Genomic DNA, 67,096 nt, shown 5'->3' on the forward strand with positions numbered 1-67,096 from the left:
TGCCTTTAAAGAGTTACATTGATACTAATCTTTAGGTTTTCTTAATATATTAATATTTCTATTTTTTTCTACTCAATTCAATAATAATAATAATAATAAAAATTTGTCAAACCCATGGGTTCAACCCGACCCATGTGGGTTGCGTTGAATTTTTTTTGACCCACCATGGTGGGTTGGGTCAAAAAGTCCCCTCAACCCGACCCAACCCGACCCATGCACACCCCTAGGTCGAGGCAACTCACTTAAGCCAAGCGATAAGCATCTAAGCCAGAGCAAAACAAAGTGCATATTATTTTTTAATGGTTTTGCCAAATGAATTCTAATTAGTTGAATTTTTTTTATCACTGAATAAGAGAATATCATCAAACAAACACTTTATATTTAAATGAGGAATGATTTATTGCAAACTAAGTTAGTTTAATTGGTAAAACTTTTGATGATTGTATAAGAGATTTGATGTTTAATCTCCGCCTACACCAAAAAGATCCTATACATTTTAGAGGAGTTGCTACAATTTAGTTTTCAGCAAATCTTTCCCTTATTTAAACTACTGATACATTTAAAATTAAACAGAATCTTTATTATAAAAATATAAATAATTAGTAAAGTTATTAAAAAAAAATAGTGTGGGGCCCAATAATTCGAGGGCCGGGCCCATTTACTCGTTAGGGCCCAAAGGCCCAGGCCGAGGAAAGTTATGGCCCAGGTTCTGTAATACAAGTATAAAATAGCCTTGGGATGCGGCCGAGGACGATTCAGTCCTCGGCATGTCCGAGATCTTACAGGGAGGAAGGGCAAAAATGGTATAGAAATAGCTTGGGAAAAAATCTAAAATATCTGTGTCAATAGAAAAGGGTATGCGGGAAAGTATAACGACCAGGGAAAGCTGCCCTTACTGCCATTCAATACTCTGCACCAGACAGAGCCATACTCTCCAGCTTTTATAACCACCCCCAACCACTCTGGGTATGGGCTGATGGGACAAGTATCAGTCTTGGAATGCCGATCCTACACGTGGACGAAGGATAAGGAACACAGGCTAGTATAAAAGGAAAAGTAAGCAATCCAGAGAAGGGGCTGGGAAAAATGGCCAAAAACCAGAGCCTCCCAGCCCGCCTCCAGGAGAAAGACTCCTAGGGCGAAAATGACTTAACCATGTATGAACACCACGAAAAACCCACCGTCTGGTGACTAAGGCCTAGCCTTTCAAACCCACGCTCTACAAATGATATTGTTTGGGCCTTTTTACGTGCGAACCCAACACTGTTACGGTTTGTCACGAATCGTGTCCTTACAATTGGCGCCGTCTGTGGGAAAGGCTTGTGTGTTGGCATAGACGGTAGTTCGAGGCAGTTCCCTTGTCCTTTCTAACAGCTGATTGTAGTGTTCTAGCGTAAAGTTCCACTAGGGGCTATGTTTCTTTGCTAGGGGCTACGCTTTGAAGCGTCAGCCACATAGATGTTTCTAGGGGCTTGACTGAGGAACTAATTCCCCCAAAACCAAGGTATCACGCCATAGCCGAGGGATTAATTTCCCCAAATACTTATCAAAATCAAGTTTTTGACAGAACCAAGGTATTGCATGGTCCTCGGACTCAAACCTATGGGGAAACCAACTACTTATCAAAATCAAGGTATTAGACAGAACCAAGGTATTGCATGGTCCTCGGACTCAAACTTATGGGGAAACCAACTACTTATCAAAATCAAGTTTTGGACAGAACCAAGGTATTGCATGGTCCTCAGACTCAAACCTATGGGGAAACCAACTACTTATCAAAATTAAGTTTTGGACAGAACCAAGGTATTGCATGGTCCTCGGACTCCAACCTATGGGGAAACCAACTACTTATCAAAATCAAGTTTTGGACAGAACCAAGGTATTGCATGGTCTTCGGACTCAAATTTATGGGGAAACCAACTACTTATCAAAATCAAGTTTTGGACAGAATCAAGGTATTGCATGGTCCTCGGACTTAAACCTATGGGGATACCAACTACTTATCAAAATCAAGTTTTGGACAGAACCAAGGTATTGCATGGTCCTCGGACTCAAACCTATAGGGAAACCAACTACTTATCAAAATCAAATTTTGGATAGAACCAAGATATTGCATGGTCCTCGGACTCAAACCTATGGAAAGGTCGGCTATTTAATAAATATGTTAAGTTGCTTAATCCTTGGCTCAAATACCAGAAAAAGGTTAAGGCTATGAAAGTTGTTTGGAAGATGGTGAAACACCCTATTACTCAGCAACCTGGAGGGGCTGTTCATTTTTGAGTTATATTTCTTCGGATGATTACCTCCTACACCGCACCGAGCATTCAGTTGTCATCTCGGCTATTTTGAGGTAAGTGTTGTTTTCTCAAGTCGGCATTATTGTGCCAAACGACTCTATTAAATTCATGATAATATCTTTCCCTTAGCAAGAGTTTTGGCCCTAAGTGTCATTTGTTCAAGTCGGTATTATTGTGTCGAACAGCACTCGTAAGCTCATAATAGCGCCTTTTTCCTTGATAAAGGATTTCGGCCCTAAGTATTGTGCTCTAAGGTCGGCGGTATTGTGCCAGACCGCCCTAATAAGCTCATCATAATATCTTTTCTTTTTCTTCTTAATATGGGTTTCAACCCTAAGTATCATTTGTTCGATTCAGTATTATTAAGTCGGATAGTTTCTATAAACACAGAGTAAGATCTTTTTATTAACTAGGATTTCGGTCCTAAACATCGGTCAAAGTGTAAAAATGAAAAGAATTCACGAGACAGTATGTCTATTCACGGCGTAACTATTTCAGAAATAAAGAGACAGAGCATGTGAAATAAAGCAATAACAACTTTTATTAATATAAAAAGGTATTACAACGTACAAAGAAGGGCTTAAACAAGCCTATACAGAAGGTGGATTACAAAAATAATAATAAAAAAAAAAACACAACAACAATATGACAAATAAACAGTCAGATGTATTTTTAAACTCGTCTCTGAAGTCCTTCCAAACTCTGCCCCAGTAGCGCCCATATTGAGAGGAGGACCTTCTTCAGAAGAAGAAGGAGGAGAAGAAGAGAAAGAAGGAGGAGAAGAAGAGGAAGAAGGAAAAGCGCCAGGATGGATCTGGCGGTGGAAAGAAGAAGAGAGAGAGGCAAAAGGAGGCACCAGTGAAGGAAGAGAGGAAGAAGTAGGGACACTTTGTCCCTGCGTCAGTCCTGACTCCTAACATGCTGATGCCATGTTAGCTATGCTCGTAAGAGAGCGGCTGGTACTGATAATGGGTGATCCCAGCTCAGTCGCGCCAAAAGTTTGACGCGACGAGCCCCTGCTTCGGATTTTGGCTGAAAGGAGGGTAAGAAAGATCTTGAGTCTCTGCCATCCCTGCCCTAACCGAGCCATTTCTAGCTTCATAAGAACATGGTACTTCTGAGAAGGGTATGGTTCTTTCATTACTCACTCCTATCTCGAACGTATCACACTTTAAGATGTGACTAGCAGATGAAGAAAACTCTGGAGGTGGCTAAGGGTTTCTGGTTTCAGAAGGATTGAAAGGGTCTCTATATGAAAGGAATAACCTCATGCCTTTCTTCTTATATGAAGGGCAAAATGAGAGGTATTTAATCTGTCCAGATTTCCAAGAAAATCTGTAAACTAGAACATACCCATTCCACTTCCCCACACCGTCAAATACCGTCGAATTTGAATGGTCTCGTAAAGGGAAATCATCAAAGGCACGTTTTGGACAATCAAACGGCAAGAACGCGTCATGAATGAAATCAGAGGAATGTCTCGTAGCTTGGAATGTTTCCTAGGTAGATGAAGAGATACCAACATTAATGACGGACAGAATTAAACGAGCCCTAATAAAGGCTTAGCATTATCAAAACCCTCCTCTCCAACCAAAAGGTCGGACAGCAGGATTTTGAGGGGCTATTGTGGGGCCCAATAATTCGAGGGCCGGACCCATTTACTCGTTGGGGCCTAAAGGCCCAGGCCGAGGAAAGTTATGGCCTAGGTTCTGTAATACAAGTATAAAATAGCCTTGGGATGCGGTCGAGGACGATTCAGTCCTCGGCATGTCCGAGATCTTACAGGGAGGAAGGGCAAAAATGGTATAGAAACAGCTTGGGAAAAAATCTAAAATATTTGTGTCAATAGAAAAGGGTATGCGGGAAAGTATAACGACCAGGGAAAGCTGCCCTTATTGCCATTCAATACTCTGCACCTGACAGAACCATACTCTCCAGCTTTTACAACCACCCCCAACCACTCTGGGTATGGGCTAATGGGACAAGTATCAGTCTTGGAATGCCGATCCTACACGTGGACGAAGGATAAGGAACACAGGCTAGTATAAAAGGAAAAGTAAGCAATCCAGAGAAGGGGCTGGGAAAAATGGCCAAAAACCAGAGCCTCCTAGCCCGCCTCCAGGAGAAAGATTCCTAGGGCGAAAATGACTTAACCATGTATGAACACCACGAAAAACCCACCGTCTGGTGACTAAGGCCTAGCCTTTCAAACCCACGCTCTACAAATGATATTGTTTGGGCCTTTTTACGTGCGAACCTAACACTGTTACGGTTCGTCACGAATCGTGTCCTTACAAATAGCATATAACACATGCATACATATGGATACATTTAAATTAAACACAATTTTTATCATAAAAATATAAATATTTAGTAAAAATATATTTTTTTAAAGTAAAAGGAATTAGTCACATATTAAAATTCTTACTCAAATTTAATACTACTTATGATAATTTTTTTTTCTAATTTTTAATAAGATAGAATGTGTGGTGATCTTTGTTGTGTGATAATTTTTATTGAGTATATGTGATTAGTTTTTTATTTTTTTTTAAAAATTTATAGTTCATTAATATTAAATTTATAGTATTTTACACTCATTAACTCACTTGGTACAAAAATTTAAAAACTTAAGTAGACATATGGCACAAACTTAAGTGAATAAATGATTATAGAATGATTCCCACATAAATTTGACACATGATGCAAAATTGGATTCTAATTTCAAATTCTAATTGATTTTTTTTTTTAAAGATTTGCCTATATATATATATATATATTGATTCTATGCAATCTAGAGGAGAAAAATAAAGAACATAATTACCAAGACTCCCCAACTATATCTTTGGCTCTATTATAAAGTTCGAGGCAACTGCTTTGAGCCAAGCATCTATGCAAGTCAAAGTCCTTTAACTTCTAGAAATATAGTACTTGGGACTCTCAAACTACTAACTCTATTGTTAGCTTCATTTTAAATTTTTATGTTAAGGAGTGTTAAATTTTAGTTTAGTGTGTCTTTAAATAAACTTAAAATTTTCACCTTCAATTAATGTATAACTTATTAATTCTTTTAGTATTTCCCACTTTGTTTTTTAAGCATATAAACTAATGAAATAAGTTATCCAAATTTCTATTAAAATAATAATAATAATAATAACAATAAGTTATCCAAATACATCCTTACCATGGGGCAAAATTGCAGAGGTAATTGTAAAATGGCATATAACAATATTTTTATTACAACAAGTAAACAAGGGTTCCTTTTTAAATGATACTACTTGACATTACTCAATTACATTTTTATTTTTAAAACATCCTAATGTTGTGAAATGTTTAGTGTTTCCCTAATTTTTTTTTTTTATATACATATTTTTATAATTCGTTAGTATAATAGGGGAAGGAGAAATTGAATCATAGTAAAATTGTAAATGAGGTCGGGCTATACCATTGAACTACAAAAGTCTTGGCCAGTGATGAAGTCATATGTAGATTAGGGGAGCCATGACCTCCCCAAAATTTTTGAAAATTATTTATTTGCCTGCCCATATGTTATAAATCTATTTATGATTAGAACCTTAAAAAAAAAAAAATGCTATTCGGGCCCCTAAATTTTTTTAAAATGTTTACATTCTTTTAGGTGTAATTATGTTTATAGATAACAACCTAAAAAATTAAGTCATAACCCTCATAAAATATATTTACCCATAGGATATAAATATAGTATAAGTGTTTTATATGTGTGTGTAAAATGTAATATCTCTCCAGCTATGGTTCTTTCTTTTTTATTATGCCGTTTAAGTCTTTATTTTTTATTTTTTTATTTATCACGTTTGTACAATTAATGGTTCGATTTAATCACAATCTCGATCCAATATATTGTCAGCAAATTGCCAAAAAAAAAAAAAAGTATTACATCTAATATTCATATGACTGATAAATCTTAGTCATAGAGTACATGACATGTGACTTGAGAATATATTTTTTATATATAATTAAAAATATATATCCCTATCAAAAAAAAAAAAAAAAATATATATATATATATATCAAAATAAAAACATAAAATATAAGAATTCTTCAAATTATTCTACACATAAATTACAATAACGCTATAAGTTTCAAATCCTATCATATATATATATATATATATATATATTTTTTTTTAAGTATAGTATTTTGCTCTTTAGATGTAGAGTAATTAAATATAATTTATAGAAAATTACATAAATATAAGATTAAGGTTAATAACGAATTGGGTTATGGGGGCTTTGTCAAGAAGCAGGAGCTGGCTGCATGGCAGTATTTAACCATTTTTACCATTTGAAAAAACAAAGTTAATGGCAGCCAATCAAATATATATATACTTTTTTTTTTTCTCTGCCACTGCTCTATGACAGTCTGACTCTTCCAAGGTTTTTTTTTTTTTTTTTTTTTTTGGTTAAGAAAAAAATTGATCATATTTTTAATTTGAGAAATGTTGACACCACCAAAAAAATGCATAATTATTACAAGTTGTAAATAGTAGAGATATAAACCCATATAGATTAATTATTTTTTATCTATTATCCATAATTGGTGAATTATGATAAAAATTGTGATTAATTATTTATTTTGGTGACACTGACAGTTCTCTATTTTTAATGGAAAATTTTATAATACTTGGCACACAAATCGTGCGGAGTTGTGGACCATACCATGGAATTGACCTGTTAACAGAAAGATGATTTGATTACCTTTATAATCTCTAGATCAGCGGAGTTACCTACTTAGCGAAAATAAATAAAAGAACCGGAGTTACCATTCCAACCTCATGTACATTATTTGATAGGCAGACCAGATCAAACATCCCTAAAAAATAAAGAATCTGTTTGTATCCATTAAAACCTTTAAAAAACAATATTTGCGATCTTATTATTTCTGGAGTATCGTTCACAAATCAAAAGTCAAAAATTTTTTTTTTATAACGATAATATAAATGTATATGTATAAAACTCTTTGTTAGGAAAAAATATTTTGTATAAAATAATACCATTTCATCCGTATTAAAATCCAATAAATAAGAGATATATGTGCAAAAATAACTGCCTACTAACATATATTTTTTATTTGTTAGTGAGGTAGTTATTTTTTTTGTAGACATTTCTCGTACTTATTATTAGATTTTTATATCGCTGACATAGTATTATTTGATATCAAATACCTTCTTCATTTCTAGAGACTTCAACCTTAACTCTTTCCTCCATCCTATAAAAATTTATACTTGTGGAGCGATTATCATATCAAGGATGCGTGATGGTAAAAGTCAAAATTAGATTTCTTTTTGTCCAATTCTAAACGGTTTTATATTTGTAATTTTTAAGCAACAAACTATTAAGTAAAAATAGACCTCATTACTTAGTATATTATGTGCAATATAACTTGTCCCATAACTTAGAACCTTATTCTCTAATTTTTGTGTGTATATTACTTAATAATAGAAAAAAAAAGACATTTGTTAGTTTACATGAATAGTACAATGTAAAGAATTTTAGCTAATTTCTCCAAAAGTGACAAATATTTTGCTACAGTGTACATTTTACACGGCCCTATACATTCATTTAAAGTAGTAATAATTTTCCAAAAAAAATAATAGACCTTAAAGTGAGGTATTTGATAAAGGGACCACATTAATATCCCCTAAAAAGAAAGAATCTGTTGACCAAAAAAAAGAGAGAGTATCTGTTTGTCTACATTAGCCCCTAAAAAAGAATATTTGTGATCTTAATTTTGGAGTATCATTCACAAATCAAAAGTCGAAATTTGATTTTTTTTTTTCCTTTTCAATTACCGAATGACATTATGATCGTAAAAAGACCGGTTTCATTGGTAAGCAAGAATAAACTCTAATGAATTTTGTCGGTAAATATTCTTAAATAATAAAAATAAGTCTAAAGACATTTTTTTTGGATATAATTATTTGAGATAAGAAGTTATGATTAATATGAAATAAAAATAATTTTAATGGCCAAAAGACTTTTTTTTTATTTATTGAGAAAATGGCCAAAAATCTTATATCTTAATTGATTAACACATTCTAGTGTTTTCAACCGGTAGACATTTTGGTTTCAAAGCTCCTTCACTCTTAATTACTAAATTATATATAAAAAAAAAAGGTGTTAAATCCAAACGAAAATAGTGTCATACCCTTCAAAGATTATCACTTACAAGATTTTTTTTTATAAAAAAATAGTAATAGATCCAAATGAGAGTAGTGTAATATATATTCATCAAATATTACTCCCAAGTTAAGATTAAAAAAAAAAAAAAATCTAAGATACAAAATTTTTACAAAATTTTTATAATTAATCTTTGATATGGTTTGTTATGATTGTTGTGCGATGGTAGATGATGGACAAAACTTATGTACCGTGTTTTAGATGTTATTCTTTAGGGTTTTCTCTTAAAATTCAGGTATGTGATTACTTAATTAAAAAAAAATACACTTTCATCTCATAAGAAAAAAAACCACATAACATAATTTTTTTTTAATACAAGATAGAATTCTACTTTAACCTAATCTAAGTGTACATGTGTGTGAAACTCCCTCTTGCAGACTTGAACCCCGACCTTTATCCCTCACACCTCACAAGCACTTATACTTGTGGAGTGACTATCATACCAAAAATGTGCAATGATTCACATAACATAATTTTAAAATGGAAACTTAAAGAATAGCAATTAATTACTGTACATATATTTTACCCATAATAGATTTAAGTGTAATTCCATTTATTTAAAGAAGAAAAAAAAATATTACACCAATAATGACAAGCCGTTGCATCGTTAACATTAACATTATTAAGAAAAATGTTATGCAAAAAAAAAAAAAAAAACTATATTTACATTAATTAAAAATATACAAATGGATTAAAAAAAAAAAAAAGAATTTGCTATTCTTAAATGAATATTTTTATAATTATTGATTAACAAACCGGTACCCTAGGGCCCTAGGCTAACGAGTAGAGTACCAAGACCCATAAAGAAAAAAGAAAGAAATAAAAGAAACTATAATTTCAAGCCGGCACAGACGGTGTGACTTTTTTATTAAAACCTGGTCTAACAAGTCACTTCTTTTAGTCACTACGCTTCTTCTTCTTCTTCTTCTTCTAGTTTAATGGCTTTTTAGTTTTTAATTTTTAACCATTAATTGTTAGTCTCTACAAATCCCAGTACCCGAAATCAACTTGACGGGTCATCTAAAGACCCGTTTTTGCCATCTGGGTCGAGATTGAAAGTTGAAGAAACTTTTTTCTTTCGAAAACCTTATGGATTAGCGGTGATTAGTAAAAGAAATGAAGAATGCGGGTACTGAAACTAGTGGCTCTGAGTTGCATTTACGATGTGGGGCTTGGTTAGGTTGACTTTGTCGTATTTCTTGCTTTGTTTCTTTGTATTTATTAATGTGGTCTTGTTGAGGAGTTCGGACTTCGGAGTGAGTGTTTTTTTTTTTTTTTTTCATCATGGCTCGGCGTCATGGATGGGAACTTCCGGCACACACGTTTCAGGTGCATTGTTGTACTTACCTTTGGTAGTCTTAGGTTCTTGTTCTAAAACTTTTCTTCTATTTCATTAGGGTCCTTTTGAAATTCAAACATTGCCCAGTTTTTGTTCTAAAACCATATCTTAAAAAAAAAAAAAAAAATTCGGTTCCCCTTTATATATGTGTGTGTGTGTGTGTGTGTGTGTGTGTGTTTTTTTTTTTTTTTGCATTTAATTCTGTATTTTTTTGGTTTAATAATTGTTACTATGTTTTTCTCATCAATTATGTTGAATTTAGTATGTTGTGTGTTTGTTTGATAAGTTTATCACTTTTTTTTTTTATTTTTTTATTTTTTTATTTTTTATATATATAAAAAATAGTTTTTTCCCAATTTGTATCAATATCTCATTGTGCTTCTTAGGATGTAAGTTTCTGTATCTATTTTTTCTGGAAAAAAAAGAGGTTTCTGTATCTATAAGGTACTGCTTTGACTTTTCTTTTACCTGTTTGGTTGCTTTTTATTTTTGGGGGTCCAGTTGCTCGCTTGTTGAGATATCCTAGAACTTGGAAATTTCGTTCATGTGCTATGTTGCCTTGAATTCTGGGAAACAAAAATTTTAAGGCTGAATTGAACAGAAATTTCGTATTGTAGTTTACTAATTTTTTTTTTTTTTAATTTTTTTTTATAATGATATGACTAACTACATGTATGGAAGTCTGATTTAGCCTTCGGTTATCGTGGTGAGGATGGAGATAATAAAGCAGAATTGGAATCATATTATATGTTTTTGGATTTTTGGATCCATGTTTTGGGATCCCTAACAGTTGGTTCATGGTATCTGCCTTCTATGTGATTTTGACAGTGCATAAACTAATACCTTTATATTACCCCCCATCTGTACAGGTTGTGGCTATAACAGTTTTTTTCTTGCTCTCTGTTGCATATTATGCCTTTTTTGCCCCCTTTCTTGGAAAGGAAATCATCTATGAATATGTGGCACTGGGTGTTTATTCTGTCTTGGTAAGCACAGTCCAAAAATTTTCATTTATTCTTCATAATTCCATGATGAGTATTTTGCCATTATCTAATTACTTGATTTCCATTTCAGGCACTCTCTGTATTTATTCTTTATGTTCGATGCACTGGTATTGATCCTGCTGATCCAGGAATTCTGCTTGAAGGTGATAAATCATCTGCCTATAAATAACACAATGACACATATCTGCACGGTTTTTTTTTTCTTGGTGTAATTTAGTTTAAATTTTATTTTTTAAGGTTATGATTAGAGAAGTATTGAATTGGAGATTCATGTCAAGGACAATCATTTATTAAGTAATTTCAAGTAAATTGGATTAGTAATTGGGATGGTTATAATAACACACCTACATGTGTGTGTTGGACAATTCAAAAAGATTATATTGACTGATGGTCCTGAAAAGTTTTCTAAAAACAAATGGTTGCAATCGCTAAAGGATGCTAGAATTTTTACCCAAGAACCTCCTTGATAGGCCCAACCTTTGAGTTTTTGCAACTTTAATGACAGTAGCAAGCATACACATTTCTTAACTTGAAATATAAGAATGATACTCTTTTTTTTTCTTTGTTGGTATACAAATGCATAAGTTTAGGGTATGAGCAAATCCTTATGCCTTTATTCTTTGCAATTTCTCATAGAAGCTACATGGTGTGTGATTATTATAATAGGGAATGCATCTTCTATTGAAGAACCCAGCAAGGTAGGATTAAAGGATGGAGGAAACTATAATAGGCATGGCTCGAGTTATTGTTCAAAACTTGGAGGTTTCTTTTGTGGTTTTCTTGTAAGAGAAGATTGCTACAAAGATGATCTTCTTCAACAACAATCCGGAGATGAGGATGCTTTATTCTGCACATTGTGCAATGCTGAGGTACAAGACTTTTCCTGGCAAGGTTTATTTTGATGAGATAAAAGAGAAGAAAAGAAGAAGTTCCATTTCAATTGCATGCAATATGGATTTCTTATATAGCACTACTTCCTCACAAACATGGTGCCGGACAAACACACAAACACAAAGTTCCATTTCTACTAACTTTTTTTTTTTTTGGTTTCTTTTCTGCTTTAAACTTGTGCAAAGAAAGCTGGAATCTAATGCTTTAATTAGCAGGAAGGATTTAATTTAAAAATCTGCAGCTTGAGTCTCATCTCGTATTCTGCTTTGCATGTTAGAATTACATATCTTCACGTAGACATTTCGTGTGTGAACAAGTTGCCAACTTGCCATTAGGGTCTTTATACTTTTAAAAACAGATTTCAACCTTTGCTTTTGTATTCAATGTTTGTGTGATGCTTGTTTTTGAAACATACTGTTGTTGTACAAGAATGGGGGAGTTTCATTTTCATCACATTACATGGTGCTTTTCATTAAAAACTGGAATTAGTCCAATCTTCATTTACATACAAGATTACAGATGGAGAAGTTGTTAAAAGGGTCACATTATGTTCTCTCTCCCTCTCTCTAACTTATTAAAAATAAAATTATTGTTTATTTTTTTAGGTTCGCAAGTTCAGCAAACATTGTAGGAGTTGCGACAAATGTGTCGATGGATTTGATCATCATTGCCGGGTAAGCTATAAAATTTTTCTGATGTTTGTTCTTGTCAGTCTCTGGCTCATGGACTTTAAGATCTTGAGTTGTATGGAAATATCCAGGAGTGTTTCAATAATGACTTCATGACTTTTAAAGGTGTTATCCCTGGTTTTGATTAGTAAGTTTAAATATCCTGCCTATATCTCTTAGCTATTGTTTTGGTATGACTAAAGCTATCTGCATCTATGGTGCAGTGGTTGAATAACTGTGTGGGGAGGAAAAATTATATCACATTTGTGTGCCTCATGGCAATGAGCCTTCTTTGGGTAAGCTTTAAGATAATATGCTCTTTGGACTTCTCATTCTCCTTGGATTATGATTTATTTATTTTTTTTACATCCTCCAATCTGAACTAAATTTATTTTCTTGGATTCATTTATGTGAATGTGTAACCTGTTTACATGAGGTTTCTCCTCTATTTCTAATTAAGTTTTATTACTTATAAAATAGAATTTTTTGTGTGTTTATAACAGCTTCTTGTTGAATGCGGGGTTGGCATTGCTGTATTTGTCCGATGCTTTGTTGATAAAAAGGGGATAGAGAATCAGATATCTGAAAAACTTGGAGATGGATTTTCCCGGCCCCCCTTTGCTATTGTGGTGGTATGTTTGCTGCCTTGTTTGCCTTTAGGCTTCAGATTGTATTATTGTATATTTTAGATAATATTATGATTTTGCACTTATCCAAAAAAGATGATATTATGATTTTATCAGTGGATTGGGTTTTGAGATTGCAGTAATATAGACCAGTATTGATCTAGTTCATGTGATTATATGCCTGCAAGAACTGCCTTGGGCTGGCACCTATATCCATCTTGAGAAATACCTCATCAGGCATAGCCACCTGATTTTTCCTTTTTGGTGGTTTTATAAATTTTACACATTGGATTTGTCTTGATAAGGAAACTGTCATAGAATCAAAAAGAATTTTTAATGTAATCATTAATGCATCACATATTATGCTCTTACCAAGTGATTCTATCAAATGGATATGTGGGCCTTATTTTGGTTTCTACTCATGTAGTGGTCTAACTCAGATTTTGTTTATGGAACCAATATATGGTTTGGCTAGTGTTTGCCTCTTTATATAATCCTATGTAGCTTTATCTGTGTATAATGCATGCATTGCTTCTAAGTTATGTAGCCAAGCTGAAGTAATAATATTGCACTGAGACTTTTTTTTTAAAGTTGCTTTTGCTTGAAATGTTTTAAATGCAAGTATTATCCCTCAATTTTCAGTTCAATTTTAACATGCTGCTGCTATGATTCACTTCTTTTGATGAATAATTAATTAATCTTTACATACTGTGGTGACAAAGGAATTATAAAGTCCTAAAAAACATAAACTTTATAATGATTACAGGCCTTATGCACGGCAGTTTCTTTTCTAGCCACTGTGCCTTTGGGAGAACTATTCTTTTTCCACGTGATTCTGATCCGAAAGGTGTGTTCTTTAAACGACCTATACTCCCTCTCCACCTCTCTATTATGCATGTAGTGTACCATTTTTGTTTTTGCTGCAGGGTATTACAACATATGAGTATGTTGTTGCCATGAGAACACAAAGCGAACCGCCTGGACCGTCTTTAGATGGTGGTGATCAACAAAGTCTGGCATCATCGCCGACTAGTTCTGCTGTGACTGCCATAAGTGGAAAAAGCTCTCTTGGAATGGGCTTGCAATATAAAGGTGTTTGGTGTACTCCTCCAAGAATCTTCATGGAGCACCAGGTATTGCCACCTTTATTTATCATATAGAGGGGAGAAAGATCTAGATTGACTCTTTGGTTATATTTTAATAAATATGTTCCTGATGAATTCATGATTAGATTATCTAATTGTTTATTAAAAAGAAATTTTGGTTAGTCTTGGCATATTGGCACATGCATTGTTGTGCAGTCCTTCAATAAGGTGAATTTTGTGCAATAATTTATCGACTTTGGGTCTCTGATGAACAGGATGAAATTATACCACATCTGGAGCCAGGACGCCTACCATCCACAGTGGATCCAGATGCGGTGCAGTCATCTGACATGGGGAAAAAATTAGGCCAGCGTCCAGTCCCAGTCCGAATCAGTCCATGGAAACTTGCTAAATTGGATTCTAATGAGGCAATTAAAGCGGCTGCAAAAGCTAGAGCATCATCATCTGTGCTTCGTCCAGTCAGTTCTCGATCTCATCCATATGATGCTGATCTTTTATCCAGTAGCAATGTGAGTGGAAGAAGCAGTCCAATCAGTACTGATCAAGGGTTTCACAACAGAAATGCTAGAGCTGGGACATCAAAATTATCTCCTACCAAGAGCTCATATCCACCCAGTCATGCCAGCAAGGAAGATACTGAAACATGCCATCATAGTAACAGTAACCTTAGCAGTCCTCAACTTTCCAACATTACACCTTCACCAATGGAGCAGCGGGTTTCAAACAGAGATCATTTGAATCCCATTTATCAATCATCAGCAGATCAATCTCCTCGGTCAATAACACAAAGCGAACAGATTGAAACTGTAGTTCACGAGAATTTGGCACGAAACCCTGTGAGAAATATCAGCTCGGGTCTTGCTGAAAACATGGGATCTTCAGTCTTTTGGGATCAAGAAGCTGGGCGTTTTGTTTCCTCATCTTCCAGAGGTATTGGAACGGAGCTATTATACACAGGTCCATCCATATTTTTTGGCGGTCCTGTTGTGAATGAACCTGCAACCAGCGGGACAAGAAATAGCAGCTCAGCAGGTGCTGGCCTAAATAGAGGTTCCGCAGCAAGTTATCAGCAGGGTAGATCACAGAGGGGTGGCCAGCTTCCTGTATTTGTTCCAAGTAATTCCCAACAAAACCAGTTCTCGTCTAGATTTCCTCGACCTAGCCACTGATTCCTTTTTCTAGGTACATAGAGCTAGATCCAGGATTTTTTTTCTTCTCTTATTTTTATTTTTTAAACCTTTATGTGCAGATGTTGAATTTCTGTTCCATATTGCTAATCTGTGGGCTAACGCTATCACCAATTCACCCCAAGGGTAGTGATTTCAGTTTTTAATTATTATTATTATTACGTTCACTGTGTTCTGTTGACGGTGCACTGATCGTTGATCCGTGCACTGTCAACAGTAGCCAGAGCAATGCGGGTGGCATGGCTCTGATCGGAATTAAACAGCGTTATGTTTAGCTTCCCAAATGTAATGTCCATTTTTGGTAAAAGGGAGTAAAGGATACTGTTCACACAAAAGAAGCTCCACAGAAATGGCATCCTCCTCCACAGTCAACACAAAAGTGGCAGGGAGGGAATCTAGGGCTCAACCAACAAAAGAATTGCGCAAAGCCCAATCTCCCCAAAGCGTGAGCTGCACCATTAGCTTCTTTTAAAAGCTTCAAGAAAAAGAGAAAAAAACAAAGCAGCTGGACAAGCCAAAAATGTCACGTAGAAAGTCTCATTACCCTATTCACAAATGTAATATCAGAGTTTATTGGAAAAAATTTGTCTTCCAAATGGTTGGAAGGAATTTTCTTCAAATTTATCCACTGTGTTGTTGAAAGGATTATCCACATGTACTTTTAGTTAGATGACATTTTTATGGAGCACGTGACTTGTTTAAATAATATACATAAATAGTTTTATAAATCACCACGTAATGAGTTGAAAGAGATTGCTTTAACCGGTTTGAAAAAAAACTTTATCTAGTTTTATTTTGGTTGTAACACTATATTTTTAATCTTTTGTTGCTTAATCCAAAATCATGGGTGAATGTGTAAGTTGCTTTGGTTTGATGTACAAAAACAAAATGCAATTCTCTCTATATATTTGTTTACTTTGGTCCGATATATAATCGGATTCACAAGTTTGTAGATCAATCTACCTGCCCTAATTGCATTACATGATTAGAATGCTTTTCCTCAAGAAATAAAAAAGATTAGAATGCTCTGGCCGAATCCATTTGATAAGAAAAATAAAAGTGAGAGTTCATAACAACAAGTCGTTGTAGTATAGTGGTGAGTATTCCCGCCTGTCACGCGGGTGACCCGGGTTCGATCCCCGGCAACGGCGAAATCCTTTTTTTTTTTTTTTTTTTTAACTGCTTAAGCTATTGCGCTATTGCTTTTAACTAAGCCAATGAGAGAAATAATATGTTAACCAGCCTGATTATATGCCCATCAAACTAGCAAAGGAGAAAATGAAAAGAAACATAATTGGCGATGAACTTTTGGCCACATGCTAGGGTAATTTAATTCCCAGCCAATAATTCATGAGTTTTTATTATGAAGAGTAGTAAAAATTGTTTATAAATGTAATAAAAATAGTAGAAACATATTTTATTTTTCATTTGCTACGATTGATTCCAAATCTAGGTAATCCATATGCAACTATAACAAAAAAAATACAAATATTTGGCAAGTGGCTAGAGCTATTTTGCCTCTTCTTTCTACTGCATAACAATTTCATTCTTGCAATTCTAGAATAAACATGACTTTGTTTTTTTTTTTTTTTTTGAGAATCAACGTGACCACATGTACAATACCAAAGATGACCAAAGTTAACCCCCATTATCTTCAATTATGGTTTATGGCAACCAGAACCTTTACCTGGTCCAGGCAAGTAAGTGCATGGATCAGGCGCAGAAGGTGGAACCAGTGTTCGATGTCTTGAAATCGACACCTTAACTGTCTCAAGTTTTGATTTCATGACAACAAAATGCCTTGCAGCTTCAACAGGCTTGCTGTTAAAAATCAGCAATGCAAGAAGCAGCGCTACCTTTACAAGGTTGAAGAAAGTAATTATTCCCGAAAACATGTTTTGCTTCATCAAGAAAAGGATGTGAATTCTATTTGTGTTGGTTATGTTATACAAGTATAATGAGAAAAAAAAAAGGCTAAATTTATAGAAAAACATTGAACCGCGGTTCTGCATATGAAATGAGGACTATTGAGATAACAAATTTTACTTTAATCTTAGTCACGCGGAGACATAAATATAATTTTAAAAATAATGTAAAACCGCGGCAACGTCCATATTGAGATATTACATGATGGAAGTTTAATAGAAAATTGAATTTAAGGATACGTGTTTTAGCAAACATTTTAGAGTAGAAACAATTGTGTCATGTTTTGGACGTGGCCGTGTAATTGTATTCAATTCTTTTTTTTTTTTTTTTTTTTAGAAGTCCATTTTTTTAATTGGTGAAATTTAACATTAATATTGTTGTTGCTTGTGAGGGCATATTTGTTTGTTTGTTTTTTTTATTTGACTAGGTACAATAGAACTATGAAATATGGAAATAATGAATCATTTTTTGTATTTTGCTAAATATGAAATAGATATTAGTTTTTATTTTCATAATTTTTTTTTTAATTTTTTTTAATTTTTTTGTTTTAAGCTTTGGCCACCCCAGGTTTGAAACTTAGTTTCGTCCCTGTCTGTGATATCCAATTTGCTGATACATTAGAATACTCTAGTTGGCTAGAGTTTAAAGTCAATAGGAAACTCTCAATGCCTATATGAAAAAAAGACAGATTTTTTCTACAAATTAGTTTGGATGAATTTTTTTTAATCCACTGTGTGACGATTTAGCAGTCAACTAATTATCTATATAAATAGTGATTGCACGTTCTTTTGTGGAGAAGATGATGTTTGATCAAAGATAGAAGCAGATGATTCATGGCTTGTGATGAACTTCTTCAGAAATAACTTCACTTAAGATCAGGAAGACAAAAAAAGAACGAGTCTTTTTAGTTCACATATAGGTGTTTATGGCTAAGAAGACTATATATAATTCCAATTTTTATTGCTTTGAATTTAAGATTTGCTTACAAATTTAAGTTTTTGATCATTTGCTATCCAATATTAGTTGTGGGTGTTTTGAGATCTATCAAACTTCAATTTTTTGTTGGATTTAGAACAATATGTAGTTTGATATATGAAAAAAAGTTATATATATATATATATATATATTCTATTAATCCCATTGTAATCTCTTCTCTCTTTTTTTGGCTAAATTTAAGATGGGGATGTTAGATGCATTGAACATCAAATTTTGCATTGCACAGTGATTAAATTCTTTACATGCAAATTTTAATACTATGAGGTTCTCTCTCTCTCTCTCTAAAGATTCTATTAATAAGGCTAAATCTTTTTGCAAGGTGATTGTGTGACTAAAGTTCTTATTTATATATTTGATTTTTTAATCAAAATTTACCACTGTACACGTGTTTTTCTTAAAAACACAAAAACTCTACGTGAACCACACTACCAGCCAATAAGTCTCTTGAGTTAGGTGCAACCATGAGCTTCTCAATTCTCTTATGTGGATGACAAATTTCAATGGCTATAACCATGAAATATTGTTTTGAGGGTAACCCATAATTATCTTATATTAATTTTTATTTTCTGTAGTTACATATTTTTATTTTGTTTCAATAAATTTTAGGCTCATGGGCTTCTCTCGTGTAAATCATGTCAATATGCAATATTTGAAACCTTTTGACAAATTTCAACACATCTTGTTTGTTTTGTTTCAATAAATTATATGCTCATAATCTTCTAATTCTTCATTTTTTTGGCATTTTAGAACTTTTAACATATTTTTGCAATACTTGAAATTGCTTGACAAATTTCACCAGCAATGGTCATTTATTATTCTTTTGAGGGTAATTATTTTTTCTCTTATATTTCTCTATTCTATAGTCTCACACACACATATTGTTTCAATATTGTGAATGCTTTAAATCTTCCGAATCTTTAAATATATAATAGCCGAAAATGTTTGATTTTTCGTTAATCTTATGATATTTTGCTAAGTCATTTTCGAGGTCTTACAAATTTCTACATTACTAATATTTTTTAATTATAAAAAAAAGCCCCATTAGAACTTAAGATATTTGGAATTCCAAATAGAAGAGTTTTGCATTTTTGGAACTTTCTCTTTTGTTCACATATATTAACATTTTAATTATTAGAGTTAGGGCTCTTTGAAACCAATTAGAACGGTTGTTCCCATAAAAAATATATAAAAATTAGAACAATTGTTTAAAATGAGTCCTATTAGAACTTAAGATCCTTGGAATACTTGGAATATAGCAGAGATGAAGAATATATGGCGATGAAGTTTTGGCCACTTGCTAGGGTTTCATCCCAAACCAATAATTCATGAGCTTTTTATTATGAAGAGTAGAGACCATTATTTATAAATATAAATCTGTGTAATCCATATGCAACTATTAAAAAAAAAAAAAAAAAAAAAAAAAAAAAAACAAACAAACAAACATTTGGCAAGCGGCTAGGGCTAATTTGCCTTTTCCTTCTACTACATAAGAATATCATATATTCTTTCAATTCAGAATAAATGTGATTTTTTTTTTTTTTTTAAAGATCAACTTGACTATAAGTCTACAACACCAAAGGTGAGTAGGTGACCAAGCTATGCTCCGTTATCTTCAATGATGGCAACCAGAACCATTACCGGGTCCAGGCAAGTAAGTGCATGGATCAGGCGCAGAAGGTGGAACCAGTACTCGATGTTGTGAAATTGACACCTTGACTGTCTCAAGTTTTGATTTCATGACAACAAAATGCCTTGCAGCTTCAACAGGCTTGCTGTTAAAAATCAGCAATGCAAGAAGCAGCGCTATCTTTACAAGGTTGAAGAAAGTAATTATTCCCGAAAACATGTTTTGCTTCATCAAGAAAAGGATGTGAATTCCATTTGTGCTGGTTATGTTATACAAGTAGAATGACAAAATGGCTAAATTTATAGAAAAAATTGAGCCGTGGTTCTCCATATGGAGTGGGGACTATTGAGATAACAAAGTTTACTCTTTTTTTTTTGCTAAATAACAAAGTTTACTTTAGTCTTAGTCACGCGGAGATGTCCATATGTTTTTTTATAATGTAAAACCGCGGTTACGTCCATTTTGAGATATACATGATGGAAGTTCAATAGAAAAATTGAATTTGGATACGTGTTTTAATGACAGCGCTTTTCTAAATTGGAAATGGGAGATAGTATGCCATGTGTTTTAACGCTTTTCGGCGTTCACCGCGTGGTAGGTCTGCGATATTCAACTTGCTGATATATTGGAATGCTTTGGTTGGCTAGAGTTTAGATATGATGATCAAAATGAAGTCATGAAGTATATGGTTTAATCACAATATTCCCAAAAGTTAAAGGTAAGTAATGATTTCTATGCATAGCAAATGCAATGCAATTCAATCCTAAAATACACGGTAAAACAAATTTAATATAGAAGGTATAATGATATAAAGGTATATATACTACAAGAAAAAAGGCCTATTACAACAAGTAATATTACAACAACAAAAATAATTGGAGTAATATATATACTATTGCATCTGTGAGTTGTTTTTTGTTGTAATAGTAACTTAAATTTATTACATCAATTAAGATTGTTGCAAAAATTACCATGTTACATCTAAATGTGTTGTTGTAATAACTAAACCTTATTTTATTTTGAAATATATTGATGCAATAAGTAACCACTTATTTCACATCAAAATATATTGTTGTAATAGATGAAAAATATACTTTTTGTTGTAATAGTAACTTAAATGTATTACATCAATTTAAGATTGTTGCAAGAATTACCTTGTCACATCTAAATGTGTTGTTGTAATAGTTAAACCTTATTTCACATCAAAATAATGTCGTTGCAATAAGTAACCACTTATTTCACATCAAAATATTTTGTTGTAATAGGTAAAACCTTGTTTTACATCAAATGAAGTTGTTGTAATAGATGTCAAGGATGGCTTGATGCATTTGGGGGTTTAAGGCAAAAGCTGAAATTGAGAGTTTTTATATATTTAAGGCAAAAATACACTTTTTGTCCCTATATTTTGAGCCAATTTTCATTTTGGTCTCTACTTTTTTGAAGCGCCTATGTTGGTTCCTCAAAATCGAAAATCATTACCATTTTGGTCACTACTGTCATCTCAATAATGGAAATTGTCTACGTAGCAAACCTTCAATCTAATTAAATTAAATAATAAAATAATTTTTTGTTGCTTTTCATTATTTTTTTTTTTTTTTGGGAAGAACATAAGAAAATAAGAACATGTTCTTCTTGTTCTTCCCCAAATCAAGACATGTCCAACTAACCCGAGAGCTCCGGCGGTCAGTGGTGGGTTATAGATCCCAAAAACCGACTCCAACGATCGGCAGCGGGTTACAAATCCAATAAACCAACTTCGGTGGGTTGGTTGGTGGGTTCTCTTCTCTAAAACTCGCCTCAACCAACCTGATCGGAACCTTACCAAAATTTGGCAATTCAAGTTTTTTTTGGCAAGTTTTTGGTCAAAATACTTTAGATCCGACGAGATTTATGCTAGATTCGGGGATATCTCACTGAATCTAGTGAGATCTCAACCAGATTTGGTGGAAATCTCATCGAATTTAGCGAGATCTCACTAGATCTGGTGAGATCTCCGCCAAATCTGGCAAAATTTTGTCTAAAATAAACTATTTAGGCTGGATGTTTCCACCGTGGATGGTTTGTATCGAACTGACCACTTTCTGGCACAAATTTGACCGCTCTAATCTGACTCCCTCTTCGGTTGGCGACAGGTTTGAACTCCCTCCACTCGATTCTGTTAGGTCGGTCACAGGCTGGGTACAAACCAGACCCAGATTGACTCGTGGACACCCCTTCAAACACATAAACTCAGTAAACAAACCAATCTCCAATGAACCCATAAACCTATAAATTTTCTTCGAAAACAAACACAAAAAACCCAAAAAATTTAGCTTAAATAGAAAATAATAAATCCCAAAGCCCATATTTTCTCAAACACAAGCAAAATCATCAAATTTCAAAGTCTAGCTAGCCACACCCCGAAATCTCCAAAGACACACAACATGCCACACCCAAAATCTCCATACTTTTTTCATGTTCTTCTTCCCTAAAACCCATGGCCAAAAACTCATTTTCCCCATAAACCCAAGCCAAAAACCTATATTCCCTATAAATCCATGTCGAAAATCATTCTTCCCCATAAACCCATGTCCGAAAATCGATGATGTGAACTTTCTTTATCTCATGGTCTAATCCAATGGCTGAAACTCATGTTTGACGACTCATGGCCACACCCCATCAATTGAACACTATATTATCATATTTCTCTCTATCTCTCACTCTCTAAATATGACGTAAAAAAAAAATTAAATATTACATAAACTGTTAGGCTATGTGGAGTTTAGTTGTGTTTGATCCGAATGACAACCCAACCCGAAATGATGTTGCATGGTTTTTAATGGCAGATTTTTTGAGGCTTAGTCCATAGAACGGAGGCTTGGGCCGATAGGTCCAAGCTATAGTGCTCATTGTGAATCCTGTGCGTAGGATATAGAAACCGTTTTTTTGGTGATTAGGGTAGACACAAAATTTGACAAAACATTTCACACTTGTTGATGTGGTAAATATGATTTTCAGACCCGGATCATTCAAACAACTTGAAAAGAGAAAGATTCAAAGTTTTTAAGGTCGGACCAAGGTTCAACTGAGGTCGAACTGTGATAACGTTATAATTAATATAATAATTATTTAAAACATAAATAAATTTTTGGCCCGTTTTGTAGCCCATTGTGAATCCTGTGCGCAAGATATAGAAACCATTTTTTTGGTGATTAGGGTAGACACAAAATTTGACCAAACATTTCACACTTGTTGACGTGATAAATATCGTTTTCAAACCCGGATAGTTCAAACAACTTGAAAAGAGAAAGGTTCAAAGTTTTTAAGGTCGGACCAAGGTTCAACTGAGGTCGAACTGTGATAACATTATAATTAATATAATAATTGTAAGGACTCAATTTGTAACGATCTCAAATTGGTATTGGGTTCGAACGTTAAAGGCCCAAATAATAAATTTGTAAATTGTGGGCTAAAAGGCTAGGCCTTGGTGAACGGACAGTCGTTGGTCATTGTGTTCATGATGATCGCACAGAGGTAAACTGAGCGTATCCAAGAAGACTTGCTCCTCGGTACGGCCTGGGTGGCTCCGGTCCTTGGACCTCGTCCGAGGAGCTTAATGTTCTTCTTATTCCTTTTATGCTAGGTTTCAATGGTCCTGGAGACCATTCTTTATGCTCCTCCCCTTCTCTCCTTTTATACTAACTTTTCCCCTCTCTCAAATGTTCACGTGTAGGTTCAGTTTTATAGGGCTGATACTTGTCTTATCTGCCCATACCCAAAGTGGTTGAGGGTGGTTGTAAAAGCTGAAGAGCATGGCTCTGTCAAGCGCAGAGTACTTAATTGTAGTAATGGCAGCCTTTACCTTGTTCTTTGTCGCCACACTGTTCAGGGGTCCTTTCCCCATTAATGCGGCCAGGACGTTTGTTGGCGCATTCAATATGGAGGTGACATCTTTTCTTTGAACTGCTCCTACACTGTACTCGTCCTTTCTTCTGGGAGCGTTCTGGGGGCTGCCTTTGATGGCGTGCCGTTCTTTCCTTCTAAGTTTTGGGATGCCGAGGACAGGATCGTCCTCGACTACATCTCTAGGCCATTTGGACTTTCATTGCATATCCTCGACAACGTCTCTCCTCGGTGCGGGCCTTTGGCCCTAATGTAAAGTGGGCCAGGATCACGAATTCTCTGGCCCCACAATAATTATTTAAAAGATAAATAAATATATTAAATTAGTAAAAATTGCAAAATTACCTAAAAAAATCCAAATAAATATAAAGAATTATATTTCAAATACATTTCTTATGTCATAACTTTCACAATGCAAATAAAAAAAATTAAATTCTAAGCATAATTGACAATCCAATATTTTCTTTTTTATGCCCATTCAACCATTTGTGAATTTAAAAGAAAAAAAAAAATACAAGTAGAGTGGGCGGACATTGGTTTGTGCCAATTAAAAAATGGGTTATATACAAAAAAAAGGTTCCCATAATATTTAAGAATTTTTTTACACAAAGCACAAGTGAGTAATAGTAAAGCAAGCCTTTAATTAGTAGTTGAGGGTAAAACAAGTCAGTGCAATAGTGTTGAGCCGGATATTGTTGCATTATTTCGCGGGACAAGATATTGGGTAGCGGGAAAGTTTTATTTGAGAGAAAAATTAGGGGAGCGGGAAAGGTGAATTATTTTCCCAGTTTTTTCTCATCTATTCCGTTTTCCCCATATCCTTTCAGTTCCGTGTTTGTCTCCATCCATGATACCGTATCTCAATTTTGAAGTTTATCTCTGGCTTGAATTTGGTTTCTCTCACGCAAACAACCAGAAACTGTCCAAAAAAAAAAAAGTTTTTTGAGAGAGGCAAAAAAAAAAAAAAAATGTGAGATTTGAAGGAGGCAAAGATGAGAGATTATTGAAGATTGTGATTTGAGGAGCAGCAGAGGAGTTCATTCTCTTTTACTGGGTTTTCTTTGAGGAATTTCAATCTCTCATTTCGGTTGGCTTGAGAAATTTCTCTGATTTGCAGGTATAATCTTTTGCTTCTCTTTAAATTTAATTTTTATTAATTTGTTTCTAGAGAAGACTTAGCAAAAAAAAGCGAAATTTTACTTTGGATTTTGAGCAGTGAAGTAGAATCAAGTAGCCTGATACAAGAATATAGGTGTTGTTATTTTGGAATCTAATTTTTGAAGGTTTATTGGTGAATGTAAGGTTAAACTTGTGATTTTTTTTAATTCAAATTATATGTGTTGTTTGAATTTATAGAATGCTCTGTGCAAAGATCTATTCTTTACACTGTTAATGAGTGGGAAAAGATATTGTTCATGTTTTTGGAGTTATATAGTTGTTCTGTTGAATCCAACTGCATTGTAGGGATATAGTGAACTTTATTTATTTATTTATTTTAACTATATAATTGGGGTTGTATTTGTGTGTGGTTTCTGTGTATTGATAGGTTATATTCAAATTAATATACATGCAGAGATATATGTTTTGTTGCTTTAGAATCCAGTCTTCGAAGATTTTATTGATGTTAGTAGAGTGCTCAGTCCAAAATCTATGCTTTATAATGTGTTAGTGAGTGAGAAATGATTTTTTTTTTCTCTTCATGTTTTTGGAGTTATGTAGTTGTTTTGTTGAATCCAAGTGCACTATAGGGGGTCAGTGAACTTTGTTTTTATTTTAAATTTGAATTTTGGTTGTTTAAGTGGGTTTTTTTTTTTTTTTTTTGAAAACATTTAAGTGGGTTTTTAAGCATGTAGCTGTATGATTTTCTTTGCCTTTACTCACATATATTTAAGATGATTTTTGGGGCATTTGATAAATTAATAAACTTTATTGAAAAAGAAAATCACTAACTAGTTCACAGGATGTTAACTTAAATGGCATCAATGTCAAGAAAAAGTGCAACAACCGATAAACTTGTCACAATTTAGAGCTAGAAAGGTCTGTTAAATCAGACATCCATTTAAAAAAGGACCGTAAAAAAATTTGCTAAGATCTGTTTTACCCTCTTCAAATGGTCCACATAATGCACATTGGTATTGCATACCAAATATCACTGTTAAGAGGTGTAGCAAACCTCTCCTTCCAACATTCCACCAAATCAAATGATAATGTATTATTGTGGGAATGGTCCTTTTAATCTGGGTTATCATGATATTTGCATGTCCTATTAGTTTGTGCATTTTGGCTTGAATATTATGAAGTTATTATGTTTCTAATGTTTCATGGAATTTATTATTGTAGGCTATCACTTCATCAGGAACAAAGAAAGGTGAGCTATTTCTGGCTGATGAACCCCTTTAAAATTTTTGTTTCCCACTAATGCATGCTGAGCTATATTAGACCAAATCTTGTTAGTGTAATGTACATGGTCCTTAGGCAGTCAATCAGGATATCAATGGTCACTGCTTTTTTTGTTTACTTTAATGGCATCCTAGCATTTTAGATATTAATAATTCCAAGGCTTTTGCATCCTCACCAGATCACAACAAGGTAGGCAAGGGAAGATTAGAAGCTTGTCCTCAAAAGCAAGTAGTTAAGCAAGTGGACTAACACGATCAAGGTTAGTTTTTTCCTGAATGCTAGACTCTTGGATGTTGATGTTTTTGGTTGTTCTATTTTCTATATATATATATTCTTCCTTTTTGTTTAGTTTATTGAAAGTGTCGTATATGGTGGAGATAAGTGGAGACTAGATGATGATGACAATACTCAAGCTAAAATTTTCAAGATTGCCAAAGAGAGGTATAGGAGATGGAGAGCTGATTTATCAGCAACATATAATACATACAAACATGACAGGGAGGCTGTCATCCGAAATAAGCCTCAGGAGCTCAACATGGATGCTTGGTATGATGTGATCTCATACTTCAAGTCAGATGATTTTAAGGTAGATGATCCAAACTTTCATCTATTTATATGGTTTGTTTTTATTAGCATATGATATCATATATTGTATTATTATACAATAACTTAATAAGGTGTGTGACAAAGATGTTTATTTTAGACAATAAGTGATAGAAATACTGAAAATCGAAGCAAGCGAGAGAGCATCCACTGTACTGGTAGCAAATCATTTGCACAAATCAGCTTTGAAAATGTAAGATCAAATAACAACAATACTCAAAACATATAATGCTAATGCTTGTAAATGTGGGCTAATGCTTGTATTTTTTATTTCTCTTAGCGTGATCCAGAAACACAAAAGGAGCCTGACGATCTTCAAATGTGGGCATTGGCCTACTGTCCAAAGGGCCAATGGGCTCATGATACTCCAAAACATGTATATGTAAGTATATTATTTTTGTGTGTATTTAGTTCAAAGATTAACTATATTTCTGTTCACTTGACTAAAAACATAAATTTATGTTTGTAAATAGGAGGAAGCAAAAGAAAAAATTGTTGAAATGGAAGTGAATGAAGATCGAACATTATCCAGTAGTGAGCGGGATACAATATTCCAATCAGTTGTCTCCATGTCAAGCTCCAAGTCCAGATATGTCCTAGATCGAGGATACATGGCAAAGCTTCCAACTTCTACAGAGCGTGTCCGCAATGAACTTAATAGTGAAGTTCAATCTATGAAGAGTCAATTAGATGTAGAACGCGCTGAGAGGGTAGCTGAATGTGCATAAATGGAAGCAAAATTTGAAGTAGAACGCGCTAAGAGGGCGGCTGAACATGCAGAAATGGAAGTACAATTTCAAAGACTCCGATAGACTATGCGTGAGGAATTTCTGGCAATACTAGCTAACCAATCTCAGGTACACTTATCTTATATAAATTTTTGGTGGGTTGTTTTGTTGGTGGTGGGTTGTGGAAGTAGGTCGTTTTGTTGATGGTGGTTGTTGACAATATATATATGGTTATGTAGTTTCATATAGTTTCTTTTGATTGAGTAAAAATTCTGTTTTGGTGAGTTGATTGTCTAACTTTTTGGCAACTTATTTCTGTGCAAGCATGTGGGATCAATCTGTTCAGGTTGGAATGTTTTGATTGAGTTAAAAATACTATTTTGCTGAATTGATTGTCTGACTGTTTGGCAACTTATTTCTATGCAAGCATGTGGGATTAATCTATTCAAGTTGGAAGGACTGAATTGTTTTACTTGTTCAAATTGGATTAAAGGCTTCTTCTTGTTGTTGTATATGATCACTCTTGTGTTTACATTTGTCTCATTGTTGGTATCTTTAGGTATTTTCTGGAGCTCATGTCATGGTTTTAAATGGAATTTTTGTGATAATTTCTATGCTTAGAAATTACCAGTAATAGAGTGGTATAAATCTGGTCCTCAATTTATACTTATTTATTTATTTTTTTCAATTGTATAGGGTGGAGGCCAATGAAGTGGTTGTGAAGCATGCATGGATATCACTTTCTGAAGGGAACTTTTCTTACATGTTGCATATATATTTGTGTATATTTACTTTTGAAACTATGTGTTTGATCGTAATTAACTAAACAAGTTATGTGTATATTTGTGTTCTTGGACATATCAATTTGATGGAGTACTTTGACTTTTGCATTTATTTAATTTGTATCTTTAAATTGTATTTCTTAAATATAATGTTTTATACTATCTTATAATGCGTATATTGCCAGATAGGGTAATAGACAATTTTTTTTTTTTTTTTAAAAATCAACCTATTGCAACAAGGTTGTTTGTTGTAATAAGCTATAACATTTTTCACAAAACCTTTGAAGCAATAAGTTATTGCCACAAAGTTATTTGTTGTAATAAAGGAGTTATTGCATCAACTTGTTTGTTGCAATATTTAGGATTTATTGCATCGAGATTTTTTTGTTGTATAAACCTATTGCCTCGGAGTTTATTACAACGGCTTGCAACAATTTTTTCGTCGTTGCAATAATACCTTATTGCAACGACTTTGTAGTTATTGCAACGAATTTTTCCGTTGTAATAGGCCTTTTTTCTTGTAGTATAATGAGTGGTAACTAACCAACATCACACTAAAAAAATTTGAGCTTAAAAATCCTAGATAATCTAACAAGGAAAGATGTAATCTTTAATTAAGAAGTTAGATAATATGTATGCAACTTTAAACTGTATATAAAATTAACCATGAACTAAGTCATAATATACCTACCCTAACAATAAAATTTACTGATAAAATAAAAACAGAAGAGGTAACCATAACTACAACCATAACTTGCATAACATTTTTTTGTTAAGACTCAGTGTCTACTGGAGCATTCTTGGTTTTGTGTCCCTTATTGTTTCGTCATCTTTCTTTTGTGGTAAAAATTATTTTGCGCTTAAATTTGTGTTGCTTACAACAGCTATTTTCTCCAACTTTCTAAATCTCCCGTCAAAGGCTACCGGGCGATTCAACATACTCAACATATTATCGTCTCTTTTCATAGATTTGGTCCTAAGTAACTTTGATAGATCTTCATTCTGCAGGTAGACAAAAGAATTTATTAGAGTCTGTATAGAATTTGTATATGTGGCTGTGCTACAGGTCGTTTATGTACATATTAGGATAAGATAGGATCAACTACAAGTAGTTTAGCTAGTCAGTTAGTTGTTGAATACAATTGTCAGATTGTTAGGTTAGTTACAACATTTCCCGCCCAACTCTGTGTATACAAAAGGGGCTGAACTATATTATTGTATATACATTCTCATTCAATACAGATTTCATTCATTCAATCTCTCTCACTCTAAACTACAATTTCACTCCACCATTGTTGAAGCTGTGTTCTAACATGGTATCAGAGTAGAGCTAATTCAGAGAATCTTCAATTTGGTATTATTTGAGATTCTTAGTTCAATTACTCTGTTTTTCTTGCTTAGTGCTTTCTCATGAATCAAGTAGAAATTCTCGATTGTATTTCTCTTGTTTTTGCACTGAGTTTTCAATTCTAAATCTTGATTTCTTTATGCATACCATAGCAATTGAATTCTTGATTTAGGCTTTTCATTCAGTTTCTAGTTTGAAGATTGCATAATTGTTTCATCAATTGCCAAGATCTTGAATTGGATCTTGTTTCTCTGTTTGATCAACAAGTTCCTAAGTTGATTATTTGTAATCAAGTAGTTTGGTTTCTGAAAGCAATTCTTGATTGTTTTCTCATTGATCTGTGGTTGGGTTTGTGTATCTTGTTCTCAATTGTCTCTATTCTTGATTGAATCTTAATTGCAATTGCATATGAACTTGCTTGAGAGTACTTCCAGTGCCTCTGTTTCAACCCTTCAACCATGGGAGAATACTTCTAGTCCTTATTATCTGTCAAGTAGTGATAACCCTGGGATGTCACTTGTGGTTCAACACCTTACTGAAGAAAATTACAATACTTGGAGTAGAGCAGTTCTTATTTCTTTAGATGCTAAAACCAAGATAGGCTTTATTGATGGTTCCATCCCAAAACCACAGTCTGTTGATCATCCATGCTATGCAGCTTGGTGCAAATGCAATAATACCGTTTTGGCTTGGTTGTTCAATTCAATCTCTAAAGATTTACAACATAGTGTTGTATATTTCAAGACAGCTAGAGAAGTTTAGCCAGATTTGCAATATAGGTATTCTCAGGGCAATGGTCCTCAGATTTTTGAGTTGAGACAGGAGGTTTATTCTCTTACTCAAGATGCATTGTCCATTAATGCCTATAACATCAAGTTTAAGGGGCTGTGGGATGAGCTTTCCAATTATAGGACCTGTTCTTGTGGTCATCATGTAGAAGATTGCACCATGTCCTTCTTGATGGGTCTTAATGATACCTATGCAGTTGTGAGGGGTTAGATATTACTCATGGATCCAATTCCCACATTAAGCAAAGTCTTTTCTCTTTTGTTTCAAGATGAGAAGCAAAGAAAGGTTAGGAAGAAGTTTAATGCTGAATCTTTAGCTTTAGTAGTTAAGAATGGCGGATCTTCTGCTAAAGAGTTCACCAAAGGCAAGTCTGGTAGACCCCAATGCACTCATTGTGGGCTTTTGGGACATGTAGTTGACAAATGTTATAAGCTACATGGCTATCCACTTGGATACAAGTTTAAGAATAAAGGTCAACAAGGTGGAAATCTTCCTTATGCCAATAATGCTGCTATTACTGATACTTGTTCAGAGGAAGCAGTTAGTCTCTCTAGAGCAGAATACCAGCAACTTCTTGATTTGCTCAATTCCCAAAGTCATTTTGGCACTCAAGCACCACATGATTCTGGTGCTAATGCTCATCAGGTTGCTACTATCATCACTCAACCTTCTATAGATTTTCAAGGGCATGAGATGTCAGGTATTAGTTCTTTAACTAATTTTCAAAAACTACCCTTTCATTCTTTAGAATATTTTGTTTTTTCTTCATAACTTAGTTCCACTGATTGGATTCTTGACAGTGGAGCTACTGATCATATGGTGCATTCAATCCATTGTTTTACTTCCGTTACTTCAGTTGTCCAAATTTCTGTTAGGCTTCCTAATGGAGTTATGGCTAAGGTTACTCATATAGGCACTGTCAAATTGACTTCCACTTTGATTTTGGAGAATGTACTTTGTATCCCTTCTTTTTCTTTCAACCTTGTGTCTATTAGCAAACTAACCCAATCTCCATCTTGTTGTTGCATTTTTCTCTCACATTATTGTTTTATCCAGGACTTACTGCCTTGGAAGATGATTGGGTTGGGGAAGAAGCAAGGAGGTCTCTATACACTGCAGTTTGCATCTACAAGTTTGCCTAGATTTGTCTCAGATGTTCTTTCCAAGCTTTCTTCCCTTAGTTTTGTAAATTCTATTGCTTTTTGTAATCTTAATTCTATTATGAATAATACTAGTCTTTGGCATAGCAGGTTAGGACATCCTTCTATTCAAAGAATGTCTCTATTACAGTCTATTGTACCTGGTATTGTTTCATGCAATAATAATAAGACTTTTGAATGTACTGTCTGTCCTCTTGCTAAACAACAGAGATTGCCTTTTGATTTTCTACTCATATCTCAACTTCTAGATTTGATTTAATCCATGTTGACATTTGGGGACCTTACTCCACTCTTTCCTTTAATGGTTTAAGATATTTTCTGTCAACTGTGGATGACTTTAGTAAATGTACCTGGGTTTTCTTGATGTCTCATAAGTCTGATGCTTCTAGTTTACTTCAATCCTTTTACAATATAGTTGTTACTCAATTTCATACTAGCATCAAGGTAATTAGGACTGACAATGGGCCAGAATTTTCTTTACCTTCCTTTTATGCATCTAAAGGCATTCTTCACCAGTTATCTTGTGTTGAAACTCCTCAACAAAACTCCATTGTTGAAAGGAACCATCAACATCTTTTAAGTGTGGCTAGGGCTTTAAAATTCCAAGCTAATTTACCTCTTAAGTTTTGGGGGGGTTGTATTCTTACTACCACTTATCTAATCAATAGAATCTCTAGTCCTTTGTTAAAGGATCTTACACCTTATGAAAAATTACTTGGTCATTCTCTTGTCTATTCACACTTAAGAGTGTTTAGTTGCCAATGCTATGCTTCTACATTGACTAAGAACGGAACTAAATTTTATCCTAGAGCTAATGCTTGTGTTTTCATTGGTTACCCACATGGTGCTAAAGGGTATAAACTGTATGATTTGAGCTCTAAGACTTGTTTTCAGTCTAGGGATGTTGTTTTCAAAGAAAACATTTTTCCTTTCAAGTCTTGGGTTTCCAGGTCTGTTACCTCCACTCTTGTTACTCACTCCATGTTTGCACCTCAGTCTTGTGTTCCTGATCCACCTCAGACCAATGTCTCTGCAGAATTTTCTCCTCCTTTCACTCTTTCTGAAGCAGCTGTTCCACTAGATGAATTTCCTAATCTTGTTCATCCTAATGCTACTTCAAATGAAGTTCCTGTCCCATCTGATCTTGTTCAATCTGGTCCTATCCAATCTGACTCCTTATCTGTTCCTATTTCTGATATTGTTCCTCTTAGAAAATCCTCTTGGGTGCACAAGCCACCAACTTATCTTAGAGACTATCATTGCAATCTTGTTATTGCATTAGTGTTTGCCTAAGCTTCAGTCTCTCCATTAGATGATTCCTCTGCATCTAGTCCAAGTATCTTATATCCTCTTTCCTCTAGTCTTTCCTATGCCAAACTTTCTAATCAGCATAGAGCTTTTTCCATTGCTCTTACTATTCAAAAAGAACCTAATACCTATGCTCAAGCTCTTTTAGATCCTAGATGGAAAGATGCTATGCAAGCTAAAATTGATGCATTGCAAGCAAATCACACTTGGGTTATGACACCTCTTCCTCTTGGCAAAGTCCCAATTGGTTGCAAGTGGGTTTTCAAAATCAAACTAAAGCCAAATGGATTTGTTGAGAGATATAAGGCCAGATTAGTGGCTAAAGGGTACATCCAAACTGAGGGTATTGATTTCTATGAAACTTTCTCACCTATTGTGAAGTTCACTACTGTTAGAACCCTTCTTGCATTGGCTACTGTTCAAGGCTGGCATCTCACTCACTTGGATGTGAATAATGCATTCCTGCATGGGGACTTGCATGAGAAGGTCTACACGGTTCCACCTCCTAGTTTTGGCAGCAAGGGGGAGGTGTGCAAGCTTACAAAATCCTTATATGGACTCAAGCAGGCTAGTAGGCAATGGTTTGCCAAACTTTCATCCACTATCATTGAGCATGGGTTTATTCAATCCAAATCAGACTACTCAGTGTTCACTAGAGTCATGAAAGGTTCTATCATCATTCTTTTAGTTTATGTTGATGACATTTTAATTGCTTGTAATAATGTGGATGCTGTGAATGAGTTCAAACTGTTCCTAGATAACAAGTTTAAGTTGAAGGACCTTGGCACTTTAAAATACTTCTTAGGATTGGAAGTAGCTAGAACCACTGAAGGCTTGTCTTTGTGTCAAAGAAAGTTCATCTTAGAGTTGCTCTCAGATACTAGTATGTTGGCCTGCAAACCCTCAAATGTTCCCATGGACCAATATGTCAAATTGAGTAGTGCAAATGGTGATGATGTTCCAGATGCTGCTATGTTTAGGAGAATGGTAGGGAAACCCCTGTTTTTGACATTGACAAGGCCTGATATTAGTTATGCTGTCCACAAGCTAAGTCAATTTATGAAAGCACCTAAGATGCCTCATCTTCAAGCAGTCTATAAGGTTCTCAAATACCTAAAGAAAACACCTGGCCAAGGGTTATTCTTGTCTGCACATTCTGAGTTACAGCTGTAGATCTAATGTGATGTAGATTGGGATGCCTGCGTGGATACTAGAAGGCCTATTTCTGGATTTTGTGTGTTCTTAGGAGAATCCTTAATTTCTTGGAAGTGCAAGAAGCAACAGGTGGCTCAAGGTCTTCTGCAGAATCTGAATATAGAGCTATGGCTACTGTGACCAGTGAGATAGTATGGTTAATTGCTTTACTTAAAACTTTTGGTTACACACACAAACATCCAGTTTCCTTATACTGTGATAGTAAAGCTGCATTGTACATTGCTACCAACCCTATGTTTCATGAAAGGACCAAACATATCGAAATTGATTGTCACTTTATAATGGAAAAGATAGAAGATGGAGTAATCAAGACTTTTCTTGTTCCCACAAGGCATCAATTAGCAGATTTATTCACAAAGCCTCTTAGCCAAAAGCAATTTCTATACCTCTTGTCCAAGATAAACTTGATTAACATCTATAGTTCATCTTGAGAGGAAGTGTCAGAGTTTGTATAGAGTTTGTATATGTGGCTGTGCTATAGGTCATTTATGTACATATTAGGATAAGATAGGAAAAGCTACAAGTAGTTTAGCTAGTCAATTAGTTGTTGAAGATAGCTGTCAGGTTGTTAGGTTAGTTACAACTTTTCCCGCCTATCTATGTGTATATAAAAGGGGTTGAACTATATTATTGTATATACATTCTCATTCATTCAATCTCTCTCACTCTCTCTCTCACTTTAAACTACAATTTCACTCCACCACTGTTGAAGCTATGTTCTAACATGGTATTAGAGCAGAGCTAATTTAGAGAATCTTCAATTTGGTATTCTTTGAGATTCTTAGTTCAATTACTCTATTTTTCTTGCTTAGTGCTTTCTCATGAATCAAGTAGAAATTCTCGATTGTATTTCTCTTGTTTCTACACTGAGTTTTCAATTCTAAATCTTGATTTCTTTTTGCATACAATAGCAATTGAATTCTTGATTTAGGCTTTGCATTCAGTTTCTAGTTTGAAGATTGTGTAATTGTTTCATCAATTGCCAAGATCTTGAATTGGTTCTTGTTTCTCTGTTTGATCAACAAGTTCCTAAGTTGATTCTTTGTACTCAAATAGTTTGGTTTCTGAAAGCAATTCTTGATTGTTTTCTCATTGATTCGTGGTTGGGTTTGTGTATCTTGTTCCTAAAGGGGCATTTAAAAAAAAATTTATTTTATGTGAAAAATTATTAATTTCTTCCAATATCCCAATGGTAATACTCGCTAAACATTTCTTTGCAAACCCATCCATTTGTGTTTAGCAAAGTCATCAATTTGATATATGTGTGTTTTTAACAATTTTAGCCTCAATTAAATTGATTCCTTTATATTAATACCACCACGAGGTAATGCCAAAATCATGTAATACTAACCATGTTATTGGCATGTGTTAAATGAGTTTCATACAAAATATGGCTACATTGCTATGATGATTTTTTCTATGCATAGAGTATTTTAAATATAATTTTTTTTTTATTTGTAAATTCTAAATGGTGTCGTTTCTTTCAAATGCCTTATTTCAATTTCAAAAAAATTCATTTTAAATCTCACTCAAATTGGTGGTTGATTACGCCTTAAAATGTATACTTGTTATATATTTATATGGGCGTTATCTCCTTATTATTATGCTTAATTTGTATAATTAAGCCATGATTTGCATTAGTTCTTATTATTTATCTTTACATAATTTCTTGAATAAAATGCTATTCATTGTGTGTAATTTTATACTTTCAGGAAATTATGTAAAAAATATGAGTTTACAGGAATTTGTGAGAGAATGGAGGCCAAACTAGAATTAAAGTGGAGCTAAAGGACCATGCTTAAATGTCTAAGGAGGTGCAGCTGGAGTGCTTGGATCGTCTACCATGATTGGAAGCTTCAAATAAGGAAATAAATCAAAGAAGTAGAATCTGAAAAGGAAAAATCTGATTTGAGCACTGATCAGTATTTTGGGCGTATCTCTCTCCTCAAAAATCCAATTGACACAAGGCCAGATGGGTTGGAACCGTGACTTAAATATCTACAACTTTCTAGTTTTGAGTTTTTCAAAATTCTTAATTTTTGAAGGCCGAAATTAACTCACAAGTTATTGCTGTAAACCTGGACGGAAATTAAAATAGTAAATGTTTTATTTTCTTTGGACACTTAGACATTAGGGTTGGGAGGGAGGCTGTGTAGAACGAATTTTGGAGAGAAAAATTTGTATTTTTCTTTCTCTAATGGCAGCCTAAACTCTTTGCTAGGGCTAGGGGTTATGTTTCTTCTATACGGTATGAATATTCAATGTGATTCTTTCTAGAATTTTATCAATAACATATTTGATTGTTCAATTAGATTTCTTTTGATGTATTAGTTCTTCCATGCTTTCAATAAGTTCAATCATGTTTTTCTTATTGTTTAGATGAATTTCTAATAGTTTCAAATAGAAATCAGGTTTTAAAGTGAATGGGTTTTTCTGAAAACTTTTCTAACCGCATTATTAATCGAGGTTATCATGCGTTCTTGAATTGTCTCAGTTCAACCGAATCATAAGTTTTTAATTGTATAAGAACAATCAATTATGAAATAGATATTTTCCTAGATCACAAAGAATCTCATATCGATATAGAGAAACACCTTGATGCCCTATTATTTACATTATTGATCTAAATAAGTTTTTATTATTATTCTTGTTAATAATCACCAAGCAAAAATATTTTTCTTCTTCACCCAAATTGTTATTTAATTATATTGTCTTTGAATTTACCCTGCTCCTTGTGGTTGGACCTCGGTACTCCGAGAATTATATTGCTACGATCTCCTGCACTTTTAGGATCAATTCAACACGTTTTGGAACCTAAAGCGACAATTGTTAGTGGGACATTCTCTTATTTTAAATATTAACTAAATAATATTTACATTTTGATTTTTTTTTTTCATTAAAATTCTATTTTTCTTGCTTTTTGAGACACAAGATTAGTACTGATTATTATTATTTTTAAAAAGTTTTGCTAAGATTTCCTTTTTTAGTAATATTGTTAATTCACTTAATCTTTCTTGTGATATTGTCAATCTTAAGTAGGATTTTATCAATTTTAATTTTGGATTGCTTCTTTTTGTATGCCCAAATGTTAATGTATTGTTAGTTAATATTTTATAAGCAATATGTGCATTAGAAAAAAAATCTAACATTTTTACATTACTTAATATGCTAATTGGACTATTTTTTATCCATTTACAAAATGTATTTTAAAATTTTAATTATAAAAATAAATGTAAACAATTTACTATAAGAGTAAATATTATGTTTGAGAAGGTCACCGTCTCTCTTGGTAATAGGGATGGCAATGGAGCGAGGCGGGGCCGAAGGATGGGGTCTTTGTCCCCGCCCCGTCCCGCATGACGGGGAAAACTTTCTCACCCCATCCCCACCTCTTGGGGCCCCGCGAAGCCCCGCCCCACCTCGTAAAACTCTACTTTTTGTTAATTTTCCCTACAACTAGTACAATTTTTTTAATGAAACATATTTCATTAATATACTTGAAATTACAACTAAATTTATCCTATCAAATAAATTCAATTTTTAGAAAAAAGTGAATAATATATCCAAGCGTTTAACAAGAAAATCACAAAAAAAAAAAAAACTCATAGTGTAACATATAACAAAATAAAGGCAAAGAACCACATTGGATAAAATAAAATAAGTTAATATTGATATGTTTGTTTAAATAGTAGGGTTTTAATGTAAAAAAATTTTACAATTATAACTCTTAGTAACGCGGGGTAGGGCGGGGACGGGGAAGGGTGGGGCGGGATGGGTCTAAAAAGTCTAAACCCATTCCCGCCTCGTCCCGTGGTGCAGGGCTAAAATCTTGCCCCATTCCTGTCCCACCACCTTTGCGGTGTGAGGAAAACCCGTATGAGGCGAAGCGGGAAGGGGCGGGTTAAGCGGGGTGGGGTAAAATTGCCATCCCTACTTGGTAATATTGAACTTTAAGTGTTAAACAATAGATTTCAGTAATGAATTTATTCGTAAAACTATTAATTACGTATAATGTTAATTTTGATAAAGAGTAAAATTTTTGGGAGATTGAAAATTATGACACTCTTAAACCACCCAAAAATAGTAAACTGTATTAATAGAATGAACAAACATTGAAAAAGAATATAATATTTTTAAAAATAATTTTTATTCATTAAATTTTTGGGCCTTAATTAAATTTACATTATAAGATCAATAGACAAGACATTCTATTCGGCAATAAAAGATTTTTTTTTTTTTTTTTTTGCTAGGTGAGATGACTTACCTCTTTTTAAATAATTGTTTTTTGCAATATATAGTATAAGACAAATAAATATAATATATTCTACTATAGGGGACTTAAGCAATTGACTAAATGACCTAATAGTTGTGCCTAATAGTTAAGCCACAATAGCTTTAAGATTTTGAGAGGTAAGAAATTCTTCTTCTCCATTTCCATTTCTATTTATTTAAATTATGCTGTATATTCTTTTCCCTTTAATATATATAACCAATTGATAGCCTTTATTTTCTATTTTATCTATAATTTCATATAGTGGCTTATACTTAATTTTTTTTTTTTTTTTGTTTGACATTTATAGAAGCAAATCTATAAATTGATGTATTTTGAGTGCTAATAAAAATTGGTATATTGAGAGTTAGAAATTCTTATGAACTTGATGGATGAAATTAATTGATTGTTTAAGTTTGTTAGTATTTTGAGTGCTAAATTTTTTTTTTTTTTTTTTGAATCATTTTGAGTGCTAACTTTAACGGATCAGAACATGCTAAGTGCTTGCTTTTTTTTTTTTTTTTTTTTTTTTGGTTATACATGTTTATAGCTAACTATCTAGAAAGCCTTTGCATATAAGATAATTTAATATATAGTAACTTTTTTTTTGAATTGGGAACCAATATGATAATAGCAGCACCCCCCACACAACACCCCCCCCCCCCCCCCCCCCCCCCCCCCCCCCCCCCGCGAAAAAAAAAACATAATTCGTAGTTCCACCCTTTGGGAGAATTGCACCAAAGCCAAGGTCATAGTTGAATTCCTGTCTATACAGGCTATTATGTGAATCCAAAGAATATAACTGGACTAATGTCGGTGGCTTAGAATTTAAAAGTTGTTGACAAAATTTATAATTATTGATGTATTTCAGGTTCAGATGTTTTGCTGGTTTTATTACTTGGTTATTTCTTTCATTCTACTTTGGAGCCTACTCACTGTGTAACCTGAAATAGAGATGTTACTCGCGTTGTATGTGCAAAATTCAACGGTGTGCTTATTTATTTTTAGATATGTCTCTCTTTTTCAGAACTAAGTACGGATATGAACTTTTAATGTGCACATGGTATAACATAGCATTTTCAATCAATTTGCTAGCAAGATATAGTTCTGCACCAACTTGAATATGTTAGAATGGAATGGAGCATATATTATGTTACCTCTTTAAACGATTGACTTGGGATTATTTTACAAAAAATGATCAAATCCACAGTTGGTTGGATATACAGATGCAGAATATCTTTCTAATCCACATATAAACCATATATAAATCGATTTATGTGTACTTGAAGGTTCCAACTGATAAATAAGTTTCAAAAGGGAAACAGTCTATAGAGTATACACATTCGGTATTATAATAAAAAATAAAAAACCGCTCGAAAGTTAAAACACCTGAACAATGTATTGAAAGAAACCACAGCAAATGTATGAGCAAACATAAACTGCTACATGAACAAGACTTCATATGGGACTGGTACAATTTTTATTTCATTCCTAGCTACCTTTCATGGTTATATGGCATGCCTCAGCGGTTGGTTGCATCACAGGTTGCAGCTTTCCCCTTGGGGACACAACTTCCGGATAGCGTGGGAGCATCGGTGGCACTTCCTCGTTGGTTAGGCTTAGGTTCAAGATGTCCTTCAGTGCCATAGGCATTAAGCTTGTAGTCCTCCAAATTGGAGTATTTTACGTAAGGACTACTCTCAAGAGGCAGCCCTTCCAGTGCTGCATTCTTCTGTTCTTTGGGTTCTGTCTTCTGCACCATTTGCTCATTGTTCTTAGACATCTCTCTCTCTCTCTTTCAGATCAAACATGAGTGTTACTTATGGAAGCATCAAAGTAATGATGTCCAAGAGCTTGCAAAAGTTCTGTCAGACCAGCAAAAAAAAAGCCAGTTTGACCTGTTCTTCAGTGTGTGCTTCCCTCATCATTCTCTATTCTAAAGACTTCAACTTGCAATATGCTCCTTCCACCTGATCATCATGAAATATTATTGCCATTTGGCACATAATTTCCCACACATACATCAATTAAATTAACTCTTTGTCTGATTAATTGTAGTTGGGAGTGTTTTTTTTTTTTTTTTTTTTTTGTGTGTGTGTGACCATATAAAGGATTAAAAGCTGATTATATAAGTCAGAATCACACTATCAAAATTACTTTTACTAATTCTGTTAAACTAACTTACAAGTAAATGGAACGGGCAAGTTGCATTGGTACACAAGCTAAGACTAACGACTAGTTCGATTATGTCTAAACTACTGTTCCAATTTCTATGATGACTTGCTGGAATATTTGCACTTAATTTGAACCTTGAACATCAAGGGCCACTCAACCTTAGGCCAAATATTAAAAAAAAAAGGCCTCCTACACGATAAAATAAATTATATTTTTAACTTGTCTTATAGTATAGCAAAAAAATAATAAGCAAGATTCCTCACCCAGTAAAAAAATATAAAAAATTAAGGCCTCCTTTATTGCCAATATAGTGCATCGTCTATCACTCTATCTATATGATAATATAAAATTTTTGTTAAGATCCTAAAAATTCAATGAATAATTTTTTTTTTTAAAATTATCTTCTTTCAAATGTTTTGCATTGTATTAAAATCAAAATTAATAGTGTGGGGGATTTTTCCTCCGCAAGCTTATTGTCCTCTTTGGGGAGCCAAGCCCGCAAGGTTTTGTTTCTCGTCCCCGAGTATGGAAGTCCAGGATTTTCACCTCAGGCCAAGGGCTTTGCCTTGTAGCCATTTTGGCTTGACACCTTTGTCCCACATCGGTTAGAGATGCGCCCCACTCATGCTTTATATGCCCTTGGAGCTTGCATGAGTGTACCACTACTCCGCATGCGTAGTAGTGGTACACTCATGCAAGCTCCAAGGGCATATAAAGCATGAGTGGGGCGCATCTCTAACCGATGTGGGACAAAGGTGTCAAGCCAAAATGGCTACAAGGCAAAGCCCTTGGCCTGAGGTGAAAATCCTGGACTTCCATACTCGGGGACGAGAAACAAAATCTTGCGGGCTTGGCTCCCCAAAGAGGACAATAAGCTTGCGGAGGAAAAATCCCCCACAAAAAGGCGCTTTTGAGGGCAGTGCCCATCTCCAGTTATTGGGTAGAGGCGTGCCTTGCTCTCCGGAGAGGCAACAAAACCGTGCGGGTGTCAAGGGTGTCAAGCCTCAAAGAGGTGAAAATCCCGAAAATCCCTCTCCGGAGAGGCAACAAAACCGTGCGGGTGTCAAGGGTCTCAAGCCTCAAAGAGGTGAAAATCCCGAAAATCCCCAAAGCGGACAATAACTGGAGATGGGCACTGCCCTCAAAAGCGCCTTTTTGTGGGGGATTTTTCCTCCGCAAGCTTATTGTCCTCTTTGGGGAGCCAAGCCCGCAAGGTTTTGTTTCTCGTCCCCGAGTATGGAAGTCCAGGATTTTCACCTCAGGCCAAGGGGGCGTAGTAGTGGTACACTCATGCAAGCTCCAAGGGCATATAAAGCATGAGTGGGGCGCATCTCTAACCGATGTGGGACAAAGGTGTCAAGCCAAAATGGCTACAAGGCAAAGCCCTTGGCCTGAGGTGAAAATCCTGGACTTCCATACTCGGGGACGAGAAACAAAACCTTGCGGGCTTGGCTCTCCAAAGAGGACAATAAGCTTGCGGAGGAAAAATCCCCCACAAATAGTTTTTAAACAAATTCGCTACTGAAATCCAATGTCCAATACCTGAAATATGTTGTCAAGAGAAACGGTAAACTATTTCAAAAACCTAATATTTATTATGGTATTAATGGTTTAGATTTATTTTTAGAATTAAAATTTGTAAAAGAAATTTTACAAATAGATGAAAAATAATCCAAATGACTTATTAAATTATATAAAAGGTTAGATTATTTTTCTAATGGAGTGCTTTCAAAATACTTAATAACAATACATGTTACAGTTGCTTCTACATAAATGAGTTTTCTAAAATTAAAATGAATAAAATCCTATTTAAGATTCGCTTATGGCTATATCACATAAAAAATAGTAGATTAGCTATATTACCGATTGAAAAAAGAAATATTAGTAGAAATTTAACATAATAACATTCTTAGAAGTAATTTAAAAAAGCAAGAAAATAGATCTAAATTTCGACCAATAGGGTATTGCTTTATCTGTTGAAGTATTAATTAAGCCCCAAAAGCATCAAAAATAAATTGTTTTATCAAAGAAGAAATAGGGGGGAAAAAAAAAACTATTCGTGGGTTGTGCTCTTGACTGTTCGTTTTCTGTGTGGGAATTTAAGACTTAAGAGTCTATAGAATTTTCAAAGTTACAACTCATAGTCTCCCACACAAAAACAGAAAAATGACTTTCTATCTTTCTCTCTCAATAAAGCAAAACTGAAAACTAAAATCAAAAGACCCAAAAATAAAAAAAAATCAATCTCTGCTAACCTCAAATTTTCTTTGTGCTCACGGCTGGAAACTTTGTCATTCTCTCCATTTAAAGTTTTAGAAAGTGACTTTTTGAAGCTTTCATTGCAACTCCTTTTAATTTGTGTGCTTCAGAGTTCAGGCTCTTCTCTCGATCAGGTTTGGCTCTAAAACGTACACTTTCATATTTGTTTTAAGCTCTCATACTTTTTCAATTTCTCCTTCTACGTGTAAGCTAGTAAAATTGTGCTTGATCTTGGCAATGGTGTTTTACTTTTATCGTGTAAAACACCACACTCTTCATTTACACAGATATATGCATGGCAGAGTAGTATAGGTTTTATCCACAAAAGTAAAAGAATAGTAATATAATCTATGGGTCCACTGTCCATGACAAACAAAGTTTCTTTTTAGACTAGTTTGAAGATAAACTTTTTTAAACTCTTTATATATCTTTATATATGTAAATTTTAAAAATCTAACCGTTGGATTGAATGTTTTTAGGATATCATTTATTCTTGCAAAATTTCATGAAAATTAAAGTTCAATTGCTATTTCATCACAAATATTAAAATTTCAAGTTTTTACAATCTAAAATTATGTATATAAAATAAGGTTATAAATTAAATAGTAAATAATATTCAGTTTGAACGAAATTTGATATGTATGTCAAGAACATAAGAAATATGAAATTCAACAGTTAGATTTTCAAATTTGATACCCAAGAATGATTTATATGAGAAGTTTAAAAAATTTCTCTTCAAACTGGTTCATCAATGACATTCCTATTTTTGTTTTTGTTTTTGCTTTTTATTTTTAAATAAATTTTAACTTATTATATCTTTGTTTGTTGTTATATATATATACACACACTAGTTGTTAACAAAGTTTTGTGGAAAAGAAAAAATCGAATAAATTTATAACTAATTACTAGTAAATAAAGTTAAAATAAAAATTAATTAAGAGATACCAAAAATATAGTTTCATTAAAATTTCAATCATATCTTTTTAGAATTTGGTTGCTTAACTCAATAGATAGTGTGAGTTTTAGTTGTATATTTTGTTATTTTATCAAATTCTAATTCATTGAGAAATGTAATGAACCAGTCTTTATTTATGCAAGTTAAGATTATATGATACTTTTATGGTTAAATGAAGCTACAATAGTACATTTCATAAATTAGTTTCTATTATTTATTCTTGAAACTTTTTTTATTCTAGTTATTATAATTTTATTGATAGATCAGAATTTCTTCTTTTTTTTTGTAGTATTTTTTTAATTATATATGTTTACTAAAAATATCTACACACATCTAGATATGAACAACTTTAAGTAAAAAGAGAGAGAGAGAGAAAAAGAGAAGCACAGATTGAGTCTTCAAGATTTCTTTGGATAAATTTGTTACTAGCAATAAACACAATATAACCAAAAAAAAAAAATTAGGGCAAAAATTTCACAAAAGAACTAGAAATCTTGCATCTAAAAAATAGAATATATATATATAAAAGCTTCAATTTAGTTATATGGCTTTAGGCCCCAAGATGTATGGAGCTAGTCCTACTAGCCCTATTGAACATTTAGTATGGCCACAAGGTCCGAGCTTTATGTCCTTTCATATAGTAGGAGAGCTGCATGCTTACTATGAAATCAGATTGTCAAAATTTTGTGAAAGTTTTGAAAATTGAGAGTTACTGAGTAAAGTAAAAGCTTGGTGATTTCGGAGTTTGCTTCTATCTTGCTTTTATGGGGACTAGCTCATGCTTACGACACTAGTGTGTTATCAATATCATGCAAATACCCAAATGAATAATGACCATTATTTTTTCATAAGCGGACAACAAATAATTGTCAAACTTCAAAAAAAAAAAACAAATAATTGTCAAGCCTGTCAAACTGTAGGAATAACAGGACATTTTTCCTTTAAATTTCCTTTGATAGACAACTTTTTAGCTATATTATACCTATAAAGAAAAAAGTACATACATTAAAGGATTTAAAGTACACAACAGGTGAAGCTAAACCGATAAAGGATTTAACTTTTTTTATAGATGTTAAATGATGAACTAATTTGTGCTGCAGTGATCATTTATTATAATAATTAATGTTTACAGTCGTTTCTATTGAAAACGGCTAGTACTTGATATGATGTATGTTAAGAGACAGAGACACAAAGAAGATGGGGTAGGAAGAGAGACACAAGAGGTAATAACTATTTACTTAATAAGATAATAGACCATCAATGACAGTTCTTGAAGGCTTGGCCTCTTTGAGCCCAAATAAGTCAGTATGTTCTTGCTTGCCCTTTAAGGCTTTACTATCAGACTAATTGACATTTCCAGGTGGGGTTATTTCCCTTTGTAGTATAGTTTCACATTGCACATCACAATAACTAACAAGAACAACCTTTCAGAGGTTGCAAGTGGAAAATGTTTTTAAAAAAATGAAGGAAGCTTCATGGGTGAAAAAAAACAACCATACTACATACCAGAAACAAACATTGAATTTTATGGGACCAGATTGCCAACTTGCTTACACTTTCAATCCTGTCTCTTTCACAGTGAAAGAGAGTGGGAATACTAACGTTTATCTCTTATCCTTCATACAATCAGTGCAACATAATTGGTTCAGAAAAGACCAACAATTGCCACATTCATAATCAGTTGTGGCAGTTTCTCCACCTCAGAACTTTTCAACCTTCTTAGCTCCTTATCTTTTCTTGCATTCCAAGTTTCCAACTCTCTGAATGTACATTTAATATCATTACTTTCTAAATCATTTCTGCATCCACTTCTTCTTCTTTGCTTTCTCTAGTCTTCAACAATGGCAGCAGAGTACTCAGGCAAGAGGAATTCCAATACTCAGATCTTGGAAGAACTTGAGGCACTCAGCCAATCACTCTACCAATCACATACTTCCACCACCAGAAGAACTGCCTCCCTTGCTCTTCCTCGAAGTTCTGTTCCTTCAGTCCCATCTGCTGATGAGATTGGCATAGTTAAGGTTGAGGAACAATCCAAGAATAACAAATCACGAAGACGTATGTCCTTGTCTCCATGGCGTTCCCGGCCAAAGCTTGATGATGAAAGCGAGCATAAGGATAGTGTTAAGATAGCAAATCAGCCAGAGGTCAAAAGGTTGGATGAAAGAACAACTTCTTCAGCAGAGAAGAAGGGAATTTGGAATTGGAAGCCAATACGAGCTCTCTCCCATATTGGAAAGCATAAATTGAGCTGCTTGTTTTCTGTTGAAGTTGTCACTGTCCAAGGCCTTCCAGCTTCAATGAATGGCCTTCGGCTCTCTGTATGTGTCAGAAAGAAGGAAACAAAGGATGGAGCTGTTCATACCATGCCTTCAAGAGTTTCACAAGGAGCTGCTGATTTTGAAGAGACCTTATTTGTCAGGTGCCATGTATATTGCAGTTCGGGAAGTGGAAAGCAGCAGCTTCAATTCGAGCCGCGTCCATTTTGGATATATGTGTTTGCTGTTGATGCTGCAGAGCTTGATTTTGGAAGAAGTTCAGTGGATTTGAGTCAACTTATTGAGGAATCTGTGGAGAAGAGCTATGAAGGTACAAGAGTTCGGCAGTGGGACACAAGTTTCAATCTATCGGGAAAGGCAAAAGGAGGAGAAGTACTTTTGAAACTGGGGTTCCAGATTATGGAGAAAGATGGAGAAATTGGAATCTATAGGAAGGCTGAGGAATTGAGGTCAGATAAATCTAAAATTTTCTCATCTTCTTTTGCCAGAAATCAGTCAAAAATATCCTTTAGTGTCCCTAGTCCAAAGATGTCAAGCCGAAAGGAAGCTTGGAGTCCTTCACAGACAGGAGCAACAAGAAGAGATCTTCAAGGAATTGATGACTTGAATCTTGATGAGCCAGCCCCAGCCCCAGCTCCAGCTTCAGCTTCAGCTCCATCATCCACTCCCTCTATTCCAAAGAAGGAAGAGCCAGAAACAAAGATAGAAGATCTTGACCTCCCTGACTTTGAAGTTGTGGATAAAGGAGTTGAGGTTCAAGAAAAAGAGGAGGATGCAGAAGGTCAATCTGAAAAATCAGTTGAAGAAAGATCAGTGTCAAGTGAGGTAGTCAAAGAAGTTGTGCATGATCAAGTACATCTCACAAGATTAACTGAGCTTGATTCGATTGCTCAACAAATAAAAGCTCTTGAGTCTATGATGGGAGACGAAAAAATTGTCAAAACGGAGGAAGAAACTGAATCACCAAGACTGGATGCAGATGAAGAAAACGTGACAAGGGAATTTCTCCAGATGCTTGAGGAAGAAGAAGCTAAGCCATATAAATTAAATCAACCTGAATTTCCACCTCTCCAGCTTGAAGGAACCGAGGATTCAACAGAATCTGAATCCAATGTGTACCTCCCAGACCTTGGTAAGGGCTTAGGCTGTGTAGTCCAAACCAGGAATGGGGGCTACTTAGCTGCCATGAATCCTTTAGATACTACAGTTGCAAGGAAAGATGATCCAAAGCTAGCCATGCAAATATCAAAACCATTTGTCCTACCATCACATCAATCTGTAACTGGGTTTGAATTGTTTCAGAAAATGGCAGCTATGGGGCTAGAGGAACTCAGCTCACAAGTTTTGTCTTTGATGCCCATGGATGAACTGCTAGGAAAAACTGCAGAACAGATAGCCTTTGAAGGCATTGCTTCTGCAATAATCCAAGGGAGAAACAGAGAAGGTGCTAGCTCAAGTGCTGCTCGTACAATTGCTGCAGTAAAACTCATAGCAACTGCAATGAGTACAGGCAGGAAAGAGAGAATTTCAACAGGAATTTGGAATGTGAATGAAGAACCATTGACTGCAGAGGAAGTTCTGGCATTCTCCATGCAGAAAATTGAGGCCATGGCAGTTGAAGCCTTAAAAATTCAGGCTGATATGGTTGAGGAAGAAGCCCCATTTTATGTTTCTGCACTCAATAGCAAGACTGTTGGAAGTGGTGGAAATGATCAGAGTCACCCCCTGGCTTCTGCTGTTCCACTTGAGGATTGGATAAAAAACTATAGCTTGGCTACTCCTGAAAGTGAGCCAGGGGATCCATCAGATATCACAATAGCAGTGGTTGTCCAGTTGCGGGATCCAATAAGGAGATATGAGGCAGTCGGAGGACCTGTGATAGCACTTGTTCATGCCACAGGTACTAACATCCCAGTGGATAAGTATGAAGATGAAAAGAAATTCAAAATAATGAGTTTACATGTTGGAGGCTTGAAGGTTAGGACGAGTGGGAAAAGACATGTGTGGGATACTGAGAAGCTGAGGCTGACTGCAATGCAGTGGCTGGTTGCATATGGTTTGGGAAAGGCAGGGAAAAAAGGAAAACATGTGCTGGTAAAGGGGCAAGATTTGTTTTGGAGCATTTCCTCACGAGTAATGGCTGACATGTGGCTCAAACCAATCAGAAATCCAGACGTAAGGTTTGCAAAGTAGGAAGTCTTTCTTGTTGAGGCCGCATTTATAAAGTAAATTCATTTCATAGTTAATGCCATACTAGTAGCATTACTTTTTATCCAAATTATAGATTTTACAGATTACAAAGTATGAAATTTGATGCAGTTGTGAGTTGTATTATATTGAAAGCATCGTTTGGTTGGATTTGGATGCAGTTTTGAAAATGCAAAGATGACATCAGTGTATTAGCATATTAATGAACAAAATACAATAGAACTACAAATATAATTGATTCAACTCAAATGGTTTACCTTGTGCGTGTGTGTTACAAAAGATGAATAGGAATCAACAGCAAGGTTAGTGATGGATTTAAAATGTATAAGTAAGATTAGTAATCATAAAACGAATGAATCCCTTCTTTAAATGATGGGACCGGCATCCATTCTGCACCATCATTTCACTTGAGGCAACAAAGAAAATCAGTTTTCTTGCCAAGTTAAAATTTAGTGAACTTTTGAACAGGGGTGTGCATGGGTTGGGTTGGGTTGGGTTAAGGGGATTTTTTAATCCAGCCCACCATGGTGGGTTTAAAAAAATTCAATCCAACTCAACCCAACCCATCATATAAGTCCAACCCAACCCACATGGGTCGGGTTAGGTTGGGTTGAACCCATGGGTTAGAAAATTTTTTTTTATTACTATTATTAATAAATTGAGAAAAAAATATAAATATAAATATATTAAAAAAAACCCAAAGATTAGTATCAATGTAACTCTTTAAAGGCAAACAACACTAATGACTAAATAACAATAGTAATTTACTAGGTTTGTGTGAACTAATTGGCTTTTATATAGGATAGGAAGAGTTGGTTATTAAAAAAAAAAAATTTATTAATTATATAATATATTTTAAATATATATTAAATATATGGGTGGGTCAGGTTGGGTTTGGCGGGTTTGAAATTTTATGACCCAAACCCAACCCGACCTGCTATCAAAAAAAATTTTTGTAACCCAACCCAATCCACCAAGCCTTAAAAACTGACCCAACCCGACGAGTTGGATTGGGTTGGGTCAGTTTTGATAAGTTGGCAGGTTGGCTGCACACTCCTACTTTTGAACTTTCAGTACAAGGATAAGCATTGGAATAGGCACATTAATCAACCATAAAGCCCCTAGAGGCATTTCACAACTGTCGCCCTAAGGATAGACAAAATTAATTGGTGTAATTTAGCTCTCATCTTAATAATCTCATCCAACACAATGATGATTTGTTTGATATACACAATCAAACTCGTATCTTTGAGAATTGTTCATTTACGATTCAACCAAATTCCTTTCTACAAATTCTCCTAATTTTGTGTCATGATGGATCTGGCATGGACCAACTTGAGATTCAAAATCTAAGGTGCACGGACATAGACATGGGTATAACACAGCAACATGAATAATTTTTGAAAAATTATAACATGAAATGGCAAGTACGACACTGGTATGAAGACGCAGATAAGATAAGATATAGCACCCTAAATAAAGTGTTTGTGCATCCTAGTTCAGAATAGCAACAATTTTTTTTTTTTTTTTTGAAATTTCAGAATAGCAACATTGATTAAAAGGCATTCCATCAATCAAATTGCCCTGTTCTAATATCCAAAACTGAGGAAAAAAAAAAGCTTTACCATGAAAACAAGAAGTTCACATGTTGAAGAGATGCCATATTGCCATCTATGGAATTTAAAGTAATGTCATTTTTTTTCTTCATGAACCTGAAAGGCTACAACCCTATAGAAGTTAAAACAGACACGTAGCTTATCAGGTGCGAATTTCATATTCAAAATGCCTTTACTATTTTGTTTCGGGGTCTTCAAAATGACTGGCTCTGCATAACTTCATGCACCACGCTTAGTACCCAATTCAAAGTATGCAACTACAGTCCATTATCAAACGATGAAAGAGACACGAAGTCACATTATAGGGATTATATTTATACCTTGTTAATTTTCAAGGCCATTCAAAATATAAAATACACTGAAACCACCAAGACAGGAAACAAGGCGAAGTTCTGCTTCACCTAAATCAAATCATCAGCCACACAAATGATGAAGTTTTGCTATAATATAGATTATCTATGCATAAATGTATTCTAAAATAAATAACCTTTATGAATTTGCAAAATGGCAGTATTCTTCTGCCATAACATTTGTGAAAGGTGATACCTGTATTATGGGACACATCTAATCTGTTACCTAACCTTCCAGCCTAGGAGTGGTCGGTAGGGCTTCTCACATTGGAGTTTTAAGTTTTAAGTTTTAACCCACAATGTCTACCTTCGTGCAACCCTGCCAACCCCCTTTAGACTTTAGTGCGTTTAGCAAGCCCAAATAAAGTTTTTTATTTGGACTTTTTAAACTTATTTTGGCAGGGCCATACCCAATATATATATATATATCCGTATTTTATACTTTTAATAAATGAATTTTTTTTTAAAAAGTGCATCCAAATATGCAATAGCATACTATATAATAATACTAGTATTATTCCGACTTGATGAAGATTTGTATTTAAGCTAAAATTTTTTAAATAATTAAAACTAAATTATTAAATATATGGTAATAATAAATTATAAAATAAGTAAATAATTTTAATTAAAAATTACTTTAAGTTATATGATAAATGTTAATGACTTTTGTAAGGACAAAAAATTCTGTCAACCCAAACTCACTTAGAATAATGAAATTTGTGTTATCCAACTAAGCCCAAACCAATAGATATTTGTAAAGAGTGTGGGGTAAAACAAGTTGGACTTAGCTCGAGAATTCAGACAGAGAAGGAATGAACGAAAGCCAAAGATTAAGTATATAAATGGTTCTTTACAATCTCTCGCCCGAGGACGATGTTCTTGCACAAGGATGTACACTCTTCTCTCTCTCTCTCTCTCTCTCTCTCTCTATCACTATTCTTGTTCTAATCTCTTTTCTTTTCTTTTCTCTTTTTCTTTTGGGGGGGGGGGGGGGGGGGGAGGGGATCCCTTCATATGGAAGTTCTCTTTTTTTATATACTCCTCAGCTTATTGCATCCTACCCTTTCATCTACAATCCCCCAAACTCTCCTTAGGACACTTTTCCCTTTAAACTTCTGTTGAAAGTGGTAGAAGGAGATGCTTAGCTTTGAATTCTACTATTCAGGTCACTTCCTCATCAATGCAGCTAATAAAGCTGTTGCCAGTCATTTAATGCGGAAGCAGTGGGTGAGCTTTCATTGGAAACTTCCTTAACCTGCCTTGACTCTCACTGAACACCATCCTCTCCATTCGGCCTTCCAGGAAGTATTTTGTCCCCTCTCCTCCTATCCTCCGGCGAATCCTCTCCTTAGGCTTAGAATGCTTTTATAGATAATCACAACTTGTTGTATCCTTCCTCGGTCCTCAAGTCCCCACAACTTTATTAGTGTTTGTTTATTTTTATATTTTAAAGTTCTCTTTGTGCTTTGTGTTAATTTCTTAATATGAGATATGGAATGAGTTTGATCATTCCTATTTGGGTTATGTTCAATCTGTCTTAGCCAGCACAAACAATAATAAACAAAATAGTTTCTCAATATTGAATTTTTCTTAGTGATATTCTAATTAAAAAAAAAAAAAAAAAAAACACACACTCACAAATTAAATACAATAACCAAAACCAAAATTCAAAACATACACAAAAGAGTTCAATTTAAAAAAAAAAAAAATAGAAACTTATATAAGAGAACCAAGAACTTAAATGAGCGTCCATTATTTTGCTTCTTTATAGTAAACTTCCTTTGGTATAATATTCTCCTGCACGCAAATTCAGAATCAAAGAATAATAAGTAAAATGAATTTATTAGATTAAAATATAAAAGACTTCAGCCAGGTTAAATAATATAAATGTGTACAAGTTCTCAAGACATGGACATGATTATCTATTAATTATTGATCATGATCACAACAAATCAATGTAAACAATTTTTTATAAAAGTGAAATATTTTGTGTTGCTAGACTTTGCTGAGCTATAGCTTATCCACATGATAATGCTAGTCCAAAACAATCGGGTTGGGTGTTCAAATATGTTATTTTGCTGGAAGTACTTTATCCACATGATAATGCTAGTCCATAACAATCAGGTTGGGTGTTCAAATATGTTATTTTGCTGGAAGTACTTTAGATCATTAAATAAATTATCTTCACAAGAAGTGAAGGTAATCAAAAGTACCTTCTATATATGCAACTATTTATTCTTCTACAATAGGAGAGAGGAATTGCCCTCATGGAAACTCTCTCCTAGAAACTTTATAAAATTGAACGTGGATGATGCAATCTCATGTGATTTCATCTTTTTAACTGTTGTTGCCAAAAATGCAAATGGTGAAGTGTTAAAGGTTTGGACCAAGATTTATGACTTATGCACTCTTGTTCAAGTTGAAGCAGCTCCAATTTTGTAGGCTTTAAACTTGACTAGGTTTGAAAATTGGTGCAGAAGGGGATGCAAAAGTTTGTTTTGATGCTCTGGCTGAAGAGGATGAACTTGCTGACTGGTTTATCTCTACTGTCATGAGTAGTGCTTATGATTTAAGTTTGTATTTTGTTAATTGTGAGTTTTGCTGTGTTAGGAGATCTCTTAACTTAACTACTCATTCTGCTATGAAACTTTATGTTGCTCTTAAAGATAGTTTTTTTTAGTAATAATTGCAATCTGCCACCTGCAGTTCTAGAAGCATGTTTGATTGTCATATTGCTTTTTAATTCTTAATAAAATTGCAGTTTATAAAAAGAATATTTATCTAATAAATTGTTTAAATATAGAATAAAATTTAAAATTAATTATAAATATATATTATAAGAATAATGTATAAAATTATGAGATATTCAAAGTTTATGTGGCACAATTTTAAAAGGTGAACCAAAAATCAAAAGACTTTGTTTTAATTAGTACTAATTTGTATCATGTATGCAAAAATTTAACAAAATATAATTTTTCCTAAATATAAAATTTAGTAATTCTGGCAACCGGACCTTAAGTTTATCAATTTTTTAAAAACACATAAATCTCACTACAGAAGCCCAAATCCTAACACTGCAAAGAAGGACACTAGTACCACTTGGTGTAAACGTTGTAATGAAATGAAATTTAGTAAGTTCAGATTCAATGGCACCTCATCATATATCAAGTCCACCATGTAAAACGACGTGTTCTTTGCAACTTTTCCTTTTTCCTTTTTTATTCCTACTTTTGGAATTATTCAACAACCAATGTTACTTCCCAATAATGCTACTCTATCACTTATAATGCCATGATTAAACCAGGGGGGACGCTGTGTTCAAGCCAGGGGTTCATTGCCAGGGGTTCAAATGAACCCCCTGACTTGTCAATTATATATATATATATATATATATATTTTTTTTTAACTTTTGTTTTGACCTCTCTAAAATAAAATTTTGAACACTTTGACCCTAAATTTTATTTAAACTCAACTAAAATAAATTTGAATATGATCATCTTAATGCTACTTTCATAATATTTTCACAATAAATATTATATGGCAAGTTATAACTGGTTTTTGTTTGGACTTATAATTAATATCACTTTTTACCTACCATTAACAACTTACCACCTAGATTTTGTTATAAAATTTTTGTGAAAGTATTGTGTATTGAATATTATTTATAAAAAAAAAAAAGTTTCATTTTTGCTCCTTTGTTAAAAATATTTATGTATATTCTTTGCTGACTTACTTTACTTTACATATGTGATTCTTTCCCATTCTATTTATCTCTCTTTCTCTCTTCTGTATTTTCTTAGTTTTTCTCTTTATTTAATCAAATTGTTTGATAAATACTCAATAGATTTTCAAGTCCAAGAAGCTTTTTAGTACTTGCTCAAATTCCAAGAGAGCGATCACATGTATAATTAAAAAGCCATACATGATTCTAAAAAAAAGGTCATATACTTCAAAAGCAAAAACTTATATTAATTACCATTTTTTTTTCTTTGTTTCACATTACTCCTAGTTCTACTCTTAGGTGTCTTAGTATTCTTCTTTATCATATATTTTTATTTAATTGACAATACATATAAATATAATAAGTTATTATTAATTTGACAAAAATTTATGATTAATTAATTAATTATATTTGTTGTCTTACTGATCTTTAAACTATTAATAACTTTTTTATATTATTGTACAATATAGTTGCATTATATACTGAATTGTATTTAGATTACTATTTTAGATTATTGTATATAATATGAAAGTTGTATGTACAAAAAAAAAAAAATCATTTTATTTTTTATTTACTCTCATGACAAATTTCTTGCTCTATCATTGTTGAATCCCCTAGAAAAAAATCTTGGAGTTGCCACTGGATTAAACCCTCCCTTTTTTCCTGGCTTTTGAATCAAATATTTATTAATTAGCAAAAGTTGCATCTTCGGGAAAAAAATTGAAAAAAAAAATACAATAATGTGGGGTGTATTGTATGAAATTTGATTATAAGAATGGCTTATTGGATAGAGAGATTGGATTGAAAAACCATTTCTAAATATCTATACTATTAATAAGAGGATTCCCTTATTTCGTCTTCAATTTTTGGCGTACCAAAATATTCTCATACAAATTCTGAAATAACATACCATTTGTAAGGACTCAATTTGTAACGACCCCAAATTGGTTTATTGGGTTCGAACGTTAAAGGCCCAAACAATAAATTTGTAGAGAGTAGGCTAAAAGGCTAGGCCTTAGTCACCGAACAGTTGTTAGTCATGGTGTTCATGGATGTCGCATAGAGGTGAACTAAGTTAGTCCTTGGCCCTCGTCCGATGAGTTTAATGTTCTTATTATTCCTTTCACTTTTGGTTACAATTGTTCCATCCCCCTCTTCTTTTGCGCATGAATTCTTACATTATATAGCCCTTCTCAGTTGATCCTAATCTTCCATCTGTTGATCAGGCAGGTAACTACTCGAGTGCCTGTCTCATCAGCCGCCTCCCCCCACTTTCTGTTAGTTGCAATAACCGAAATCACACTGTTCAGGGGTCTTTTCCCATCAATGTGGCTAGGACGTTTGTTGGCGCATTCAATGCGGAGGTGACGTCTTTTCCTTGAACCACTCCCACACTGTACTCTCGTGCGAGTCTCATTCTACTCGTCTTTTCTTCTGGGAGCGTTTTGGGGGCTGCCTTTGATGACGTGTCGTCCTTCCCTTCTAGGCCTTGGGATGCCGAGGACAGGGTCATTCTCAGCTGCATCTTTAGGCCATTTGGACTTTCGCTGCATGTCCTCGGCAACGACCTTTCTCAACACGGGCCTTGGGCCCTAATCGAAAGTGGGCCAGGACCACAAATTCTCTAGCCCCACACCATTTAGTTTAATTTTTTTCCTACAAAAAAAAGCAAAAATGGTTAAAGCAGTAAAACTATCTCATGTACATAGGGATGGTAATGGGGCGGGGCGGGACTAAAGGATGGGATATTCGCCCCGGCCCCGCATGGTTTTGTCTTGTCCCATCTTCGCCCTGCCCCGCATGACAGGGAAAACTTTTTCACCCCATTCCCGCCCCTTAGGGCCTCGTGAAGTTCTACCCCACCCTATAAAACTCTACATTTTGTTAATTTGCCCTACAATTAGTGCAATTTTTTTAATGAAACCTATTTCATTAATAAAAATATACTTGAAATTACAAGTAATTTATCCCATAAAATCAAATCACTTTTTAGAAAAAATTGAATAATATATCCAAGTGTTTAACAAGACAATCACAAAAAAAAAAAAAAAAAAAAAAAAAAAAAAATCTCATAGCAGAACATATAACAAAATAAAGGCATAGAACCACATTAGGTAGAATAAAATAAGCTAATATTGATATGTTTGTTTAAATAGTAAGGTTTTAGGGTATGAAAAATTTACAGTTATAACCATTAGCAACACAAAGTGGGGTGGGCGCGAGGTGGGTCTAAAAATTCTAAACCCATCCCCGCCCCACCCTTTGGTGCGGGGCTAAAATCTTACCCCATCCCTGCCCCACCATCTTTGCGCGGTGGGAAAAACCCGCGTGGGGCAAAATTGCCATTCTTACATAAACAAAAGGAAAATAATAATAATAATAATAATTTTTCTCACCACCCATTCTATCTGTATTTGTTATCTATTTGAATTCAAATACTTCAATTATCTTTATTAAAAAAATACAAAATTGCTTCTTACAAAAAAAAAAAAAAAAAAACCCATTGCCTCACGTAAAAACTACTCATTCTTATCCTGGAATTTTTATGATTTTTTTTTAATTCTTTAAAATATTCCAAAATTTTTGTTATCCAAATTCTATATAGTTATCACAAATCCTCATCCATCCACACTAACGTATATAATTTTTCTTTTGTTCAAATCTCAATTTTTTTTTTTTTTTTTTACTTATCACAATTCTTATTCCAATCAATAAATTCAAATGTCCCATTGGGTTTCAACTTCTTACGGTTCTTTATCTCATTTTTAAACATTATTCCATGTTACCTTACCTTATTCTTAAAAAAAAAAAAAAAAAATACATATGGTTATTTATATATCACTTTTTAAAGCATTATAACACTAAACCAAAAAACAAATAAATAAAAAAGAAAGTATTATTGCACACGTAGAGTGCACTTGGTGAGTCTAGTATATAGATAAGAGGATTCTCCACTTTGGACTAGCTTTTAAACCTTACGTTTAACTAAGAAAAAACTTGAAGACAATCTAGTAAAAATATATCTCTGATCCACTTAAAATGCCTACAAAATAAGACAGTTTTCTAATAATCCATATCTTCAAAACAAACTTTTCCAAAAACAATAAAATTTAAAAAGAAAGAAAATAATGACACTAGACCAAAAACAAAAAAAAAAAAAAAAAAAAAAAAAAAAAAAAAACTCATCGTAAGCGCAAAATGCATGTGATGAGGCTAGTATACACACACACACATATAAAACTTCTAAAAATTTTGACAATAGACTTTTAGTTAAAGTATAATTTAAATTCCTAAAACTTAGATAATAAAGTTTTATTTAAATTAAATTATTGTAATTCTTATTCTTTAGTCATGAGTTTTGTAGCTTAATATCCTAATAGAATACTAATTTAGTAATAATCAATAAAATGTAAGATGTAATTTGAGGAAAAAAAAAACAATAAAAAAAAGTGGGTTGTTTGTGGGGAAAAATTTTGATAATAAGCTTTTAGTCGGAATAGATTTAAATTTCTAAAACTTAGATGATAAAGTTTTATCTAAATTAAATTATTGTTAAATCTTATCCCTTAGTCAAGTGCCTTGTAGTTTAATATTCTAATAAAATATTAATTTAATAATAATTAATAAAAAGTAAGATGCAACTTAAGGAAAAAAAAAAAAAACAAAAACAAAAACGTGGGTTGTGTTGGATTTAAGTTTAGAAATTTTTTGTTTCTAAAAAAAAAAATTTTTAGAAATTTTTTATAATATATTTTTTTTAAATTATACTTGCTAAATATTATCCCTTGATTTGAGGAAATATATCATAACAAATAATATAAAATTAATTTACTAATTTGTGAGAATAACAACTTGATGTAACTATGGCTTCTAAAGCCAACTTTTATAATTGAGTTTTGTAACTTAATATCCTAATAAAATACTTGTGGGGACACGGGCTCAAATATATATTGGGCCTTGTCTGAGGAGACACAATGGTCTGAGGATAGATCAATAGTAAGAGAGACGTAATACTTGGAACTTCATGAGACTATGACCGTAATGGCTGAGAGAGGTTGTCTAAGGGAGAATATCCCTTCAGCTAAATGCAACAAAGATCAAGATATGCCTCCTATCATCCAGGGTTGCATTCCAGGAGGTTTTATTGATAAAGACGTACACTACGAAGGTGCTAAAGAAATGAGAGCCAGGAAATATCTAGGGAAATGCTATTGCCACCGCATTGAATGCTCTGCAGCTAACTTTCTGACCGTATTTATGTGGAGAAGACCCCTGAATAGTGCTGCCTTGGTTACCCTAACTCACAGAGGTCTAGAGAGGGTGTCTGATGAGACAAGCACTCAAGTAGTGCCTTAGATGGTCAACAACTGGAGGGCTAAGATCATTGAAAGGGGGATATATAATGTAAGAGATCCCTGAGAAAATGGGGATCGAAAAATCAAGGAAGAAACACTGTAGCAATCAAGAACCTAAGTTATAATCAAACTTGTGAGAAATATATAAGAACTGATCTCCTCGAACTGTGTCGAGAACGATTTTCTTTACTTTGAATCGATATATCTTCCTGTTCTTATCATTTAAGCCTACTTTATTTGTTAGCCAGATCATTTTAGCCTAATTTTCTAACCCACTCTCTACAAATTCATTGTTTTGGGCTTGTTGGGCTTGAATCCATCCATCTTTTGGGCCAGGAACCCAAATTTGGTCCTTACAATACTAATTTAATAATAACTATGTAAGATGCAACTTGAGGAAAAAAGAAACAAATATGTGGGTTGTGTGAGAAAATTTTGATAATAGAATTTTAGTTGGAGTAGAATTTAAATTTCTAAAACTAATATGATAAATTTTTATCTAAATTAAATTATTGTTAAATATTATCCCTTAGTCAAGAGCCTTGTAAATTAATATCCTAATAAATATTAATTTAATAATAATTAATAAAATGAAAGATGCAACTTAAGGAAAAAAAAAAAAAACAAAAACGTGGGTTGTGTGGGGTTTAAGTTTAGAAAAATTTTATAATATTTTTTAAATAGAAATTTGTTAAATATTTTCACTTAATTTGAAGAAATATATCCTAAAAAAATATATAATTAATTTACTAATTAGTGAGAGTAGCACTTGGTGCAATTATGGCTTCTAAGCCCAAATTTTATTATATAGTAGTATATGATTTATTAAATGAAGTTGTTAGAGACTTAGAGTGAATCTCCCATTTTAAAAAAAAAAAAAAAAGCCGTTAGAGTGAATCCTATTAAAAAAAAAAAAAATGTTGTTAGAGTGAAAAGTCAAGTATTATGCTCCAATTTTCTAATTTGACCATGTGTTCATCCACTCTGCAACTTTAATAAAAAATTACCACCGCACTCCCTTAGTGCGATGGTCACTCCACAAGTTTAAGTGCTTGTGGAGTGTGGGGGATAAAGGTCGGGGTTCAAGTCTCTAGGAGGGAGTTTCACACACATATACACTTAGATTATGCTAGAGTAGAATTCTATCTTGTATCAAAAAAATAAAAAATTAATCCAATTCTAAGCTTCTAAGATGAGCCAAACCAATTACTAGGATAAATCAATTTAAATTTCAACCGCAGCTCTTTCCAAGGCAACAATATGCATTAACCTGTTTTTTTTTTGTTTTTTTTTTGGGTGATATAAATATTTCATTGGAAACGAAAAGAGAAAACATGAAACCAATTACAAATGGAATAAATCAAACCATTCTCCATCCTATGACTTTAGGCAAAAATCACGTACAGATGATGAGATAGGAATCATTCCTTCAAACTCAAACAAAATAGCCCATTTGACAATATTATGGGTAACAAAATTAGCCTCCTTAAAAATATGATTTATAAACCACTTATTAAAAGAGTTCAAAATTAACAAAGTTTCATCCATAAAATTTTTGTAGCGGAAGAATCATGTTTAAAGCATCTCCTGCGCATATCAACTTCTTTACCCTATTTACAAGGTCAAAATTGGAATGTTGAGACCACCATTAAAGTTAAGACAACAACAACCAAACTATTGTCCCAAAATTTTGATGTAGTCTACAGATTCTTAATAATCAATCAAGATCGCTCAAATTTATTTTTTTCCGTCATTCTATTATATCTAAAATCATAATCTTTATTACATCTTTAATTAACACACGTGTTTTTTACTATTTCTATTAATAGTACTTTTGGTCTTTCTTTATTATCTTTTGTTATTCCCATGATTTGAATCAACTCATTTTCTCTATTTGTTTATGGTGAGAAAATTACTCAACGAAATTACTTCGACACTATGTCTCAATTTCACCTTGAGGTTATTTCAAGATTATGACTTTAGTTTGTGCCTAAAGTTAAACCCCACAAAATTCTTCAGATCTAAATCAGTTATTACACTACTTTTCATTAAAAAAAAAAAAAAAAAAATTACACTACTGATATTGCATAGCCCAAAGGCTCTTAGAATCTGATCTCCAAAGCCCTAATTTTTTACTAGGCAAATCAAGACGAATTGCCACCTATTCAATATGTTTTCCTTCGATGTTATAATATTTGGATTATTCCCTCTCTTGTGTGCGTTTCTAAAAAACAATTGATTATTTACGTCATGATTATATATATATATATATATATATATATTATTTTTTTTTTTTTTGGAGAAAGTCATGATTATATACTTGATTAGGTTTTGAATGTCACATATAGTATCATTAAACGTTCATCAATATATATATATATATATATATACCACCGAGCCTTGTAACCTGATGGTACCCGGTGTTCCATGTTACCGTTAGCGCGGGGGTTCGATCCCTTGCAATAAATAATTACCCAGCAATATATATATATATATATATATATATAGTATCATTAAACATGAATCCAATGCTTCTTTGAAAGCATGATCATATGACTTGAAATTTGGCCATTCACAAAATAGATTTGATTCTAGCAAAGTTATCCCATGAATTATTTCGTAGAAGATAAATCAAAATCCACATTCGTTTGTTAGATGAGATCTACATGCATATGATTATTCTTCTTATTTTAATTTTTTATTATATGAACTAACATTTTTTCTATGGATTTCAGACCTTTATTTAAGCGCAATTTTCCTTGCTATATATTGAATAAATAGCATGCTTAGAAAGTATCGCATTTAAATTCCATTTATTACAAGAGCATGACAAGTACTTCTTGAAATCTACCACACATTGCCACCCACAACTGTTTACCTCAAAACCTTGTCCCATCTAACGAAGTAAATTTTGAATCCTTGCTCTGCTTCCTACTTTCTCCAATTTATGCTGGATCATTGGACAAACAAATAGGGCCTTGATCACTTTCTATTGCATCACATTCTTTTGAATTTTAGTCACTGAGGTATATTTTCATGGTTTCAAGCATAATGAGCTTTGGCTTGGCTTGTTTCTTGCACCCACAATCTTAGAGTTAAAAGTCCCACAGTGGTTATTTAGAAGCATGTCACACTTGGAGTAATGTGGGAATCCATACCTAACCCACTCTGAGAGTTTTTTCTTAGATCGTCATAAGTAGGCTTGCTTGCTATTGCCGTCTCTTTCATATATGCTAGATATGATATGAGGAAGATGTCTCATGAGACCGTCTTATAAGATAATCCACCCCCACATATGCACGCACACACACACATAAATATCTTGCACATAGCCTGTCATATGTATTGATCTAGGTAAAGGACTAGAATTTAAAATTTAATATATTAAAAAAAAAAACACTTACTTTGGAGACGCAATTGATAACAAGTCAAAATTAGAGAATGTGATTTGTAATTTAATCTAAATCATATTATGAAAGTGATGTTTCATTATATTTTTTTAATTTTTATAGATAAATAGCATTTAAAACTTTTGGGATCAATTTCATAATAATTGCTCTTTATTATCAAACTAAAATATTAATACGTTTCTCTTTATGTAAGCGAAATTCAAATCCAAATCCTTTATTTAAGGATTAATTGAGCTAACTGAAAACATATATATCTCATAATCGTTGGCATTCACCCCCACGTTAGAAAGAAGTGTTTTTCACATGTCTCTTCTCGCTTACACATTAAGTGCATACAACACATAATCACATAAATTTTAATACCGATATGTCCCCTCCAAACCATGTTAGTAATAAGAAGTGTAATTTTCACATGTCTCTATCTCTCTTACAGATATTAGAGGCTTAGAGCATGCTACATACAACACGTAATTGCAAATGAATGAGACAACGGCCATGGTTGCGTGACTGCATTTCAATGACAATGAGCTGTGATTTGTCAATGATGGACCATTGGGCGCCTGCCTAAGTTATTTCAAAAATGTCAGATTCATGATGATACTGCTATAACTTCATTCCCTATTTCCCTGTTTTGAGAAATGCTATGTTAACAATAATTTCATGAAAAATCATATGTAATAAATTGTTACTAATACACCAAAAAGTGAGTGATAACTTTATATTAGAACTAATAATAACTAGTCGCCTTAATTTTATTGTAAAAATTATTGTGAAAATGTTGTTGATGTAACATTACTCTTTTCTTGTTTTCTTTTGGTTTTTAAAGTTTTCAATTACCACTGCACACCCTTGGCACGATAGTCACTCTACAACAAGAATGGAGAGATACTTGGACTAGAAGGGGCAATGCCCCCCCTAATTTTTAATATATATATAGGTACCAATTTTAGCAACTTTGTTATATAAAATTATACTTTACCCCCCTTAAAAATATCATTGATTCCTTTAAGAGTACTACTATAGCCACAAACTTTTTTACAACATTTTTGCAAACTGTTGAATTAGTAAATTCTTATTGGTTTGTATTTGGACCCATCACTTGTATCATATTTTTATTTACTAATAACCACTCATCATATTAACAATTTATAAAAGAGTTTGTGACTTTAGCATTTTCATCTTTTTAAAGGTCAGATCTAAAATCTAAAACAAAATAAACAAACCCAAAAAAATTAACCAACAACAAAAATTACCAATAGTAAAGCTAAAAACAATGAAACTCAATCAATTAATTTTACTAAGAACAAACAACCTAGCCCTTTAAAAAATTTAAAACAAAATAATTTTGTCCATACTTAGATGCACACATAAAAAACACAAATAAATAAATAAAAACCATTAGCTGTTAAGCAACAGAGCCGAAAGTTAGAGCTGCTACACACAACCAACAACAAAGCTGCCTTTTAACTTCAAGTCCTGGTTTCGTCCCTGCTCCACAAGTATAAATGCTTATGAGATGTGAAGGGTAAGGGTCAGAGTTTAAATTTCTAAGAATGTATTTTACACACGTATACACTTAAATTAAGTTAGAATAAAATTTTTATCCCCTATAAAAAAAAAAAAAAAAAGTCCTCAATTGATATAGCCCACCTTTTCCTATTTTTACGGAAAAGTCATAAGCTGCTCCTGGTACAAAATTAATTGTTAATAATTAAAGAGCTGCACCAATCACATGCAATTGCAAAGGTGTTCGTATAGTTTATCTGAGAATTAGCATGTGAGAAAGTCAGAAAGAAACGTGCCACATGAAGATAGGGCCATGGTTTTGACAATCTTGGATTTTAGTGATTCTTGCATGGACCGTCATCTGGAAACGCACACACTCCAGTCCAGTCCCAATGGTTTACGTAGAGAAATCGAAGAACCTTTTTTACACACGTACACCCCCCCACGTTGCACCAACATTTAAGTAGCTAATGGTCTCTCTCTTTGCAATACCACCTTTGACAGGTAGTTCTTCTCCTTCCACTAAAGGGAAAGCATTTCAGTTTTTGTTTTCTACGTTCTTTTTTTATAAAAGTAAAAAAAATAATACAATTGTACTCATATTTAAGAGAGAGAAGAGGAAGTCGGCAAGACTACAATTGCATAAGTCAGTGAAAAAAAAAATCTTAGATGGCAAATTATCACAGGCTAATAAAAAAATAATGTTAATATTAAGCTTATATGTAATGTCTGGTAATTGAATAAGAAATTTAGAGTTTAATCTCCATCTATACTAAAAATCAATTAGTGTTTTAGTCTAATGATAAAAAGTTTTCATCAAATGCCATAAGTTAAAACTCTCTTAAAAAAAAAATTTATGGTTTGTTATGAAAAAATTGTAAATGTAGAATTACTGGTGGCTCATCTTTTATTCATTAATAACAAAGAAAAAAAAACAGGTCATCTTTTACTATTCAGTGGTTTCTTTAACAATATACATCTTTATAAAGATAGAGAGATATCCCAAAGGTGGGTATTATACTTCGAAATTTCAATTATTGTTGCCTAATTCTTACTAAAAACGAATCGTACTTACTACTAATTGATAGTTTTCTTATATTATAGTTATCCAAAAAAGTGTTCTTGTATTATCAAAATCATCGAATTAATTAAAATATAAAAGATCTGAAGATGATTGTGATTTATGAAATTCGTAGCGTGAAGATTATTCATTCCTAGTCTGTTCCTAGAAGTATCTCTGATGGACTTCATAGTATTCCTAAAAATATTTCATTGTGAAAAAGGTACAAACAAAACTCAAAAAGTGACAAACATATTCAACTAGTAGAGAAGAGCCACTTGGCGTGGCAAATCTCCACAGTGATTGAGTTGAGTTCTCACCAGTCATGAATGCTCCAAGCATGTAATAAAACGTGTAAGGTTGAATTTATTCAACCATCTAATTGGCTTTATTCCGTGTCAAATTTGCTTGTAATTCAGCATTTAGTAACCCTGTATTTAGGTGGGATTGTTGTAAGGGTAGTGAGTGAGATAGAGTGAAGATTGCTCAAAAGTGTGCAAGAAAACAGAGTGTCGCGGCTGGGACTTGCGGGTGGACTCGCGGCTGCAAGTCGCCAGAAGCTGCACACGTGCCAAGCATGCTGGAAGATGAACAGTCATGCTAGCTGGAGCACTACAGGACAAAACAGGACAACTGGCCATACGGTTAACTCGCGACTGGATCTCGCGACTTGGTCAAGCCGCGAGGTCAAGCCGCGAGCCACCCCTGTTTTGGAAAAACCTGACGTTTCACATTCCTCTTCACTCCAGTATAAATACCCTTTTAACCCACGATTGAAAGAGGGCTTCCAGAGAGAATTTTGAGAGAGAAACCCTAAAGAAAAACCAGATTGTTTCACCCACAATCTCTACCTTAGAGTCTCATCAAATTCCCTTACTCTCTTCCTCTCCATTGTCAAATCCTTGAGAGGCATTATACCAAACCTGGTTCTCACCATTATCATCTCTGTGAGACAGTCGTTTGAAGTTCTGGGAAGCAGTTAGGAATGAGTCAATCTTCATTGGTTGATGCTACGGTCTAGTAGCGGAATCCGGAAAGCTAGAAAAGAAAAAGGTTCGGCGCAACCTCGTTGGAGCAAGAAGCTTGGAGGGCTTAGGTGCACTGGGTAGATTAGGCTTGGAGGGTCTATTGCTGTCCTTGTATCCCAACTGTATTTTCTAGTGGATTGATTACCGCTTGGAGGGCGGCGGAGAGGTTTTTCGCCGAGGTCTTCGGTTTCCTCTTCGATAACACATCTGGTGTTATCTCTGTGTTTGCATCTTCCTTCCTCTCTATCTCTGCCTTTACATTATCTGCTGTGGTTTATTTTGTTATGGCTTAGATAGTTGTTTAACCAATTACATATTATAGCATATGTTAAGTTTCCGCACACTTGTTGTTTGACATATTGCTTGTGTTGGTTAAGTTGGTTTTTGGGGGTCTAAACGTTCAAAAGTGTTTTTGTACACATTTTTGAACTTTCAAAACGTGTAAGATGTATGAAGGCTTTATCGTCACAATCGATTTTTATATGGTCATGAACTTTTTTAATTTTTTAATTTTTTTTTTTACAATTATATAGATATATACACATATATATATAGCATAAACAATTAGATTAGAAAGATGTATCAGCTCTTTTTCTTACCTTTTCCAAACCATACTTTTTTTTAGCCATAATCTTTTTTACTTTTCACTTTCCATCCATAGCTGCATCCTCTTTATATTATTTGTATATATAGTTTATGAATCTAGGATTATGAGTTTGTTTTTCTTTTATTTGTAAGGAGAGGAATATTTGAGATCATCAATTTTATTATACACCAATCACAATATTGTTTTAACAAAGTTTGAGGAATGTTAGCAAGATAGACATTGGGTTATGCAAGGTGTGATTGCTCTTAAATTAGCAAATCTAACTCTTGATTTATCAGATGGGCAAAGTGTATTTTTCTTCTAATATTTTTTATTTAACAAATTTTATAACATAAGAAAACATATATATCGTGGGACTTCCATCAAATTTTTGTGAGCATGGATATGATTTAAGATTTCTTCCTTACTCTTTTGGTAAGCGTTACAAATTTCTATGACTAAAAAACTCTTAAATGTTACATTTTCAATTTTTGGTTTCTAATTACAGTATATTGGAGACTAGTATTTTGGTTTGAACTAGTATATAAATTAATTCCATCAATTAGTTGAGCCAGCCAAGTCCTTAATTGGATAAATCTTTTTAGTCAATGAGCGTGCTTAAATTAGCTATTATTTTGAAAGTGAATGATATACCTCACATTCTTTGAACACTATCACTATCTATGAATAAAAATTGTCAAAATCACCTAGTGAATGTATAGTGACTCAACTTAGAGAGAATTGCCATTATGTACCGGTGTAATTGGATTTTTCTAACATAATAATTAAAGGTTGTATACCACTGTCTAAACCTAGCGTGTCAAACCAGGATGACCGACAAAACTAAGAAAAAAAGAGAGGAAAGTAGTTGACAAGTGCATAACTAAGATAATTTGATCTGTCATTACACATAATTCCAAATCCTTCTATTTATCTTTCTGACCAAAAACATGTTTCTTGACTATAGTCTATAAGATTGTTTGGAAAAAGTTTATTTGCATGTGGTAGTGTTAGTTACATATTCCAACTTCGGGGAAAATGGAAATTTGTCCTTGATTTACAAATTATGCAGTAAAATGCCTATATTTTAAAACTATTTAGCAAAATATCCCTATTTTTTAAACTCAATTTTAAGAAAATTGAGTTAAAGGGTATAACTCAACATTAGTAATGTCAAGTTCTATGCATAATTTACCACTTACATTTTTTTGAAAATTTAAGTGT

The 67,096-nt window shown here is 33.6% G+C and overlaps 3 protein-coding genes and 1 non-coding gene across 9 annotated transcripts; all 4 read left to right on the forward strand.

The window, feature by feature from the left end:
- Window positions 1-9,371: 9,371 nt before the first annotated feature.
- On the forward strand, window positions 9,372-15,476 carry LOC126712607 (protein S-acyltransferase 21). The gene is made up of 10 exons (XM_050412002.1): window positions 9,372-9,838; window positions 10,718-10,834; window positions 10,923-10,995; window positions 11,519-11,721; window positions 12,349-12,417; window positions 12,636-12,707; window positions 12,915-13,043; window positions 13,804-13,884; window positions 13,964-14,170; window positions 14,398-15,476. Exons 1-10 carry the CDS (start codon window positions 9,794-9,796, stop codon window positions 15,310-15,312), a joined length of 1,911 nt encoding a protein of 636 aa, XP_050267959.1. The 5' UTR covers window positions 9,372-9,793; the 3' UTR covers window positions 15,313-15,476.
- Window positions 15,477-16,409: 933 nt separating this feature from the next.
- TRNAD-GUC (transfer RNA aspartic acid (anticodon GUC)) lies at window positions 16,410-16,481 on the forward strand. The gene has a single exon. It is a non-coding gene; the product is annotated as a tRNA-Asp (tRNA).
- Window positions 16,482-24,416: 7,935 nt separating this feature from the next.
- LOC126712608 (uncharacterized) lies at window positions 24,417-28,386 on the forward strand. 6 transcript variants are annotated; one of them, XR_007651134.1, is made up of 8 exons: window positions 24,417-24,878; window positions 26,102-26,129; window positions 26,340-26,420; window positions 26,511-26,747; window positions 26,852-26,957; window positions 27,045-27,146; window positions 27,238-27,621; window positions 28,189-28,386. XR_007651134.1 is itself a non-coding variant. In XM_050412003.1 (8 exons), exons 4-7 carry the CDS (start codon window positions 26,697-26,699, stop codon window positions 27,490-27,492), a joined length of 501 nt encoding a protein of 166 aa, XP_050267960.1. In that variant the 5' UTR covers window positions 24,417-24,878; window positions 26,102-26,129; window positions 26,340-26,420; window positions 26,511-26,696; the 3' UTR covers window positions 27,493-27,621; window positions 28,189-28,386. The 6 variants fall into 6 exon arrangements, 4 of the variants coding, with proteins under 4 accessions (XP_050267960.1, XP_050267962.1, XP_050267961.1 ...); XM_050412003.1 differs by having other exon boundaries at window positions 26,865-26,957; XM_050412005.1 differs by having other exon boundaries at window positions 26,539-26,747; window positions 26,865-26,957.
- A 17,033-nt stretch (window positions 28,387-45,419) lies between these two features.
- Window positions 45,420-48,392, forward strand: LOC126712610 (protein PLASTID MOVEMENT IMPAIRED 1). The gene has a single exon (XM_050412007.1). The coding sequence runs from the start codon at window positions 45,595-45,597 to the stop codon at window positions 48,223-48,225; it is 2,631 nt and encodes an 876-aa protein (XP_050267964.1). The 5' UTR covers window positions 45,420-45,594; the 3' UTR covers window positions 48,226-48,392.
- The last annotated feature ends 18,704 nt before the right edge of the window (window positions 48,393-67,096 follow it).

The sequence above is a fragment of the Quercus robur genome, chromosome 2 (genome assembly GCF_932294415.1).
Source record: "Quercus robur chromosome 2, dhQueRobu3.1, whole genome shotgun sequence".
Classification (NCBI taxonomy): Eukaryota; Viridiplantae; Streptophyta; class Magnoliopsida; order Fagales; family Fagaceae; genus Quercus; species Quercus robur.

Bases quoted from the DNA above. Each gene is read 5' to 3' on its own strand.
- LOC126712610 (XM_050412007.1), top strand. From the start codon at position 45,595: ATGGCAGCAGAGTACTCAGGCAAGAGGAATTCCAATACTCAGATCTTG.
- LOC126712608 (XM_050412003.1), top strand. From the start codon at position 26,697: ATGGATGCTTGGTATGATGTGATCTCATACTTCAAGTCAGATGATTTT. The intron at 26,748-26,864 runs GTAGATGATCCA...TGTTTATTTTAG, and splicing joins TCAAGTCAGATGATTTTAAG to ACAATAAGTGATAGAAATAC. The intron at 27,147-27,237 runs GTAAGTATATTA...GTTTGTAAATAG, and splicing joins ATACTCCAAAACATGTATAT to GAGGAAGCAAAAGAAAAAAT.
- LOC126712607 (XM_050412002.1), top strand. From the start codon at position 9,794: ATGGCTCGGCGTCATGGATGGGAACTTCCGGCACACACGTTTCAG. The intron at 12,418-12,635 runs GTAAGCTATAAA...TCTATGGTGCAG, and splicing joins GATTTGATCATCATTGCCGG to TGGTTGAATAACTGTGTGGG. The intron at 13,044-13,803 runs GTATGTTTGCTG...TAATGATTACAG, and splicing joins CCCCCTTTGCTATTGTGGTG to GCCTTATGCACGGCAGTTTC.